The sequence below is a fragment of the Anser cygnoides genome, chromosome 3, assembly GCF_040182565.1.
Source record: "Anser cygnoides isolate HZ-2024a breed goose chromosome 3, Taihu_goose_T2T_genome, whole genome shotgun sequence".
Taxonomy (NCBI): Eukaryota; Metazoa; Chordata; class Aves; order Anseriformes; family Anatidae; genus Anser; species Anser cygnoides.
In genome coordinates, this window is record NC_089875.1 from 78,912,730 (window position 1) to 78,984,818 (window position 72,089).

Sequence of the window (72,089 nt, forward strand, 5' to 3'; positions counted from 1 at the left end):
TTTACATTATTCCCTGATAATGACTCTCGTTCATGTTACAAGAAAAGATTTCATCCTTTCCCTTTTTCTTTTAGAACAGAACAGTAGTCTTTATTTAAAATTATCTTGTCCCTTATGAAACGTGCTTTTTCAGGGTGAGTGAGCCTTGAGCGGCTTGATAAAAACCACAGTCCTTCCAAGTTGGACTGCATCTCATCAAAGTGTTTTTCCCCTTAGGATTTTATGGAATGTTACCTCACTTTATGACAGTTCACATCACAGCATAAATGCTGAACATTTCTGTAAGTGAGGCAATGCACTGTGAAATGTCAGGCAAACGATAAAATCAATAATCTGCAAGTTACCAAAGAGAAATGAAACTCATGGATGTCAGTAGTTTTTGGGTCAAAGGCAGATGCTCCAGGATTATGATGGCCAAACACTGCTGGATTGTTTTAATTTAAGTATCATACCCAGACAGCACTGAAAAATGGCCCTTCTCATAACAACCGTGAGCACCATTACACATGCTTTTCCACTTCTTATTCTTTTAGCTGAGATGTCGAGATTGGAAAACTGCTTGTTTTCTTTTGTATCGTCTTTCTGTGCCTTGGATGTATGTTCTGTAAGAAAGTTAAGTTGTATTCCTAACAAGTGCAGAGAGAAACCTTTGAACAATACCTACCTGAGATCAAATGGTGTATTTCTTTGGCACTCAGATCTACTATTGCCTTACAAATTATAATGAGGTTTGGGACTCTGCTTGGAAAAAAAAAAAAAAAAGATTTTAGCTAGAAAGAAAAACAGAAAAACATTCATAGGCACGTTCTCTATCAGTCTAAAAATGGAAAATGTTGTAGTAAGCATCTTTTACGTATTTTTGTTGCAGAAATTAAATATTTGAAACCAAGTTTCATTTCTAAGGTATCAGAACAGAAAGATTTTTTCCATTTTTTTCAGTTCTGACTTTCAGTTTTTAATTGAAAAAACATAACTTGTTTTATGAGAACCTCTTCTCCCTTCTTCCCCCCCAGTTTCCCCTGAACATCTTAATTCTATTAGTTCCTCTATTTAATTCCTCAGATGACCATTTCCAGGAAAAAAAAATGCTATTGGAGCCTTCCACATTCACTTTAAAATGTAAAATACATGAGGGGGAATATACTTAGTACTGGGATTAAAACGGTCACAGAACAAGTGAAATGAAGTTCATGGTTAGCATTCGTCCTGGGCTATTTATATACGGGCTCGTGAAAAATACTGTCGGAGAACTTGTAGGTTGTGCGGAGCAGTTCTCCAAATGTTTCTGGACGCACCGACAAAGCAAACAAATGCACCACTGGAAACAAAGTGCTTCAGCTGCAAAGGAGGCTTGCAGAGGGTTTCATAAACTCACAACAAAAAAATTTCCCTGGCAAAGACAGGCAAATGAAAACCTCCCAGCGCAGTGATGTACGGCTTGGGCTAAAAGGTCAATGACTGCGGCTAAAAGTTATCAAGATAATTATTGCTCATGCCTTGATTGGGGAAAATAAGCACCCCCACGGCAGGTTTCCAGCTCTGTGCCTTGGAAAGAGTCCCGGGCCCAGCGCTGATTTCCTGCCGTCGAGGCTCCTTGCCTCACAGCCACCACACCTGCAGCACGGGGCCCGTGCTGGGGCCTCCCTGCTGGCTGCCAGCCGCCTCCCCAGGCGGCCCCGCTGCCCCAGCCCCTCACACGCAGCCACCTCACGTTTTTCATCCCATCCTGTCCCACCGCCACCACGCCGCCTTCCCCTGTCCATCCAAGCCACCTGCTTGCGGGGAAGGGGCAGCAGGGGAGGCGAGGGACCTCGCCAGCCCGCCGCCACCGGGCCGTCCCCGCACGCTCCTCGCCCTGTGGGTTTTTATTTCCGATCAAATGCAGTCGGTGGGTTTCTGGCGGCGGCCTCCCCCTTCCTCCCGCAGTGGTACAACCTCCTTGTCTCCGACAGAAGTCTTTCTAAAGATCTGCTCAAGCCTCACTAAGCAGCTGTGAGTTAGGTCATTTTCCCAGGAGTTTTACATGTGGAAAACCGGGCATTAGGAAGGCCTCAGAAAGGACACCATCTGGCCCCGGTGAAAAAAAGGATCATGACACTTTCTGTGGTACCCACAGGCCCTGATGAACCATAAAGGAATTCAGGCCCAGGCGGTGATCCGATGGCGGCTGGCCCCACAATCACCTCCGTGACAGCCCGCTCCATTCATCTCCCCGGTTATCTCATAGCACAATGGACTTTTGTGCCGCGCTGTTTGCTGACGGCGTCGTCAAACCCGGGTTGATTTTTGTGCCGGGTTTCAGCGCCTGTACTCCTCGCTGGAACATGTAGCACGCATCGGGAGAGATAACAACACAAAGAAGGCGGCCTTTTCTTTTTCTTTTTTTTTTTTTTTCTTTTTTTCTTTTTTTTTTTTTTATTCTCAGTGTTCAATCCCCTCGAATTTCTTTCACTGTACAGGGGAATAAAGAGCAAGGCTCTGCAGCAGATGCAAGGAAGATCTTTGCTGAGAATCAAGAAATTCCTTCCCCTCCCTGTTAAGTCAGATGTTGTGGATTAAGGGGAATTTGCACTACTGTTTCCTAAAAGTGAAATTTAATTAACGTGGATCAGAACTTACAGCTCATGTGCACTTTTTGTGAGGAAAAAATAGATATATGTATATATATTTTTAAGCCAACACATCGCTATTTTCTCATTTTGGAATATGGTGGGTCTGTCTAGGTGAAAAATATACTCGCAATATAAGATTTATCCCACTTTTTATTTTGTGGCCTGATTTCAATTAATCAGTGGTTCTCATTTAATACAGGAAGTGCCTTGAATAGTTCGTACACTGGGGTGCAGGTTGTGCACGGCCCCCTGGAGGATGCTACCTTCTCCCTGCCATTCTCACCCCCTGGCTCCAATCCCACTGCAGGAAAGAGCCTGGGAAAATAAACAGATCTTATAGCCTACCCTCAAGGCCAGTGTGCTGACCTTGGAAGGGTAGGGGGTACCCAAATCTTGAGTCATGGAGCCTGTAGGGAAAGTGACTTGCTGCCTGCCCCCCATCTCCCCATCTAACCCCGGGGCTTGGTGGTGCTTCCATGCACCAAGCTCCTGCGGCACCACCAGGGAGAGGACATCTCAGCCACTGGGACCCCAAACCAGATGTAGCTTCTGAGGTCAAACCCCGTGATTTGCCCGATTTCTGACATCATCAGAAAACTATCTGGAGGCCAACGCAGCTCAGGCAGCATGGACATAAAGACAAATTTAGGACGCAACTCTCTCTTAACTGCAAAAATGGGCTAGATTTGATGCGAGATTTGTCCAGGGGCTCCCAGCAGGTTGTTAGCAGAGACAGACAACAAACCACATCTTCTGAAGTATCAGTCCAATGCTTTAAAGTATTTATGCAAGTTTCTGGCAAAATACATTTCCACAGTCTTACTATCTCAACTACCTAATTGAGCTTTGTACACCCAAACAAAGGTGTTGTGGGTTGGGGAAACGTTTCATTGTAAAGTCTCCTACATTGCCTTAATTGGTGACCCCAGACATTAAATATTGGGTAGCTTATTACTTGTGGTTTCCTTACACTCAGCTTATTACGCAGACCTTCCCTGCACAAAAGACAGATTCTTTAAAAGCCCTTGTATTGTCCAACGCATACCCAGTAGCACATCTGCTGGCAATCAACAGTTTTTAACGAGATCACTCATTCTCTTGTTTTTAACATTCTTTTACTAGCCCAGGAAATGTTTTGCTTTCCATTTCAAGAAGAAAAAATGGAAAGAAGAAAAACCGCAGAGAAACTGCATCCAAGGAAAACATCGTAAAATTTCCACACTGGGAGGACCTTAGTTATCTGTGAACCAGAATGTGGCTTAACAAGGTGACATGCTAAACACTACATACCGAAGCGATTTTAAGTAAGCCACTGAAGTTATTCTTAGATAAGCTGTTTTATTTCAGCATTTGCTATAACAGGTTTGAGACACTGATCCCATTTTTTTATGGGTTATAATCGGTGTATACAGGTGCTGATGGCTCCCAGTAACCAGGGATGCACAGTTTATGCATACAAGCTCGTGTGTGTATTATTGCTGTGTGTACAATTGAGGAATGTCATATAGGAAGAGCCTGACTGGGAAAGAAGGAACTATGCGTGTGTGTTTTGAAAGGTCTAAAGATGAGGTCTGTAGCAGCCAGTATCCACTTACTGAAGTGTTTCCACAATTACACGTGCAGTTATTTATCCTATTATGAGCTACAGCCTTTCAGAGGTTGCCTCTAACTGCTTAAATTAGAAATGCCAATGACACTCTGAGCCAAGAAGAAGCGGGAACAGCCACTGACATCAGTGTGCAGCAACCATCAGCAGAGATGAGCACAGAGCGGATCCCTCAGCCCAGCCCTGTGCTTGCAAAGGGCACCGAGTACCCCTGCGTGGGAAAGGGCTGCAAAGCCTACAGGGAGCCCTCGCTAAACCACTGAGGAGCGGGAGGAGGAGACCTGGACACCTTGGTTTGCGCTCCACACTGTCACCACAAAAGATATTTATCTGGTCTATTGGCAGCTGTTTCAAATGGGAGAAAAAACAGGACAAGGACTTTATCATGCAAATAGTTAAATTTTCTATAATCTGGGATACACGCTCACTTTTTATTCAGAAAGCCCTGCTCGCTGTAATGAAAAATGTCAGGCTCTTTTAATAAAAGAACAATTTGAAAACTTGATATATCACAAAACCATTAATTTTAGCTATTATCTGTTTGACACTTTTCATAGCAACGATTTCACTCTGTAACATGCTTCCCGAGGATTAAAATGATTTTAAAGGATTAAAATGTTAATTAAAAATATAATAGAAATATCAATCGCTGAGAAGACCAACATAAGTATTTGTCTCTTTAACTGTATAATCACACTGCCGCTGTTTCCTCCTGGCTCTTTACAGTTTGGAGCTCCAGTGCACGAGGAGGTAAATGACAGATCCAGGAGCAATTCTGCTCTTTAACTATTTGACAATGCATCTGTTTACACTTCACAAAGGCAGCGTTATGTCCTTGAAATTTCTAAAGGTCATTGTTAATGGGATCAATTTTTTTTTTTTTTTTTTTTTTTTTTGTGCCAACTGTGTCTTTCTTAGCTTGTAAGAGCACTATTCCCCGCGAGGGGCTGGAGGGGGTGGGAGCAGGCAGGTCCAGCGAATTCTATGTGACCAGTTCAGCTGCAATAATCTCTTTTCTCCTTCTGGTCCAAGCTACACATGAGAGCACTCTAGTGTCTTTCATCATTATTTGTCACCCTTTTGTGTTGAGCAACTTATATCCACAGCCATTCCAGCAATTAAAATAAAAAAGGACCAAACATTATTCACAGTGAATAGCTCTGAGACCAGTGACATCAAGTACCAACCAACCCATTGAGGACTGGGTACCTGATATCCCTGGAGTATTTTATGGAGGGAAAAGAAAATGCAAACCAAAATAAAATCCAGCAAACACACGGTTATATGGAGAGTTCAGAGCCTGATTTAAAGATAGGCTCTCTCCAACGATCTCTTACAACATGTTCTTAGCAAGGAGAGGAGAGAGGAGCAGGGGAGAGGGGCAAGAAGGATAAGCTCTCAGTTACTACACGGCTAACTTTAAAAGACTGACAGCTTCAAAGTTTATTTTTATGTTCAGGCACCTGAATGGATCAAAGGGCTGCATCAGGAACCATTCCCTGTATCAGCCAAATGTTGTAATTTAGGAAACCAACATCCTCAGTACTCTGGCAAAGTTAAGCTTCTCTGAGGCACTTGTCAAATGACTTCAGCATGCATAAGCTACACAGAGACACCCTCATTTTTTTTCCTCTCTGTGCAATTGCCTTCCCTGCGCAACTACTGTGAGTGGGGAGATCTGTATGCTTAGGGAGATACAGCTCTTTCCCCACCTGACCAGGTAAATAACTATTCATCTTCTAGAATTTGATTATTCTCTATCCAGTATATTCATTTTTCCTTTCAGAAAGACACAAGCCCCATGAACAAATCCTTGGCTTCAATTTCTCCTAAAATATCAAAAAGGCATATTCTCATATTTTCAAAGGGTCTTCAGAGTGCAATGACATTGAAACAATAATAAAAAAATAATAATCAACAAAACCATCAGCAATGCATTTATATTGCATTTGTTAATGCCCAGATTAATAGACAAAGGTATGCACAGTGGCACAAAGAGAAATGACTCTTTTGGCAACAAGAGGAGGCAAGAGATTCATGTGTTTATGGAAGTGGTCTGATTGTCTAACCTCATAGTTGCATGGGGCTATCTGGAGATATTCATTAGTAATTTCTGCAATGAACAGATAAATACTGCACGGCGTTCAGCAGTTTACCACATCCTTTTATAGTTGTTCAATTAGTTAATTAGTGGCACTATTATAGAAATGTCCTTTTTTTTTTTTTCTTTTTTTTTTCTAACCAGCGTTTGTGAAGATTAAGTTTTCAGGTTCTGATTGTTATGCTTCTGCTGCACTAGAAAACCATCTGCTACCAGCAAAGTTTTCTTCTTTTCAATAGGTAGAGCTTTGTAAGGCATCATAAGAAGAAAGAAAGTTGTGGACCTGTTAGACTGTTTCCAAAGTAGGGCCATGAAAATGATCAAAGGGCTGGAGCACCTCACCTGTGAAGAAAGGCTGAGAGAGCTGGCGATGTTCAGCCTGGAGAAGAGAAGGATCTGGGGAGACCTCATTGTGGCCTTTCAATAATTAAAGAGGGGTTATAAGAAAAATGGAGATAGACTTTTTATCAAGGCCCGTAGTGACAGGACTAGGGGTAACAGTTTTAAACTGAAAGATGGTAGATTTAGATTGGGTACAAGGAAGAATTTTTTTACAGTAAGGATGGTGAGGAACTGGCACAGGTTGCCCAGAGAAGCCGTGGATGCCCCATCCCTGGAGGTGTTCAAGGCCAGGCTGGATGGGGCTTTGAGCAACCTGGTCTGGTGGGAGGTGTCCCTGCCCATGGCTGGGGATTTGGAACTGGATGGTCTCTAAAGGTCCCTTCCAACTGAAACTTTTCTACTATTCTAAAAATTTGCCCTCACCCTTCTTTGAAGAAACTGAACACATTCAGTTATCTTATTTCTTACTACTGAGTAGGATATTCTGTAATCCTGGATGAATCATAAGTTTCTGAATCATTTTCACATTTTTCCCTACATCTTTCTTGAAATGGCTGAAAGAATGGGGACAATATTCCAGTAATGTTCTCGGCGGTGTTGTTTTGATGCAGTTCACTTCCCTGTTTCATATTGTGTTAGACACTGTAAGGGTGGATCCAAGAGAGGGCCACAAAGATGATCAGAGGGCTGGAGCATCTCTCCTATAAAGGAGAACTGGCAATAGCTTAGCCTGGAGAAAATAAGGCTTTGGGGAGACCTCATTGTGGTCTTTCAGTACTTATAGGAGGCTTATAAAAAAGATGGAGAGTAACTTTTTACATGAGCAGATAGTGAAAGGACAAGGACAAATGGTTTTAAGCTAAAAGAGGGAAGATTTAGATTAGATATAAGGAAGAAATTCTTTTCTAGGAGGGTGGTGAGACCCTGGCACAGGTTGCCCAGAGAAGCTGTGGATGCTCCATCTCTGGAGGTGTTCAAGGCCAGGCCGGATGGGGCTTTGGGCAACCTGGTCTGGTGGGAGGTGTCCCTGCCCATGGCAGGGACTACGTGGTCTCTAAAGTCCCTTCCAACCCAAGCTGTTGATTCTATGGTTCTATGATATTCCTCACCTTTTAAATTTGCTACTCTTCTCAGCCAAAACACTGGACTGGGAGATTTGCAATGGTATATAATAGGAACATGGTTTAGTGGGTGATATTAGTGGTAGGGAGATGGTTGGACCAGGTGATCTTGGAGGTCTTTTCCAACCTTTATGATTCTATGATTCCATGATAGTATGGGTATTAAGTAGGATTTTCGGGTCAACACAGTCTAAGCCAAGAGATTTGCATTTAGTGAGTCTTTTTTTTTTTTTTCTTAAATGTTCTGATATGCATTACATCATTTTTTGAAATATCAGTAACATCTGATGTTCAAATGAGACTAGTTTATCAAACAACCTAGTTTACTCTATTCACCTGACCTACCTCTATCATTAATTTAGGACTTCAACAAGTCTGAATCACTAGAAAACTTTACTGCAAATGATTTATATTTTCTTCCTAAACACTGCTAAATGTATTGAATGACAATGAACAGAAAATGGATCCTGGCAACAGTGTGCTAGAAACTTCCTCACTGAGGCTGCCCCATCTATTAGGTTGTATTGTGCATTACGAAGTTCCTCTCTGGAGACATGGCACTGTTCTCTGGAAAGCGGAAAGCAGTCAGATAGATGGTGACTCTGCTCAGAGTGTACACCTGGCATCTGGCTACTTTCGTGACCCTTCTAGCATGTACTGCATGGATTTGGCCCTGTGCTGCTTTGTAGACCTCTGGTGGGAGATTTGTCTGTCCCATGTCACCTGTTGAGGAGGGAGAGGAACATGCTAACTTGAGAAAGTTCTCAGCTGTTCTTTCACTGAACAGGCTCTGTGCCTCAGGAACGAGAGGATGCAGAATATATCCCCTGGGGTTCAGTCTGTACATCCTGTCCCTTCTGAGGTTTGGGTGTGAAAACTGTGTGCCTCACATTGCCCCAGAGAGTCTCTGCCCTTCAGTTTGAGCTCACAGTTGCAGAGGCAAGCTTAATTTATAAGCACTTTTCAAAGGGCAAAAGAGGAGAAAAAAATACTGACATTGCCAAGGATATTTTTCTGTTTACAAATCACATGAATAAAATAGTGATATATTAAATGCACTGCTCTGTTTGGACCAGATGCTTTCGATTTGTGAAAAATGACCATGCTTCTCTCCCTAGGAAAACCAATCTTTTGCTTTAATGCGATTTATGAAAGAAACCACCATTTGTACATTACTTTAAAACTTGAGGCATTGAAGAGCGATTCTGTTAGAAGTTTCCTCAACTTTGGCGAATGCTGAGCTGTTTGTAGAGATGTCAGCCACAAGATTGGTGGCTGGACCTAGCAGGTTGCATTCAGAATGGCTCTGTGTCTGTTTTCAATTTGAAAGGAACTGGCTAAAGTGTTGCAAACACTTGAAGCTATGCATTCTGCATTACAATGAAAGTGGTGTCATTATACATATTACACTCAACAACAGCTTCCTTTTTAATACAAGGAGGACATCGTAGTCAAAATCTGTTAATAAAGCACAGGAAGAGAAAAAAACAAAGAACCCTGGATGTTCCAAACCTTGGAGCCAGTGATACGGACATGGCTTTTTCTCAGTGGTATGCCCATAACAAAAATATTATACATAACAAAAATATTTGTATTTAAATTGATGCATTAGTGATACCTGTTGACAAGAACATACAGGAAAGGTCATAGTGTAAAGGTCATAGTGTAAATCTGTTTATCTTCTGATTTCTTTTCTTCTCTTTGCTTTATTTTTTTTCTATAAAACAATATACTGAACATATATAATGGCATATATAATGGTGTGACGCGTACAACCATGACACCACTGTACAATGCAAATCAGACGTTATCTTGAGGCAACTCCATCTGTATCACCATAAGAGCTAATGTGCAGAACAAGAGTACAAAGTTGCTTTGACACAGAAGGGTATGGACCCTTCTTGTTAATTCCCTAGAAGATGAAAAGTCCAGGGCTGGAAGTAGCATTGGGCTCACAGTCTGCCTAGGTCTTCATGACAAGTGATCTGATTTTGTTCTTTGTGTTTGAGAATTCTTCTTCTTTCAAAATCCCTTGTCTCCCACAACATCTATTCTCTTGATGAGATATTTAATCAGAAGTACCTATTGTAGTTCTTTCTCCTCTGTAGACAGATGCCTAAATGAGCAGAGTTCGTTATTCCTGGATTTACTTGGGCTTTGATCCCATTTTTATTATTTTTAAGAGGAATAAGAAGGGAAAAAGAAAAAGGTATCCTTGAATGGCAGAGTAGCACTAACTGCATTGGCACAAGATAAAGCACCTGAGACCTCTTTTGCTCAGTGTCAGACTCCCAGGGCATCAACTGCCATGTCTCCTGGCCATCCTTGACAGAGCAATGTCTGAACCAAGACTGTAACCAAGACTCTTGTCTCTGGACAAGGTGAACAATAAATGTTTTCCCAGCTGAGTTTTAATCAACCCTTTACTGAAGTGTCATCAGATGATTTTCCATATAACAAACAGAACCTTAACCCCAGAAGCCCTCAGGGGTGCTCAGAATAAAATTCTTGTTTTCACTCTGCAGAAATGCCAGCATCAGGTGGGACAAAGGGCACACTGGCCAAACATCTTTATTTTGTTTAGTTCTTGGAAATAATTTGCTTTTTCTTACAAAGAGATCTGCCTTGGCTTTGCCTTGTGGAACACTAATATTTAAAAGCATTTCCCTATGAACATCATAATTGAATTACAGAAGGGAAAAGAAAATACTGTGGAGCAAATAAGCCTTATCCACGTTTGTTTCATGCTTGTAAAGGCCAACTTTCTCTTAGGTTTCCACCATGAAATATCATGGGAGCAGAGCAGAGGAGAGATTGTTTACCTGATAACGCTACAGCTTTTCTTAAATGCTAGATTTTGCCACTGGCTATTACGGTGTATTGGGTGTGCAATGAACATACAGTAAAATTTGCAGACTTCAACCACACAACAAAGAGGTCAACACTGAAAACCTCTAGAAATTCTGCATTACATTCATAAAATATTCTGGAACACCTGCAAAAACTTAGATATATGTTGCTTGATGGAATACTAATATGTGATTTCTTAAAATGAAATACATGGACTGTATTCTGAAAAGACAGAATACCACATAGTTGTAACACTTAATATGTTTTAGAGAACAAGGTTCAAAAGAAATTGAAGTCATTAACTGAAATCATGCCTGGTCATTCTGGATCTGAATGTGATGGCACATGTATTTATAATATGTTGCTTAAATACCCTCAGTCAAACTCTAAAGTATTCATATTGTTGATTCATTCAATGTTTGATTACATTTTCTTTTTGTGAACCTGCCTTTGAACTCTCGTTTTAACATATTTCTATATCTGATACATAGAAAAAACCAACAAAACAAACTTTGAAAATACTGGGGATTACACAGAAGACTAATTAGAAAGCAAATAACTCCAAAATGAGGGGGAAACAAAAGTAACTTGCACTATTTTAATATGTATTCAAATGGTCCTTTTTCACACTGTACTTAATATATGCTGGTTATTTTCCTAAAATATGGATAAAAAACATTTCTTTCACTTGTGAAAAACTTTAATGAGAAGATAAACTTCCTTAATAATGTGGTTAATTCTTTGTCTGAATGCTGTTGTCAGGTACCATGTTTCCTTGTGGTTCTTCAGGTCCAGGAGCTGGCATAGAAAGTGTGTTGTTGCATCAAAATGAGGGAAAGCGGCAGGCAGGGAGGAAGACAGGTACCAATGGGGAAACTCCAACAGGTTTAACTAAGCTCCATGATCAAGAAAAACAGTCCATATAAACATATCATTCACTGTCTTCAACTTACTGGAACCAGTACCACTGTCTCAGGGCAGGTTTAGTTCTGCCTGGTTGGGATTGCAGTTAATAGATTTGGCAAATAACAGACAAAAGGGAAACAGCAGTAGATCTCAGCTGCTTGCATGTATCTGGCTTTCATCCCAGCAAAGGGACATGGTAGTATTTGGAAAACACACGGATTGGGATTTGAAGGGATGCAAAGGAATGGTGCTGTGCTCTTAAATCCCTGTGACTCCATCCGCCTGTGGGAACCGAGTGCTCTTTGGTGCCAGCTGTTTGGGAGGGAGGAGTGGAATATGAGGCACGAGGGACATATCACTGAATTGCAATGGGAAGCAAGGGATCCTGTGGTGTTTGAATGACTGTGACACGGTACTTGGGGATTTCCTGCCATCAAGAAGACTTAACATTGACAACTGACTAAATGATTTTGCCTTTATTTATTGTAAGATGTAGGTCAACTGGCAGTGCTCACATTCATGGGCAGTCCTTTGTGCAAAGGGAGCCATGACAGCAAGGTAGAGAACATTTGAGGTGCAGATCTTCAGCTAATGTGTCTCAGGGTTTATCTACTTCCTTGTGATGTGGCTAAGATCCTGATCCCCAGAGAGTGTCTAGGGAAGTGGCTTTGAGGTGTTTTACTTGGTCCTTCTCCCATGACCAGGAAAGTACCTGTGAAGTTAAGAAGAGCACAGAGATTTTCAGACAGAGAAACCCACCTGTCGTTCACTTGACCTTCTTGACTGTTCAGTACAGATTTCCAGAATACATTTTCTGTTCCTTTAATGTAGCAGGCACACTGCACTAGCAATAGGACTTCCCTGCTCCCTTAGGTGGATGGAGAAGACTTCCACTGACTCTATATCAAGACACTACTGAGGCCAAGAACTTGGAAGGATCCAAAGAAAGGATTTATCATTCATGTAAACACCTTGATGTTAGTCCACATAAATTAGTTGCACTAATAGAAACTTTTTTGTGATGGGCCAGGAACAAGTCACTCATTTTTTAGGTTTTGGAAGACACGTTGCATCTAAGAAGGATATTTAGTAAGGATAAGAAAACTGATCTTTCAGTTTTGTCCTGAAATCCATCCTGCTGGTTTTTTCTGCAGAAATTGAAACTGGGCTAGATGAACCATTGGCCTAATTAAAATTCACAGTTGTCATGCTTGTGACAGGTCTTGAGTAAGGCCTCACAGTGGTACTTGAAGAGGTCTGCCTCTTGAATGTAGCCCAACAATAAATTCCCACGTGTTCTGATTGCTATTGCCCTTGTGCAGCTAATAATCAGAAATGGCAGTGATGAGATGGACAAGTCTTCTAGTACAGCTGATAAAAAGGGGAGAAATTTGGGCCATTGCAATACTTTCATGAATGCTAAGCACTGGAGGGATGCAGACTGCAAATCTTCCCAGCAGTGAATCAATGTGGCCCCAAACTCTACCACAGAGTGTTGTGTAGATTACACAACCTAGTCACATGCACACAAATCCACTGTGCCTGCAATGTGTTATTTGATGTTTCATGGAAGAGCTGATCCCTCCTCTTGGGGATCAGGGATAATACCAAAGGGGTACAGTGCTTTTTCTTTTGGCCTGGTGGGTAACCGGAGCTTGTATACTAAATAAGTCATCTGCTAGGAAATGTAGGTGTGCTGCTCCTTCGGAGTGTCTGTGGGATGTTAATTCAGAAGTGGTGGGAGCTGATGGCTAGCGGCACTGCACAGGGCTTCTGGGGACAGGCAGAATCCTTTGCAGTGTACTTCAAAGGGGGTTCTCAGTTAAGGGGAAAAAAAAAAGGATAGATTTTGAAGTTTCTTTCTGCCAGAAGGCTTTACCGCAAGCCCCTGAAGTTCTTCTTTTATAATCAGGGAGAAGATAGGTACTTTTTATTTCTTTTCTGCTTAATTTGGGCCAATGTATTTTGAACCCTGTGTAAATTCTTGTGTGAGGAGAAGACTGAATGTGCTGTTTATTTCTTTGTTTTCTGTGTTGATCTGTTTCTTTCTTACATATTTATTTTTAATAAGGACTGAGCCTCAAAGAATATTTATAAGGAGACCTCAACAACTGGTTTGGCATTCATTCAGTATTCATTCCCGAAACCAGTGAAATTCATTGGCATAAAACATTGTATGAACATAACACTTTGCTGTATCAGACTGAATTAGTCACTGCCTTCTAGGGCTGAGCCCCAGCCTTTTGACTCTTTCACCTTCGCTCTTCTCGAACACGCATCAGTATAAGAGCTGATCTGGGAATGAACTCGTACCAACTTTAGCTCTCTTTCTCCGACATCTTGGATGAAAAACAATTCTACCAAGAGAGAGACCTTCGTTTATTTATCTTTTTTAATTATTATTATTTTTATTTTTTTTATTTTTTTAATTTTATTTAAACGGTGTTTGTACAGAATCAGTACCAGAACCAAATACTTCTCTTACACCTGCATCCAGTAAGACAGTACTCTCACAGGGCACAATTAAAGTGCCTGTTGCACACACAGCTGAAGTGGGAATATCCTCCGAGACAACAGGGGTTGAACAGGACATGTGCAGTGACACAGATTCCTTAGTTCTGTGACCTTATCAAGAACCTGTGAGAAGGTGATTAATTTTCCTGCTAACCACCTTGAATTGAGTAGTTTGTTAATGACATGTGAAAGGGCAGTGGGATGTCTTTTGATGCCTCCTCACAACATCTTTGGAATGCCATCGTGCTGTGTGCCACAGCTGTCTTGTGCTCACACCTGGCGAAGCTCGTGACAAGGAAGTCTGAAAATTTTCTTCCAGTTCTAGTCCAGAGCAAGAAACAATGGGCCTGGGATTAGACAACCCAATGCAAACCACAGGTAGAATTTTTTTTTTTTTTTTTTTAATCATTTTCTCAAGCCACATCTTTTTGAGGTGGGAATATCCCAGTACCTTGTGCTCACAAAGCTCAGACTAAATATTGCTTTCTCAAAAAGTCTAACAATCCTTTTTCACACTGGCATACTAATTTGTTAACCATTTATACAAATCATGGTGAGGTCTGCAGTTTCATGCAATGAATTACAGCTTGATATAGCGGGAAAAGGTTTTCTCTGGATGTACGCAGGGAGCTTTCATGACCTAGCAATGCACCCTGGACAACATTCAGCCCTAGATTTTCATGGTTGGAATAGTTTTTGTATGAAAAATAACTGACTGTAAATGGTGATACTAGATAGTGCTTTAAATGGCATCTTATCCATTTGCAGTCTGTGATTCTATTTTGGATGTATCATAAAAACTGAAGACTTTGAACCTTGCTGTATTCAGGGATAGGACAAAACATTTTCTCGCAGTGTAGGTAAAGAGTGAAGTAAGTGGCATGTTTGCTGACTGTAATTTTGCAGTCCATAGCAGTAAAATATAATCAGATTCTTAGAGGAGCGACGGTTCCACGTGAATTACTGATGGTGCAGTTTGTGTTACTCTATGATTTTATGTAGCTACAGTAACTACTATCTGATCCATTTTTAATTCTTAATTTATTTCACAGTCAACAAGCTTTAATCTTGCAAGAAGATTAAAAAAAAAAAAAAACACAACATTTTTTTTAAGGCTACCAAAGGACCAACAGCCTTCCATTTAATCTGCCCATGAGCTGAATGCCTTGAAAAGACGTGTGACTTGTTTGGCGCTGACCCTAGCAGAGTATGATATTAATAGGTTATTGACTTGGTAGGTCTTAAACAGCCAGAGGGAACATCACTTGCAGTAGCTGCAATGCACTGGAGGTTTGTTTCATTGATTGGGCTGTTTAACCCATCATCTCCAGGCATTTAAACAATGATATACGCTTGACAAACCTAATATTTCATTCTCTATCTGGGGACCATGAAACAGAAATTAAAGGAAAGAAAAAGACAACTGGACAGATACATAGCAGAAAATGATGATAAATGAGAGGGAAAAATCCAGACAGATAATGGCCCAAATTTTGGACTGTGCCATAACTAGGAAATACATAAAAATAATATAATTTTCTATGAAAAGAGAGAGGAAATGAAAGAAAATACATCCAAGTCCTGAAAGACTCAGAGTTAACATGAATTCTGAAATATCTGTAAGTTAGGAGTTCTTTTGTTATGTGCTGTAAGTGAATTTGGTAGGTAAAAAAAAATGTGTTGGAAGACAGAGCATTCCATTACAAAAAGTTCAGATCCACAATGTGCTGAGCACATACAGCACAGTCTGAAGAAAAAGAATTCAGTTTTCAGGACTGACTCTTAACTTAGAAATAAAGATAAATACGTAACAACGATAACAGTAATAATGGTGAGCATGATTAGATACAGTATTACACTTAAGGTGTCTTTGAGATATCTTTTTAATATATGGGTTCTATCATAGGCTGTTGCATATGTCTGCAGCTGAAGAAGAGGAAAAAAAAGTGGAAAATCAATTTTATTTTGCCATCTTTGTATCATAGCTCCATTAGAAGAATACAACTGCAGCATAGGATGTCTTTTATATTTTTGACAAAAACTGTAGGCAATGTACTTAGAGGAAAAGAACAGGGTGGATGCTGTTTTAATAAAACAAAAAACAACCCTCTTTGACTCAGGGCTTCTACCATGTGCTAATAAAAATATCAAATAAGTAAGGTCCACTAGACCCACTAAGTAGGTCTCAACAATAAAGCTGGCATTCATTAGTGATTTCCACATTAGTTATTCAGTGTATATTAAGGGTGGGATTTATTTCACTTCTCTCTAAACCCTGGAAAGCCAGGATTAGCTGGGCACTGGGGTGAGAGGTCTGGGAGGTGCCTCATTTGCTATAGGCCTTTAAAGTTTTAGCATTCAGTTTGAGATAGACATCAACAGCAAGTATCATCAGTTAAAACAAGGGAAGGGCCCCATGGTCTTCAGTGATAAAAGTTACTGCAATGGAAAATGAAACAGCAGGATAAGACTTACACAGCTGCTTGCACACTGAGGAAAGCTAAAATAAAGCTGTTGAAGATCATAGAATCATAGAAAAGCCCAGGATGAAGGGACCTCAGAGGTCATCTGGTCCAACCTTGTTTGTCTGTTTGAATAATCCAGAGCAACCTGTGGAAACAAATAAGACCAGAGAGGTGTCTGTTGAAAAATTATGAAAGAATTTTTACAACTGTTATTATGTTTAATTAGCCATTTCCAAGAAATCTGAACAATAGAAGTCATTTTGAACAAAATACGGATTGCCTACACTTAACCATCAGAGGTTTGGTGCCTGCTGTAGCTTAGTTAACTGCGCTCTCTTTGTAATCAGTGAAGATGGAAAGACACTTTGAGAAGGCAGCTCCTCTCACTGATACTAGACACCCATATTAGATTGGGGTGTATCATTCCCTGAAGAGACCTGGCTTTGCTTTTTGACTATAGGAAACTAACTGCCCTGGAGTCGAAGACTAACTTTTGGATATTTAAAATTGGGCTAGAGAAAATCCATGCTTTGTGAACATTTTTTTTGCATGATTTCATCTGTTTTTAGCTTTTAATTAATTTAGAAAAAAAAGTGGAAAAAGAATTTAATTCAACAAATAAGGAGTGCTCTAGTTTTGATATAGATGATTTTGGGTAGTGAGAGAGCTGAATGGGTTGATATGGGTTTCTTTTACACCTTTAATATCAATGTTTCTATACGTAGTCACAGCTGTGAGGGATAGCTCATCTCCAATACATATTTTATTAATATTTATTAGCCTATTTGTCATATTCTATATCACCAAAAATATTATATAGCTTTTCATTTTTTTCATAGGATAGAAAAAATGAAAACTATAGATTTTACCAGCTAAAGTAATTTAACTTAAAATTTCTTATCTTGGTTTTAGAATATACAAGCACAAGAAAAAGAGGACTATGGTTAACACGGAGCAAAACTGTGTACAGATATGTGGTTTTCACTAGAAATACCACAGGCATTAGTGTTCTGTTTGGAAGCTAATGTGTCTGAAACACCAAGTCACACCAATGGAGTGTGGTACTACAGTACTTAGCAGAGAACAGTTATTTCCCACACATGAAATCCTGACTGTGAATTTTACTTATTTCAATAAACATTTTCCATTGTTTTCAGCTGGGTCAAGATTCTACCTCTAAAAGATCCAGAAGCATACACAGTACTTCTGCTTTATTAAGAACACAATGAGAATTACATACACCTATGTGAATTTGTAAGGAAGAATTTTCTATATTCATTCTTCATAGTTTCTTGCATGTGAGGCTTATTTCCTCTTCTATCCTCCTCCAGTGTGGTAGGCGCCACTGTGAATGCAGCCATGCTGACTGTGGATGACGGGCAACTCAGACACAGGTGTCCAGCTCCTGGAACACTACTGCTTGACAGAACAGTGATTAACAATCTCTGCACAAGAAGATATCCTGCTTAAGTTGCAGGTACATAGTCCTGATCTATTCCACTGCTGTACAGCAGATCAGGACTGAGTTGTTACTGGAGAGGTAATATAGATATACAGTATTTATTAAAATGCTGAAAGCAGAAGTTGAGAATAGATTGAAACTGTGAAAATGAATGAATTATTTGAGTAATATAACATAAGAAGGGCCAAAAGGGAAGGAAGGTCCTCTTTTAAAAATATTTGCTAATGGAGTCCCAAGTAGATGCTGTGAAAGCAGCAAAAATGCTTCTGAGCATTTAGTATGATGATCACACTTTAATATTATTAATTAAGGCTTCTTTGCTAGCACCAGCTGATATTTTTGCATATACTTCTCTCCTCAGTAACTGAATATCTGTTTAAGAAATATTGTTCAGATCTCTTGCTGTTCTGAGTGACTGCGCGAGCTTTCCTTTTGCTCAGTAGAGCAAAGGCACAATCGCAAAAATATTGCAACAATCAGCTACTGTACAATCTTTACCAACTGCATGCAGATGTGTAAGATCTGAGAACCTACACAGAGATTAATCATTTAAAAACCCCTCATGTCATAGCAGAAAAGAAGATGATCTGAATCACTAGCAAAACTGCAGTAAGGAAGGAAATGGATAGACCAACAAACTTTGAGATACAATATAACTCACGACTCTTTTTATTATGGATTATGCAGATTGTCTCTTACATGTGCCTGTTTCCACAGAGAAGGAGCCCTTGACAAGGTGGCATACCATTCTGGCACATGGCACAGTCTGCCTATTTTTCTCTACCTCCCCTTATTGCTTGAGCACCAACTTCATCAGGATGCTGATGCATAAATCTGTTATGTGACGTACACCATACCACCTTGGCAAGTGACCGTGGTAACTTGTGTTCTGCATACAGCTATTGGAAACTGTTTTCTGTTATGCTAAACCTAACATGGGACTAGAAGGCAGAAATTTAGGTGACTTTGGATGACATATTCTCTACAAAGCATTCTCACTGAAATCAGCTGGAGCTAGGTATAGCCATATGTGTAACTGAACAAATTTATGTATGAGCAATCCAATATGACATGCTGTGGAATAAATCCTTTATTTTACTCAGGAAATACTTCAGGAAAGATGTGCAGGAGATGTAGTGTATCTCTAAGGCTGCAAGGAAATATATCCTATATGGCATCCATTTAAAATACGGAAACATTTTAAAATGTTTTGCAAGATGAAGCTCCCACAGTTATTTATCTATATGTAGCTCCATGCATATATAGTCTTAGTTGTGCATACTCTTGAACTATTTTGCTTTCTACAGCTGGAGAAACACCTACCTTTTTTTATTCACATTCCTGGTTTATGTGATTTTACCTTCCATTATCAATGTAAATGTTAAAGGTCTAGGTAACCAAACACCTAGGCTTTGTTAGGTTTGCCTGAGACAAACGGACCTTTCCAGAGATAGGAGAGCAGAGGGAGAGAAACTGGAGCCTCTCCTGTCTCATCTGCCTAGGGTGATTGAGAAGACCTGGACTGTAATGTCTGCTGGCAGGAGAGATCTTTTCCTCACGGCCTCTGTGGTGGGGAGGGGTGGAAGGGTGAAACCATTTTGCTGTTTTGCTCAGGCCTTAAACTGCCTCCTAATTTCCCTTTGGCTTTCTTTATCAATGAAAATGTGCAGTATCAGTGAAAGGAAGAAAATATAGAGCATCAGTCTGGCAGCTCCAGAGTCTGAAGAGAGAAGCAGATATGTAAATGCAAAATGTGTCTTGAGCCACCCAAATCCTTTAACCTTGATGGGTGTAAAGGGAGCAGTTCACCTGAGAGGATGGAAAGCTCTCTCCTTCCCCAGCCCTTGGCTCCTTCACTGAGTCTCTGGTGTAATGAGCATCTCCCAGGTGGAGGGAATCCACTTCAGCAAAGAACAGACCTATGCTAATCACTGTCAAGTGGCTGTTTAGAGGAAGTATTATTTTGGTTGAAATCTGATCTGAATTAGACTGGTATGGAGAAGGTGAACTGCTTTTTAGCTATTCTTTTAATTGTTTCTCAAGGTATATAAAGAATGTGGGACTTACAGTCATCTTCAAGAGTCACTTTGGCTTGGTGTCCCTGCTAGAGGTCACTAAAGTTAAAACAGAAACTTTCCAACTGAATCATTTAATGACTGGAAATTGGAGGTAATAGACTTGAAAACGTATTCTCATTTCCGCAATTCAAAACCCTTTATCTGTGCCATGTAGTCCTGCTAGAAGGAGCAAAATGGCCTTTAACAAAGTCTATTTGCAGAATAGTAAGAAGTGTTAAGATGCCAGATGCATCTCATTATGAATTTTAATGAGTAGATTCACACCTTGTCTTCCATTTAATAAATTACATGGTCTTTCCCAAACTCTTATCTGGCAAATTTGAAACTTGTTTCTAAAAAGTAGACTCTGTGAAAATTTAGGACTGTAGGACTGTTCCTCCAGGGCCCAGGCCCTGTGGTCTGTAGTCTCCTAAAGAGAGGAAAATGAGTGCATAATCACTGTATAATCTGTACTGTATAATCATTCCTGTGGCCACATCCCACAGCTCCACTCTCCCACCAGCACAGAAAGCACTGCCTGGAACATGACTAAAAGTGAGAGTCAGAAATCAAGATACTCTGTACTGCAATTAAAAAAGAAATCAATCATGTAATTTTCTTTTTATCTCAGGAAGTAAAGAGCTAAATTCATCTTCATCATGCATAAACCTCCAGAAAAAGAAAAATATTTCAGCAGATAGTGAAGCATACTCTGGAACCATTATCACAGCAAATACAATCTTTCAAAACCAGACCCTTTTGGATAATGGTCGGAGATATTTTTTTTTCTAGCAGGCAAGTATCTGACTGTCTGAGCCTGAACTCTCCTGTGCCACTTCACCTCTGAACAGATTTGAAGCTCACAGGCTCCTTGAAGTTATAAGAAGGCATTGATTTCAGTGAGGGATGTTTGCAACACTGTACTCTGCAGGAGCAAAACTGAGGGGAGGAAAGAAGCTTCTCTTTCTTCGCATCCTGAAAGGAAGGATGTTGAATGGACTTGTTCAAACTACTAGTAATTGCAGAGATGAGTTTTAAAGTCAAAAATATAAGGCATTAAGCTGCTTTGAATCAATGTAGTTTCAGTGAAATCAGTGACTACACAATGCTTCAGAGGAGCAGAGGTCTTGGTCCTTCTCTGTTGTATGATCATGGATCAGGTTTTTTTCTATTTATGTATAGTTAAGAATCTATTTCTGTGCAAGTATCAGACAACCTCCCAGAAATGAGTTCTTAACATCTATGGTCAAAATAGCTCTTAAGAATGAGAAATCCTGTAAAATTAACGGGATGCATCATTTTACTCTAGCCCTTCCCTGCTACAGAGATGAGTAGTTCTACAGTTCTAAATGCAACGATTTCAAATTGTGAATTTTTGCTAAATATTATTGTTAGCAACTTATAGCATACTTCCAGGCAGAAAACACAAGCACATCCTTTTCATCCTGGAAGAACCTGAATCCAGTCTTTTGCCTAACTTTAGTTATTTCAGTGTACTCACCTTCTGCATTTTGCACGTTGCAGATATTTATATAATTTTAATCTTCCAAATGCAGCGATGGTATTTAATTAAAGCAACAGCTACACACTTGCATATACAGAAGAGCGTTCTATTAAACAGTACATGCAGTGTCAGTAGACTAATGAATGATGCTGAGGGAAAGTCATGTCTCTGGTAGGAAATACTGGTTTTAAGTGAACGGGAAGAATGCATGTATCACATCAAGGTCTATATGTCTTTTGTCTGTAAGTTCAAAGTGTGTGTACATATAAAGCACACTAACAAATAACTAGGGCTGGTTTTAATTACGAATGACCAGCTTTTGTCTACAAATTATACATTTCACGTTCTGTGTATTTTTCTAAAACATCTGCCAAAGTCTAGTACCTACCTTCTAGTTCAAAGGACAGAGCAGAAAATGTTGGGTTTGCTTGTTTATTTCAAAGAGGAACTATTAGAAATCAATTACTACATTTTTCTGGGTCAAGCAAATACAGGTGAATTAGATGAACGGGAAACCAAGTGCAAGCACCAACTATCACTAAAGCACCACTAGTTAAGATACAGCAGATTTATGAGCTTCATTTTCTACCTTAGGCCTGTCATATTTTTTCACCTTTATGTTAGTTAATTGCAGAGTAACATAAATTAACTTTGGAACACAGCAAAAATGGGAACTTTATTTATGAATTTCTTGGATTTCTTTACCCCAAGCCAAACAACTAAATTGCTACTTAGCATAAATTATTTATTGGCCCTGGCTCAATACCATCCAACACCAGCCCCTGGAGGTCTGGGAGATATAAAAGATTTAAAGCATCTGTGCGACAGCATTGGTGCAGCCACAAAGCTATGTTTCTTTCCAGAAGGGTCCACTTTATTTTGTTGTAAATAAATAGAGCCTAAATTTCAGGGGAGGGCTGCGTAGCTTCCAGCAGGACTGTAGTATTTTGCATATGTTAATTACCCCCAGTTTCATGACAGAGAGACATACATTGTTTGCACAACTATGTTGGGGAGACCTGTTGACAAAAATATGCATTTTGATTTACACAGAACACATTAAGGCTATAATTTTCTAACCCTTTTTTCACAGTTATGTATGTATAAATGCATTACAAAGTGACCGTATATATATATTTGTAGTCACTTCATTTTATGTATCATCTATAATCTAAAATTACCAATATCCATATATCTACATCTCTGTCTATATATATATGTAAGAAAATGACAAATATAGCTGGTGTTCACAGGAAAACTGAAAAGTGGGTGCTCTACCTATGCATAATCTCCATGGGTCTGTTGTCCTGGCTCTTCCCCCCATAGGCTCATTCTCTCCAAGGACAGAGTCCCTAAATGTTAGACCTGCTAATGAATATGTAAGTCATATTTCAAGCTCTGAGGAGCCCATATACTGAAGAACTAAAATTGGCTTCTAGAGTATGTAAGTGTACAATTTACTCTGTCTCATTATTTTTGCAAAAAAAAGTCTAATTTCTGTCAGAATGTCAAAATGAGATAAAGTAAATTATTATTTAGTTTCAGAAGGACTTGAAAAGACTTGAAGATTTATAAAAAGCCTTTTCACTTCTATAGAAATGTCCTTTTGTTGTTGTTGTCATTTTTGTGGTTACTATGTCTTAGGTAGTTGGTTCTAGCAATGGGAAATCCTACTTCCTAACAAGAAAAAGCATCTGCAGCAACACCAGTACAACAGTTTGTAATGATAGGCCTCATCTCATACACTTACACATATGCTTAACTCTACTTTCCTTTGCCTGTTGAGTAAGAGATTCCTGTTTTCAGGACTGGAGCATGGGTAGCTCATTCACAGTAGAGTCTTTCGAGTCGCTGGGCATGAATTGATAAGGCTATTTAAAAGTTTAAGAACAACAAAGGGAAAGTTTAAATCACCTTCTTAATTCTTATTTTCAGTTTCACTAACACTTAGAGAACCTGTAAAAGGTAAGTGCTCAGAGCAGCCTATATGCAAGAAACAGTTACTTCTCTGGACATGTACAAAACCTTTGAAGAATGGAGGAAAGATGGGGACAGGACTGTGAAGTGATTCACAATTTGTTGTAGAGCAGAGCAGAAAAGCTGGGAAGAGCAGCTAGTTACCTGTCTGCCAGTCCTTTGCTCTACCCAGCAGAACAAGTATGCCATCAAGAAGATAAAAGAAGATAGATAAAATCCTGAAAGATTGTAATAATTGTTATATATAAACCCACTGCTTTTTTTTTTTTTTTTTTTTTGTCTTTTCTTTTCCCCTGGACCTGTTCCAGGAACTAGAAAGGATCACAAGCAATTATTATTCAGAGGGTTATTTCCAAATAGTTATAAATACGAAGGGTGAGAGTTTCCAGTGATTTGAAAGCATGGACTTATTGACCTTGAAAATTCAGGCCCATGGAAACATGGTTCTGAAGCCCTGATTCTGTGGCTGTCTTCATGGAGGCCAAGGGAACTGTCATAATATTTAATGCACAGTCATGATCCAGCCACACATGTAATACTTGGGAAGGCTGATCCCCAAGTACCATTAACAGAGGCAGGCACCACTTAAACATATATATCCTCTTCTGAGGACTTGTCATTTGTGATGTAAGTAATGGGAACAAAGCAGAACTCCAAAAAACTAGAGTTTAAATGCAAATTGAAATATCAGATGATTTTTGCTTTATTTCCAATACTTTTTTTTTTATTGATGTGACTATTGAACTTTTCAATAAATAGCTACAGAAGCTATAGAGATAATCAAATTATAAAAATGGCTGGGAGAAAATAGCAATTATGCAGGGGTGAAAATGCTGTTTTTGAGGCATATCCAGAAAATCCATAATCATCAATAAGGTTCGGCCGATGTGCATTCAATAACCCTTTGTATGAACTCACAATGATTTCATGCAAATAACGATTAGTTACATACAGTTTTGTCTTCTTCATCTTTCTCCTCTTGCCTTGACAGTATGTTTTTTAACCACATCCACTTCAGTGAGTTTAATTAATCAACCTGTGTCTCTGAAGAGTTGGTTTTATAAAAGCTCTGCAGTGCTGTAGAGGCACTGCTTATTTTCTCTCAGTGCTCATTCGGAAAGGAAGACCTCTAAATCCTAGCTGGGGCTATTCACACTTACCAATTCCCCATTGGTAATTCAGCTCAGAGTTTGGCATCACTGCTCACGAGGTCTGCCAAGGAACCACATCTTCTGCTTCTGTGTTCAACACAATTTGCTCCTTGCTGGGTGTTCAGGATCTGAAAGTCCTGCTCTCTGTATGCCAAGTGTTTTGTTGCTAGTCATGTTCAACGCAATTCTTTATGACAGCAAAGTCAAGGAAAATCTTCCCTCTGTTTTAAGTACACTCTTTAAACAACCTCAAAGGTTTCCCTGTATATCCTTAAAGACCTTGCTTTTGATCCACATCAAAACTAATCTGACTGGGCTCCACTTCCGTGTTTATGAAGAAGGAATATAGAAGGCCATTCATGATCTAACATCATTCAGTACTGAACCATTAAAAAAAATTGGGCTCAGATGAAACCATTCTAGCGGTGACCTAAATAAAGGAAGCTAGCTATGAATCAGGAAACTTCTTCCCTTGCTGACTGCTCTTACTATGTACTTGTTTAGATGCATTAAATTCATCTTTTTGCTTACATTTTTAACAACAACCTTTGCTCACATATAATTAAAATTATGATTTGCAAGTGAAAAATCAAAATAGCATCAAGCCTGAAATAAACTAAGATATATAAAACCATCTCTGAGCTCTGTTTTGTGTTCCTGTTGACAGTGTTTCTCTCTCTCTACCGACATGAAAAATACCCCGATACTTCAATGCAAGCTGTCACGCAGAATCCTCAGCTGCCAGCATCCAGCATATTTGAAGAGTATGAGAAAAAATTGTCAGTGCCAACAGATCCACTAATAAAAATAATAATGAAGTCTTGAGAACTGTCAGTCCTTCAGTTACACAACTATGACAGTGGCTGCACAGTTGCAAGAATCCAACCTTGCTTCTGGAGGGCGTGAAGAGGCCAATCAAGCTTAGTCATAGTCACACACAGTCAGGCACAGTAGTTTTATTCTTCCCTGTATGAGCCAGCCATGTCTTCAGAAAGTATAGCTTTAACTCCAGAATCAGCTTTGCTGACACGAAAGACTGAATAAGTTAAACATAAATGAATCCTAATCCTGACAAAGAAAGCATGGTAAAATGTTCAGTGTTAGTGTCTTGCAGTGCTCTTTGGATGAAGGCTCTGTTATATTAAATTAAGCAGCTAGCTAGGAAACCAGGTAGAGCCTGCAGAAAAATATGATCTATTCTTCTATACGGGCTTTGAAAACTGTAGGTCAGGTACCACTTTTGCTAGGAAAATAATGTTAGGAGGACATTTGTATAGAGCCTATCATTGCCTCAATAAGACTGACACAGAAACTAGTAATCAGTGAAATTGGAGGCATCATATTTCTCGTCTGAAAGACAGCAAGGTATTGACACACAAAGGAGGAATTTGTTCTGGTATTCCTGACTGAGATCTATCAAAATGGTATCTCATAGTCATAACTTAGGTGTAGCTTTCAGAGTCATAGAGATAGGGAAGGCAGAATTATCCATGACTGGCATAGCCAAATCTTTATGCTTAACAAACAAAAATAGATTCACTTTTTCATTGCTTCAACAAATGGCAACTATTAAAGCGTGAAACCTGAAATACTCTCTTGTGATGTTAGTGTTTCCACCTGCACACTATCCCAGCATGTCTCTCAGCAATTGGACCAGTCCAGTATCAGAGAGGGATCAAGTACAGTCTCATTTTGCCCATTCACAGAAGACCAAGGGGTGACAATATACCTGCAAAGATTTTTCCCCACTTTCCCCCTAGATAAGTTGTTGGTGAATTTTCCAAAGCAGTCATCCTGAAGGGTAGAACTGAATGGCAGAGTGAGGCAAGAACAAAGTGTTTTGTCCTGAACATGCATGTAGCTACCACATCCACATGGGTCCGTCTATATGGCCCGATGTGTAATGCATGCCTCTACCAAGAGAATTAAATGCTGGGGACTTCTTTGGACGAGCTACAGTCAAAGAAAGGCCACAGTGTGTTTTGCTTGTTTGCGTCATGGTTTGCAGGAAGGCAGCTTGTCTCTTTTTCTTGTAGCATGCTGAACCACACATAAGGTACTAAAAGGGAGTGAGAAATTGCCTCAGCCAGTCATGCCTTCCTTTAAAAAAAAAACAGCCACTTTTCACGGTGATACAATGTGACAGAGTTTCTGATTGTTCCTTCTCCCTCTCCTCAATAAAATACACACTAGCAGTACTTGGTACACAATAAGGATTTCTCTGGAGGGAAAATGTAGCACTGATAGGAGTGCTTCAGTTTAATCCTTCTCTCTTTCTTCACCTCCCCCCTTCCCAGCCCCCTCCTGCCTCTTCACCCACCCTCCAAGGCTTACTGGAGCTCCCAGGTAACTAAAGGCTTGCAGAGCCGGTGCATCAGAGCGATGGACCAGACAACCGCAACATTTGGGAATAAGTGACATATCATTTCTCTAACTCTCTCTCCCCCTGAGTCGCTTACAATAAGGCTTATATGTAATGTAATTCCTTACATTATATATAGTTGTATTACTTTTTTTTTTTTTCATTAGGAATTGGTGATATGTTGTAGCATGCACGTGTCAACGAATCACCGTGCATCAGTAGACGGCTGTAGAATTATGACCTACTCAGAAGCATTGAACGGAGGAGCAGTAATCACAGGTTTATTTTATTGATTTGGAATAAGAAGAGTAGGCATGCCATCCTTACGTACAGAAGAAATTTCATTTCACCAGATGTTTCAATTTTGAAAGTGTATACTCAACAAGACATGACTTTTTTATAGTAAAAATGTGCGTTTTTTTTTTTTTCCTTAGTTGTAAAAGCTGTGGGCAACGCAGTAGTGGCAGCGCACGGCAGAGATGGCCACAACGGCTGATAAGATCTCAGACAAGCCCACCGTACCTAAGACTAAGGGCACTCTGGCACAAACTAAGGGCAGGATGCTGGAACCCTGTCTTGTCAGGCATTGCTGGATGCTTCTCATGTCAAGGAAATACATGGGGGTATTTCAGCCTCGGTGTCAGAGCACACAGGTGATAGCTCAGAGGGGCAGGGGCTGTGTTGGGACACCATCACAGAACTTGGGTGTTGAGGTGGAAAATCAGGCTCATTCACCAACCTGCAACTGATTTGGGGAACTCTGAATAATCTAATGGAAGTTCCAAACCTGAGGAGTTTTACCAAGCCCAGACAACTGTGCTGTGGTAGGGACAAGTGAAGCGTGCTAGGCAGGCTGGTGAGGAGCTCTGCATGGATGGGCTAGCTTACCGTCCTGGCCTGGAGCTCCTCCCTGGCTAATTCTGACCGCTCAGCAGCCTTGCACAGTGCTCGAGGAGGCCTCAGGGAGCACTCTCCCCTCACTCCCTGGTTTGCATTAACCCGAGAAGTTTGGTTTTCTCACTGCCCCCTGTGTGCAGAGCTGCCCTGTGGCCATGAGCACACCTCTGTTATGGCATCGATGCTCCCCTCCTCCTGCTGTCAGTTCTGAGAAATGTTTCGGCGTCAATTATAGAACAGTTTTATGTGGAAAAAAGTCTGTATCTCAGTAATGCAGAGGGATATGAAAGTGCCTGTTATCACTCAAGGGAGTACCAGGGACAGGTTTGGTAAGGGGACCATTTATTTAGCAGATGCCCTGGCACAGCACCTCTCCTGGAAAGATGCTCTCTTACCCGACAGATCTCTCCACCCTCGGGGGAGCAGAGGAGGACTCAAGCACCTGCTCTCTATGTTTTCTCTACTATCGCAAAGATCAAGAAGGAAATCATTAGACAGACCAGACTTCCAGCTCCCATTATTTTTAACAGGCGTTGCACATCTAATTTGAAATGCACAATGCAAATATTTACCTTCAAGTGTCAAAGGAGACTATAAAGATCTTTATGGATCTTCACACGTCAAGGACTTAATTCATTAAAAATAATTATACATATGTGGGGATTACTTCCACAGTGGAGCTGAGATATGCAATCAGTTGCCAAGTATGAAAGTGCAACGTGCAAGCTATATGTCTGTGTGTCAGCTTTTATGTGAGAGAGGAGGGCTCCCTTATATTGGAACATATGTGTGTAAACAGGGCTGAGACGAGATCTCGATGGAATTCACCACTGAATAAATTAGACAAAGTCGCTGCATGGCACTGGAGACTCCTAATGCTACAGACAAGCTCTTTTGTGCTTGCCCATCTTCCTCACCTCTGCCTGCATACTCCACGTGCCTCTTCATTTTAGAATGAGAGCAGTTTTAGGAAGGAAAATATTAGAAATTGGCTTTGATTTTTCTTTGCTTCTCAGAGATTTCAAGGTGTCCAGCAATTTGTTTCCAACAGTGCCAGTTTTATAAGATTGGGGCTTTTAGCCTCAAATTTTGATTTATTCTGCGATAACAGACACACAGAACCTTCCCATCCTTGATCTGTGCTGGTTATTTAAGGGGCAGATGCTGCTGTTTTGAGCAGGTAACTCGAAAAAAATTTACTGCTGCAGTCAATGGCCAAGAGGAGGCTGTCAATTAAGTTTTCAGACACTAATAATCTCTTCTTACTTGTAAATCATGGGGACTCTGTTTTAAGTGCCTGGAAAACTTCAAGTATGAATCATGTAATAACAAGCACCTTCTTTTTCAGAAAATAATGTTAATAATTTAGTTGTCTGGTTTCTGCAAGGAGCATCTATTGATTTGACCTACTTGCACGTCACCCGCAGCCCCAAACTGTGAGAGTATCTCAGTGCTCATCACGCACACAAAAAAGTAGCGTTGAGAGAGCTGCTTTCCTTTCTCTTTGCTTGTGCTTGAGGTGTGCTGTCTTTGAAGAATAGCTGTCATAAAGAGGCATTTATTTCTCCTTGGGAAGAATCCCACTGCCATTTGCCTTGTCTCACCTACGAGGCAGCTTATGCCTAGGAGAAGTCCCCATGAACATCCTGCTGCCTTCACAGCATTGTTATGGTCCATCATGCCGGAGGGTCTCACGTGCCTGTGTGGCTGTGTTCAGGCAGGGACAGAAGGATCTTGGGTGATCAGGCCAGAGACGTCTTTTAGTATTACACCACAAATTCTCAATGTTACGTGATAATATTAATCTGCACTCAGTGGGGAGACAACTCTGAGAGCAGAGTTTGAGGATGAAGCGGTCACAGCAACATGTGCTATTTAACAGATTTTCAGCACAATGTGCACCAGTTGGTGAAGCCCTGGGACTAAGGCTATTTAGTCCACATTTTTTTTTTTTTTGGATAATAGATCTTATCTGTCTTTGTAGAACAAGTTTGCACTTCATAAAATCTTATAGAATTCCACTGGCTATAGTGACACAACCCAGCTGCTGTTGCTGGTAATGAAAGTTTTATGGCATATAGAGCACATTAGGACATTATTGTGAATCTGTTACAACATCAGACATTTGCCTTTGACACGAGAAGGGTGGCAAACTAATGATGAAATGCGCTCTGAGGGTACATCTGGTTTAATAGTGCCGATTACATTTGACACAGACAGGCATGAACCGTGTTATCTTCCATTTTTGCAAATAATATTTATTCCACAAAGAAGTTCACGCATGCAGAATAAATAGCACCTTCCTGGTGAAAGCATATAATTAGCTGAAATTCAAGAAGTGACAAATATTTGGTTTGCCTGAAAGTTACTGCATGAGATTCTCAAGTTTGAAGTATTTTGGAGACAGAAATGACAGCCTTCACAGCTTCATAAGTACCGAGTGCTGTGAAGTACAAGGTGACACAGGTTGCAGGTAACAGATTTGCATTTCTAGCTAATGTGCAAATTATCCACCTGGTTTCACCCTTCCCCTCTGTTCTTCAACCCCTTTTGTCCTCTTGGAGCTCTGCACTCCTCCATACTTAGAGGTGAGAAGAAGCTGGACCACTTTCTCAGTATCTAGGATTAAAACCTATCAGCTGTCAATGAAGCTGCTGAAAACATTTTTTTTCTGAAAAAAAACCCCACCCTTTTCCAATCAGAAAATGCTGTTGTGACTGAACTAACTTGTATTCTGTTAAGTTCTCTCTGTATTGTTGTTTTAGTTTATCCAGGGAAAAAATGAGAGCTCCTCATTTCAACAATAGTCGAATGGTTTGCTTTTCATTTTGAAATAACATTGGTTAAAAAAAAAATAAATTAAATCTATCAAAGTAAAATGCATCAAGTGACCCCAAATATTTATGAAAAATCCATCTCCTACTGATTTGATCTGATAAACCACAGGAGATTAATTAGTCCTGGTCATGTGACTTATCAAGCAGTAAATATGGCTGAAGGGATTTTGCTTTTTCCAGTGTAAGCCTGTATTTTCAAGTATTTATATAAAATATATAAAATATAGGGGAATTTGTTACACGGTAGCATTTACCACTGGCGTGATTATTTTATCCAAAATATGAAAATCTCCCCTTCACTGTGAGCCATACGGCTATTTTCATAATGAGAATAATTCAATGTAATTTTTCATCCATTAATTCAAAACTGCTCCTTTTCAATTGCTTTAAAGTAATTTGTACAGTAATTCAAAAAATAGTATGAAAATAACCTTTATTTCTCTTTAAGTCAAAGGGTACCACATAAACACTGAGTAATCTAGACCAAAATTGTCTCTCAGTTATGGACTGCAATGTCTTAAAATAGACCATATGCTTTCTCCTCTCCTGTAAAAAAAAAGAAATAAAAAAGAAAGAGGACTTTCCCCAAAGATATACATTGGCTGAGCTGCTCTTGTGCTCTGCTGCATCTTGAGGAGATCTGACATATGTCCGCAGGGTTTCTAGTTCCAGACAAGTGTCCATACAACAGAATCATTTAATTCGACTGTTAAGATGAGAAGAAATTAAACTTCCATAAAATCTGCTAACCATATCACACTCAAATATCTTTCCTCACCCTGCTCCATTTATGCAAATACATTTATAATGTTTCACAAACCAGCAGCATAGCAGCTTAAATGTGTAAAAATAAAACTTCTGTGGAGACATTAGCTTTAATGCATTTCAAAGCACCATTTTATTTTCCTATGGATTTTGCGAATTAAGGCTATATTGTGTTGGGTTTGGAATTTTTCTTTAGCTGTGGATTCCTGTCCTCACGTGCCTTGCAGACAACCCTTTCACAGCACGGTCCTGTTGCAGGTGAGGAGCACCCTCACCTTTGCCAGGCAGGAGTGTGTGTTTGATAAGGACGTCTGCTGGTCTGACGCTGTCACCATTCATCTTAAAAAGCTATTTCTGACTAACCGTCACAATAGAAACGCACTGTAATATGGCTACCAGGTTCTCTATTGATTTCCCATCAGATGTAATATCATGATTGTATATTACTTGTTTTTGCACTTTATTATTCCCTAGGATGTTAACTTTGAAATTTTAAAAGCACTTAGTTCTACAGCTGCAGCCCTAATACCCCTGCAAATTTCTCTTCTGTGTGCCACCCTGCCACTTTTCCCTCCCCTGTGGGCCCAGCTGGCCCCACGAAGGCGAAGAGCCTTTCCTGTGCATTTCTTCATGGCTCACAATGTATGAGGTGTGCAGTGGGTTCACGTGGCAAGGTTTTGGTAGCAGGGGGCCATAGGGGTGGCTTCTGTGAGAAGGATCTAGAAGCTGCCCTGTGTTTGGTAAGGGCCCCACTGCTGACCAGAGCTGAGCCAATAAGTGATGTTGTTTTGCACCTCTGTGAGAGCATATTTAATACAGGGAAAAAAAAAAAAAAAACACGTTGCGCCACGCAGCAGCTGGGAGAGTGAGAGGAGTGAGGAACAGCCTTGCAGGTGCATCGAGGTCAGTGAAGGAGGAGGGGGAGAGGTGCTCGAGGCACCAGAGCAGAAGTCCCCTGTGGCCTGTGGTGAGGACCATGGTGAAGCAGGCAGTCCCCCTGCAGCCCATGGAATACTATTGACCAACCATGGAACCATTCCAACCAAACCATTCCAACCATGGAACCAGGGTTCCATGCTGCAGCCTGTGGAGGAGACCATGGTGGAGCAAGTGGACCTGCACTGACAGAGGCTGCGGCCTGTGGAGGACCCCCCGCCGGAGCAGATTCCGGGCCAGACCTGTAGCCTGTGGAGAGGAGCCCACACAGGAGCAGGTGACCGGGCAGGAGCTGCTGCCTGTGGGGGACCTGTGCTGGAACAGTTTGCTCCTGGGGGATGGACCCCATGGTACAGAGCCACGTTGGAGCAGTTCTTGAAGAGCTGCTGCCTGTGGGAAGCCCACGTCGGATCAGTTCAGCAAGGACTGCGTCCCGTGGGAGGGACCCCATGACACAGGTGACAAGAGTGACCAAGAAGGAGCAGCAGAGACGAAGTGCTACAGACTGACCACAGCTCCCAGTCCCCCGTTCCCCTGCGCCACTCGGGGGGAGGTGGAAGAGGGCAGATGGGGGGAAGGTGTTTTTGGTTTCTTTCCTCTGTTTCTCATTTCTCCAGCTTGTTAGTAATAGGCAATAAATCTTACTGTCTCCCTATGCTGAGTCTGTTTTGCCCATCTAAGTAATTACTGTGCAATCTCCCTGTCCTTATCTCAACCCTTGAGCCCTTTTCATCGTATTTTCTCCCTGTTCCTCTTTGAGGAGGGGGAGTGAGAGGACGGTTGTGGTGGAGCTCGGCCGCCCACCCAAGTAAAATCACCACAAGGTGCCAGCTCCTGAAACACCTGAACATGGTTATAAAGGATGTGTCACTATTAGAAAAGGGCTTCTTAAACAGTACAGTAGAATAAATAGCTGTTCTCCCCCTTCCAGAACGTCTTCATGGAGGAAGAAACAGGTTCACTGGAGAGCCCTGCGCTGACAGTGACTTCAGGGGACTTGGCTTGGGTGTTGAGTCTCAGAGTCTCCCTTTCTGTTTCCTTGTGTCCATCTTGCCCCTCTGGACTTTCAGATCTTTGGGACATTCTTCTGCTGAATGCTTGTATTCTCCCTTCAGATGGGGCAACCTACATACTGCTGTAGATATCTGTAACAATACAAATCATCTGGACTTCCTTATAAAAATGTTTGACTGAATTCTCTGTTGTTCCCTGATGATATTCAGGAGGGCAACACATGGTACCTGCAGATGGATGGCAGCTAAACAGTCATTTAGAGTTGCAAGCAGAAGTGGAAGTTTGTTTTCATTCATTTTCTACTTCTCATTCAGATACAGCAAAACATTTATTAATCCTCCTCCAAACCATATGCCATATGTCTAATGAGTGGTAGGTTAAGTTAATCATATAAAACCAACCAAGTATAGCAAAAAAAAATCATTGCGGAGTAGGTGAAAAAGCTAATAATGTAGATCTGAGTTACTTAAATAAATGAAAGAAATGACGAATATGCAGGGTCAGGCCCTCCAAGAAGTTTACGTAAATATTGAGTCAGCTAAATTTTTTTTGGATGCTTGAGGTGGTCTCTTGACAACTTCTGAACTGCTGGCTGGGGCAGCTTCACAGCTTTTGTGAAGGCTCAAGCTGCAAATATTTCTGACCCTGGTTTGTAAGGTTTAGAAATTATCTTCAAGGCTTAGCATGCAAAGATATTTATATGCGACTTTATCACAGAGTTGCTTGAGGCTATAAAGAACCTGTATGAAATTGAACCCGGTGGTTTTCCAGGCTTGTCCATTCTGTAAACTTGAAGGAAAATTCAACATAACTTTTTTTTTTTTTTTGGTCTTTTGTCTAGCACAAGGAACAGGAATAGTCTTCCCCATTCTCTAGAATTACTTTTAATTCCTATGAGGTTAATTGCTCCATTTCTTTCTTTCTTTAATTTAATTTATATGATGTCTATCCATCATTTTCTCCACCATCTAGGTGGGGCATTGCTTATTTTATCATACCTGATTTGGTGAACCATTCTGAGGTTAAGCATGGCATCTACAGATCAAGAGCGCTCATGTCTCTGGTGTTCTGAATCACCCAACAGGTCCCTTCTTCACTGAAATGAGTCTCGGAAACCAGAGGCAGTCCAGGCAAGATACATGCAGGGCCTGGGAGATATTTCTGAAGATGTTTTTCAGAGTCCACAGTGACCAGCGGTTGTTCTGGTCACTCTTACAAGCCTGCTATAGTGAGTTTATCTCAACTAACCCCCACGTGAGTTTTCTAGACATGTTTTAGTGAGAAGTGACATGACTGTTTCTCTTCAACTATAATGACACAGCACATCTGCAAACAGCATGGGAACACTGGAAGCATTTATTTATTTATTTATTTATTTATTCATCACCATTTTACTAGTTTTACCAGGCTGTGGTATCCATTCTTGCTGGGACAGAAAATATAGTCTGTGAAAAATGAGTGTTGACAAATTCTGTGCAAATTTCCGTGTCATTCAGTGCCAAGTCATAACTTGCAACAGCTCTTTTATTCTCTAGAAATTAGCCTGCACTGCTTGCCAAGATGCAGTAGTTCTGTGGCTTGTGCAAAGAGCAGTAGCATGAGACCATCATATTCCTTTCACTTGAGCCCTTATTTGACCCAAAGATTAGATTTCGTTTCCGTAAATTCAATATACTACTAACCTACTACTCCAGCTAGGCCTTCAAGTCCTTCACTCTCTAGAAATTATGCTCCCATTTAATTATAAATATTTATAAAACCCCTGTGATCTTTAAAAATGTGAGAACTATCTTGGTGTTTATAATTGCTATAAAAAATACCCCAACCCCACTAATTGAATGAATCTTTCAAATGTGAGTAATTTTTTATTTGAATTCTACATCCTTATGTATTATGTAACAATTAGTAATGATGTGATGGATAATTTTTTTGGAACAGTTCCTGATTCCATTACTCAACTACTCGATCGACCAGTAATTATGAATCATATCTTTAATTAGCTGCCGCTCTTCAGCAACATATGAAAGCCAAGGGCATAAAGTAATTGGCATAAAAGTTTTCCTAATTAATTTATCTGTCCATGTGAGTAACCGGGACTGGAGTCAGGGGAACATTTATAACTCCAGGAAGGCCAGCCCTAAAACCCAATGTCAAATGAGATTTATATTTCTGAATTACAAAAAGAACAACAACAAGCCACAAAATTACATTATCCCCAACTCCAACAATACAGCACATAATGCGTTGTTCAGAGATGAGCAAAAACTTCTTATTGATCCAATTCATTTTCATCGTATTCTCCAGTGGGTCTTTGAAATCTCTCTGGCTATTTCCCTCATTCCACATAGTAACAGTAATCAAGCACATTAAGCAATTCATTAAACAACAGCCCCACTGACCACAGGGAGTATTACAGCTAACATTCATTAGGCAGCTAGCAACTTTATTTAAGCAGAACAGAGCTCTGGAGTGCAAGACAAAACTCTTTGTCTTTCAGGACGAGTCTATGGCCCACCTAGGCAGTACTGTATGTGCTTTTCAAAAACTATAAAACCTTAAAGCTCACTTGCACAGACAGTGCCTTTTTCAAGGAGCCGCCTGGGAGAGAAGACAAAATGGACTGTGTGCTGTTTTCATTCTCAGCCTGCCAAAGATTAAGTTAAAATCTGAGCTCATTGTTAAGTACGGGTTGTTAAGATTTATGTCTGATATAAAACTAAAACCTTACAGTATTGATATTTAGGTCCTATATTTTTCAGATCTGATTTCAAGAGGGCAGAAGTTGTAAAGCATCCAGGTTTGTTCATTTGAATATCCTGTCTTGCCTGGCGCTTTGCAGTAAAAATGATATATATTGTCCTTCATAATAACAGAGGAAAGGCTAAAACAACAACGAGAAAAAGCTTTCCTACAAACAACGATTACAAAAGTCTTAGAAAAGTTTCACTAATATTTGGCCAATATGCCTACGTGGTGTTTCTGTCCTAATTAACAAAGGATCTCTACATTTGTTGCTCGGTTATTTATTTATTTATTCTATTAAGTCAGACCGTATTACAAACATGAGGAGACAAAATTAGAAAATATTACACAGCATTACTATTTGTATAAGGATTCTTACAAAAATCCAAGCTATTTTCTTAAAAAGTTGATGCTCATAAAGCATTAAGCCAATGTTTAAGTAGCTATTTCCATGGTCTATTCAGTGAATCCATGGAATGAATATATATGCACAAAGGTAAAAACAAACACTTTCCCCTTCTGTACTGTATTATTTTCTATTACCCCTATGAAAGCATAACCAGGTTTGGCACAGTTACTATTAAATCATAACAACGCTTAAAATGACTTGGCTTCTCGGATGGTGTAACTTAGCATGACTCCCTTGATTTCAGAGGAACTAGATAAACCGAGAAGCTGATTCATTTTGTCACAGCCCTATTCTGGCTTTAACAGCCTCTACTACAGCATTCATGTTATTCTATATTGCTGGCGTAGAAATTATTAAAAGAGTATTAAAAAAGAATTAATGGCACTACTGATTACTGATACCTATGACTGGAGGGTCCAGTCAACCCTGCTTTAATTTGAAAAGGCATTTCGGGGGGTGGGGTTGGGGGTGATTAATTATTTGAAATCTGGTGATTAAACCTGCAAACCAACTTCTTCTAAGTAACTTTTTCTGCCAGGACACCAGTTTTCTTTCTAAACCTTGTATCTCACTGGCAAAATACCAGAGTTATTTCTTCCAGCTCATATATATTGATTAAGTATTTGAGATGGTGCCTTCCATAAATAATAAAATAAAATAAAATATGACATTTTATACTGTATCCTGTAGCAGAAAATACAAAAATAAAACATGCCAAATCTGATAGACTGGTGCAATGAGAGGCCTTTTGGATATGGGCTCAAGGCTGGCTGCAGTCTTGCTCTCTGGGCTCTGGTGTTCAGGCCAGTGAGAAGCAGAAGGAACCTTGCCAGAACTGTGTTTGTCCCCTGTGGCTGGACACAGGCCTGAGGAACAGGAATTTCCCGCTGAGGAGAAACTGTGGGGCAAACCTATTGTTCTACATTAAGGAACATGAAGCTTGTCAAGCAATAGGGCTTCATCCCAGAAGATGGCTGTGGAGGGTTGCCTGACTTTCCTTTAACTGCTTGTAGGAAAGGGTGTCCAGAGGCAGATAGCTGGTGGGCCAAAATGCTGGTGTGACAATGAGCACCAGCAAGTGGTGTGGCCTGATGGGAGAGCGCCGAAATCTAATACAGCCCATCAGGCCCTGCTGCCTCCCGTGCCCTGCTGCTCACAAGCGCTATCACTCATAAGAAACCATCAGAAAATAAGACATTTATCTCACTCAGACATCTTGACAGTCTTGTGAGCAGAACGCTTTCGGTTGTATGACTAAATATTTTGGGATAACATGAACCCTGGGTCCACGATTCTAGCTAGGCAATTCAACGCCCATACAATAGCAGCAGCTCTAACATTGTTATGAGATTTAAAGGGCAGAGAGTGTTTTGTGCTCTTTCAAGACACAGAGTCTGCGATTGCAGCTCTGTCAAGCTATCCATGGAAAACAGAGCTGGTGACTTATTTTATTAGCAACAGAAAGTATTACAAAAAGTGTATCTAACACATACAGTTGACTGCCTGTATTTTCTAAAGTAGTCGGATGTGATACTGGCACAAAAATGCATTTGTACTAAGGCAGAGAGTTTATTATATATGATGAATGGCACTGAAATATCAGTTTTATTCTTCTTGTAAAAAGAGGGGCCATAACTCATGACAGGTGCAGTCTCCAGATGCCAATAGTGCTATTGGTTTCAGGGCCAGTGTCAAGAAGACAGGAAATTTTGCTAATTCCCTCGATTATATTATTATATTCTTAGCTGTATTGAGACAGGTTATCATAGAAACATAGAATCATAAAGGTTGGAAAAGATCTCCAAGACCATCTGGTCCAATCATCCCCATACCACCAATGTCACCCACTAAGCCACGTCCCTAAGCACCACGTCCAGCCTTTCTTTTAACACCCCCAGGGATGATAATGCCACCACCTCCCTGGGCAACCCGTTCCAGTGCCTGACTGCTCTTTCTGAGAAGAAATGTCTCCTAATTTCCAACCTGAACCTCCCCTGGTGCAACTTGAGGCCATTCCCTCTAGTCCTATCACTGGTTATCTGTGAGAAGAGGCCGACCCCCAGCTCCCCACACCTTCCTTTCAGGTAGCTGCAGAGAGCAATAAGGTCTCCCCTGAGCCTCCTCTTCTCCAGACCAAACACCCCCAGTTCCCTAAGCCACTCCTCACAGGACTTGTGCTCCAGGCCCTTCACCAGCTTCGTAGCCCTGCTCTGGACATGCTCCAGGGCCTCGATGTCCTTCTTGTAGTGAGGGGCCCAAAGCTGAACACAGCACTCGAGGTGCAGCCTCATCAGGGGAGAGTACAGGGAGACAATCACCTCCCTGCTCCTGCTGGCTGCACTATTCCTGATACAAGCCAGGATGCTGTTGGCCTTCTTGGCCACCTGGGCACACTGCTGGCTCATGTCCATGGAATCATTGCAGTGAAAATGTATGTTTAATATTATAATACCAAAAATGAAATGCATGATGCACTTCTGGCACCTTTCAAGCATTCATTATACAGTGAACCCTTGGGAGAACACAAAGGGTTTATTTTATTTTTATATTCTTTTTGGTATTTGGAATGTTTGAAGACTGCTTTTGTTGCTGTTATTGTTGTTGTTGTTGTTGTTATTATTATTATTATTATGTTGGGAACTTTTAAAGATCTCTGCTGTAATGATATCTGTGCATCTGGAGGTCCTCTTTTATATATATATTTTCATGGCACAGAATCATTGAACACTGCCGTGGGCCCTGGCACAAAATTTCCTGCTTCTTTCTTTCCTTCCTAGTTCCTGATAATGTTATCCCCAGGTTACTTGCTCTGCATTCCTTTACAACCTTGAATACTCCTCCCAGACTTAGGATAATAATACTCTTTAATTTTAGCTTTAAAGGTGAAATGAGGCAAAGAATTTACTTGTCCAAAATTCCCAAAGGGAAACTATCGGAGTGCAAGGACGAAAAGCTGGCTCACCCACGTTCCAGGAAAATGCTGTAATCACTGGACTAGTGATCGTTTAATAGCTTTCAAATACTTTTTTTACTTTTTTTACTTTTTCTTCTTACTCTGCACTTTTAATTATCTCATTGATTTTAAAGAACTCCCGTTGCCTTTTGGAAAACCTTGAAAAGCATTCATTTTTAGAAACAATTCTGCTGATATGTAGTTTACCTCATATAGCTTTCTTCCTTTATTATTATGCAAATGCTTTTGGAAGAGAATCAGTGCACTTCTGAAGAATTGCCCTGCTAAGACTGCTTATTTGTGTCTGAAGCCGTTCTCATCTTGTTCTTGTAAATGCAGGAGCAAGAGTAGAACATGCAGACTACGGATCAATTTCATATTTTCCTTACGTATTTTGTGAAAGTGTCTTGAGAGACTGAGAATTTGCAGCTCTATCTTATCTGAGGTTCAGATTTTACTTTCGCTGAGTTTTTACAAAAATGGCCTGTATACGAAAAGGTTTGGCTGCATTTGAATCACACTCTCCTGCTGATCTCTACTGTGACAGAAGGGATCAGCTGAGCTGCTTTAAATGACAGTCACCACAGGAGGATAGGAAGGGAAGGGGACTTGCCATTACTTACAGCCCATCAAAACACAAGTCTGACTTTATTAATATCTTCAGTGTCCAACACAACATGCACACAACCTACCCAGCAAAACACAGTCTAAATTTCTACGCAGTGAGTACAAACTGGTTGAAGACTTCTGTTCAGAGAATGGTCACCAGCACCTCTCTGCCAGGAGAAGCTGCAGGTGGGCCTTGCAGCACGTGGTGCTGAGTCCACTCAAGGCTTGAGTGGAGGCCGGTCTCATTGTAATTCCCATGATGGAGGAGAAAGTAAGTTAGGAGGGGTTTGAGCTTGGGATGGGAAGCAAACATCAGGGAGGTCAGGGTTCAGGAAGATACTAGAAATTGCTTGCTTGCTGCTACACCCCTCTCTCTGCCGTAGAGCTTCTTGACATTAGTTGCTTTTGAATTGCTTCCCTTTCCGCCCTGCTCCCCCAGAACATAGCAGGTTAACAAAAATTAGCTGTATACCTACCATGGGTAAATGAGGTTGCCCTAGTTGCATCACTGTGCAAGTGTTGAGGTACGAAATCTCTAAAACATTTTAATGTTTTGATGGTGCTGTCAAGCCATCATTACATTCCCTCTAATTACATCATCCCTTCCTGTTCCTGTCTCCTTACTCAATCTTGCACATAGCGATTAAACTCTTGAGCCAGAAACTGCCTGTCAGTGTGTGTGCAGAGGGCCTGGTACAATGGTGTGTGTGCTTGGCTCATGTCCAGGTGCAAGTGTAATATATCTAACAAATAATAACACAGAGCTCAGCTACTTTTGATATGCACATATGCAGTATAATCTGCTTTTTTCTTAGCACTTAAAAATGCTTAAAATGATACCATCAGTTTCTTTGGTAGGCTTCATGGCACTATGTCTCCTCCACAAACTCTTAGAGCTTCAGAGGCATTTAGGTGCCCGATTCCTGTTTCGTTTCACCAAATACCTCTGAGGAAATGGGGTTACACTTCTAGGATCTACAGTATCTATCCAAGATCTAACATCTACATAGCACCTAGATTGCAGCTGAGCGCTGCCCACAAACATGCCTAATTTTGTCCTTGCATCAGACTTCCAGCTTTATGTTTTCAATTGGGCCATAAAAGTGAACACAAATGAATCCTATAGGACTGAAACCACATTATATATATATATATTTAAATGAATTCTGATTTCATGGATGGGACTTCAGGCTGTTCTGCCAGAGACGTGGACTCTTGCCAGTCTTGAATCACGTCTAAATCATTAGTTGCTCAATTTCTGAATCAATGTATTACAATATTGCTTCTTTCTAGCAGCATTTAGAGCTTTGCTGTTGAATATCGTTGTGAGGCACTCTCAGTGAAGATGCTAAGTTAGAACTTGTGCACAGAAATCTGCCACAAAGATCATCATGAAAACCCCATTCTGATGCATTAAACTCCATTGCAGACAGTGACTCCATGGCTTAGAGAGGATCTGTTAAATTTCAGGTGCCCACCTTCTTTCAGTAAAACGTGAGAGATAAGCAGCTAGAAATGAAACATTTTACAGCTTTATTTTTAAACCTACCACAGCAACTTTCTTTTTATCTACTAAGATACTGCATTCACACTGTGCCTATTGGAAAAGAAGATCCAAATTGATGGAAATGACAGGAAGTGAATGACTTCGTTAAGTCATAATAATTTATTGGTGTTATTTAGTCCTCTGCAACACTTTATTAGTAATAAGTACATGTAGTAATTGTGTAGTTCTACCTTCTCCAGTAGTTAGGAACATGCAAACAAATTTTAAATACGTCATCCTATATCTTCTTTTTCTAAAAAGACTTCATGAGTGTCAATGTGGTTTTGCCATTTTTTTTTCATACCTTTCTTTAAATTTACTGAAGTGTATTTTATCGGTACTTTTCACCATCTGTTTGAACAACACTGGAGCAAGTGAAACTATTTACTAAAGCACTGTCTTACTGTATTGTCACCCAATATTAACATAAATTTTCTGCACTTTTCCTTATGTTGGACTGACAAACACTCAAACAAATCATCTGAGACATTTCTATATAAATATCCAGATATAAAACTCTTCTTAATTAGAAAGCCATTCACTGCTTTTGTAAGGATATGTAGAGTTTTCTTGTTGCATGAAACTTGGAAAGTTGTTTTTTTTTTTTTTTTTTCCCAAAGCTTTACCAGTTGGATCTTGGAATAATATGTTGTCAGCCAACTCCTGACAGCAGCACGAAGTGACTAGATGCATAAAACCCTTCTTATCCAGGGCTGTCCTGGACTCTTATCCTGGAGCGTGGTACATTGGCAGCTTTATGTCACATTGAAGGATCCTGCTCCAGCCCAGCACAAAACCAGTGGGCATGGGGTAACAATGCCGGAGCAGAGACTGGTGTTCCCAAATCCCTGTCTCTCTCCTGGGAGACCCAGACCAGGGCAGAGGTGCTCTTGGCCAAGCCATTTGAACCAAACCCCAGCACTGTGTTTCAATGTTAAACATGTATATGGAAAAAAGACAATAATCCACGTTGAGACATATGCCCAGTGCTGCGATTCAATAAAGACTTCCTCTCTGAAAGCTTTACTTTCATTTGCAGCCACTCCACACATCGTTATTTGGCACATGCTTTAGATCTTTAAAGTGTGTAAGTGTCGGTTTTGTTCCTTTCAGCCAGTCCTTATTCTTCCCCTGCCCTTAACACCCCCTGGCTGCTCCGCTCCCCTCCCACCCACAGCCTCCAGCTCCTCCCCCCCACCTCTGGCATTGCAGAGCCACTGCCTCAAACTATATAAAACCCTTGGCCTCAAACCAGAGAAGACCTAAATGCAGGAAAGTAAGGATAAATTAAAGTGACAGGGTCTCAGCAGTGGAAATTAGTGCAACTCTTCTAATTGCATGTCTAGCCTGAATGATGGGATACTTAATTCTTACACATCCCAGACAATTGCTTTATACTAACATGAGCTCTGGGAAAAAGGCAGATTCCAGAGACATATGGAGCAGTAGATGGAGTGGAAAAATAAATCAGTTGTCCCAGCCACAGTGGAAAAAATGCTTTATCTGCACTGTTAATATAAGGTGTTGCCACCATTAAACAAAACTGATAGTGTCTCCTCCATCCATTCTTACTATAAAAATAGAACATTAAATAATTAAGTGGCCAAGTGGGCTTTAGGCTCTATTTGTTGTTACTTTAACAAGAAATGAGCTTTGGGTGAGGAGGTTACATTCCTCTAGTTAGTGGACACAGCCCTAAATACAGGATCCCGAGAGACATAGTCGGGGGAACAGAATGCTCTACTCCACTTCTATAAGGACTGCTAATAAAAGGCTTCAAAACTAGCATGGGTTCTTATATCTATTTAACCTTTTGCCCCAAGAAGCAAAGAGCATCTGGTTAAGTGGAGAGTAAAAGCACAGCTACTTTTCATTATCAAGGCTTAGAGCCAGACTATGTGGAAGCCTGAGCTGCCAAGCCTGGGTTAAATGCTTGTTGCCTTCACTGCCTGAGGCCATCTAGCGTGTTTAGAAATGATTAAGTACTGCAGCCTAGAAAGGACCTGTCCTGAGCGTTCATCTCTGACTTCCAGCAGAAAAGAGAGCCTGGCAATGACAGAGGCAGATGGATGAGTCTCATTAGTATGGTGAAGCAGCGAACCAGACTGCCTTCACAGAGCTGTCCAAAAAAAAGAGAGCAAATTAAAATAGGAGCTGAGAAAACCAATGAGCAAGTGTTTTAACTCTCTGATACCTGGATTCATCTCCAGCAGGTTAGGCAGCTGGCTGTCCTTCCCAAGAACCTCTGATCCATAAACAGGTGATGAACACTTGGCAGGCACAGAAATTTCCACCTGTCCTTATTTTCACTTCTGTTGTTTTTTTTTTTTTTTTTGGCCGGCTTTGGAAAAATGTAGGGTGCTTATTCATACTATACCTCACACACATCTACTTTGAATATTCTATAGTATGGCAAGTGCGAAGTAAAACATCCTGCACTTGTAATATTTCTATCCATGCTTAAATCATTATCAAAACCTACAAAGTATGATAATCAAATCATCGCAGAGAATTAGGGCATACAACAGCATGGAGATGTCACCTCTTTTTGGTAAACGTTAGACCCACATGAATGATGGCAGCATGCAGCAAGAGGATTGCAGAAAAAAGAATATCTTGCTGAATGGGACATTATCTGAAACATACTTGCCCCAAAAGCAGCAGTTCTAGCAGTGAAATGCCAGAAGCCCTGGTACAAGAGGTTGGGAATTCAGTGACATCAGATTCACCACCCTGCAAGTCTTCAGTGCGATGGACTGGCAAACCTGCAGCTATTTTCAATGAGACTTTCTGCAAGACTGATGGAAAATTATATCAATTTATTACCTGCCTTGATTTGTTTGAGTTGATTCGGGCACCATCTAGCCATGAGAAGTGAAAGAAAAAGCATTTGAATAATTCAAAGTGCAAATTGCTGCATGCAAGGCAGCCATTTTGCTTTGTCTTTTCATGCAAGATGAATAGTGTAGCACAGTAGAAACGTAGCTAATGCCCTTCATTTTTCTTTTGATGAGGTAAGTAGGTTCACAACCCACAATTTAAAAGAAGAAATTTGAAAGCAGAAATCTAGGACCTTCTCACTGTAAACGAGGTAGCAGAGCTGCCCCCAACTAAAATAACACTGCAACAGACCTTTCAAAAATCAAGATTTTGTTATAAATGAAAATATATGTTACAGTGTTGGCGTCTGAATACTCAGGATTATATTGGAGGAGGTGTGGAAGAAAAAAAATCATTCTCCACCACAGGTCTTGTTGTCAGTAAAGGAATGGATGGAGTCACCTATGAAAAAGACCTCAGGGAAGTTTTGCTTTTCATAAAGCCATAGAAAAAGCCTTCCAAAATTGTTGCATAACGTAAGATTCTTGGGCACTTCTTAACATCTGTGAAGTCTACAAGGACATGATTTTCCAGCGTGCTAACATCTCTGTGCAGTCCCACTTCTTGTTTCCTACTCAGCTCTTCTGTCTTGCAACACTTCCGTGTTTGTTCAGAGACTTCATTTTACCATTGTCATTGTGCCCAGGAGGGCTGGGAAATAGAAATGTTATTATTATTTTCTTTTAATGTGACTTTTTCTACTCAAAATGAATCAGAGATCAATGCTCAAGTGGCACTAGGAGCCTAAATGTTTCTGAGGAGGAGGAACAAAATTACTTCTCTCTTCCAGTGAAAACGAGCCACTGCAATGAGGACTGGGAAACTGTGGGAGTTTCCACCTCCTCCCCAGCTCTTAGGTTATTTAGCATTCAAAGTAGGAAAGATGACCTAACAGAGTATCTTTGACATCCCCTTATTTTCACCTACCACCTTCTCCCGCATGGCCCCCTCCACCACCCTGTGCTAGACCACTGACCTCCATCAGCTGCTCATTCCCTTGTTCTGGGCCAGAATGAGGCTGTCAAAAACCCTCAGTCACACAGGAGGAGAGTATTCTTTTTGAATCATCTCACAGAGATCATTATGGGACCTAAAAATCTATGGAAATACTTGTTGTTCACTTCTTGTTTAGCTAATAGAGAGCAACGCCTTTTTTTTCTTTCTTTTTATTTTTTTTATTTTTTTCTTAACTGCTTCAATTTAAGGTTATGTAAGTTAGTGATTAACTTTCAGGTTTCAGGGGAGGCCACTGTGGGCAACTAATCTGAGCTGTGATAGAGCAATAGCACAGACAATACCGATTTCTTATTCTTAATGCTTGTTTGAACTAGAGCATTTCCTTTTCTGAAAATCTAATCTTAAATCAAAAGCTGCTTCAGATAGTGAATTAAAAGTAGTTCTTAATAAGTTCCTCCAGTGGTCAGATGCTTTTGAGATTAGATAATTATAATTTCTCACTAATCTGAATGTATCGAGTTTTAACATCCAGCCATTCATCTGAACACCTCAGACATTTTGATGGAATGCCGGCTGTAGCAAGAGTTTTAAGGCTTCAAACCGCGATTTTTCAGATGGGTGCCTGGAAGAGTTAGGGCTTGCTAATAAAAGAAATACTTTTAAATAAATTGGTTTAAAATCCAACTGCTAGCCCCCAAAATGGACTTAGGTGTTTAAAGTCTCTGAAAATATCAGTTGAGATACCACCTAACAGTGGCAGTGCTAGAACCCGCAGCCCCTGCTGTTTTTTTTTTTTTTTTTTTTCCCTGAAAAGCCTGAGGCAGAAGAGGTCAAGCACTCTCCCCAGGGATGTAGAAGCTCCGGTGCAGGAGGGGCCCAAGGAGGACAGCATTGCATGGAAAGCTCCCGTTGCACTCCCATGGCAGAGCATGGAGAAGACCATAGTGCACCCCTGTCCAGGCATCACCAGCTGGGAGCCTGGTTTGAAGGCAAGAGGAGAAAACCATGTTATTGCCTTTCCTCAGGGGTTTCAGGAACATGGCAGCCCTTCACTTCTCTTATTGAGAGGCATATTTAGTGGAAAGGAGAAGGGGAGAGGAGAAGGACACAGCTGGGAGATGGGAGGGGGGCTGGTGGAGTTGGAGCCTGCAGGCAGCTCTCTCACCTTGGCCTGAAGGTTTCTACCCAAGTGTCACCCTGAGGAGACAGTGCTGGTAGTGACACCTGCAACCACTCCCACGTACGCCTGACTGCAAGCTGTGGGAGCACAGACAGCATGTCACGAAGCTGGGCAGATCTACCTGGAAAATACCATTTAGCCCTCCACGTTCAGGCAGGCTTATGACCTGAGAAAGGTTGAGTGATGAAAGTCCAGCAGAGCCAGCGCTGAGGTCGCAGGTGGGTGGCTGTGATGGGAAGCGGCCTGAGCTCCTGCCATGGCTTACATTTAGGGATGAGGATCTGTGTGCCTCTCTGGCAGCGCGAACTGGCGCAATCAGGCGCTTCCCTGATTTGCCAGATCTCACGCAGAAGCAAGCTGCTGACTGAAGGCTACAGAAAAGGGAGATCTCCTCCAAAAAATATTTGGTGCCAGTTGTAAGAAAATGTTCACCGGCAGGGGTCAGGAATTATACTGCCATGATGACCTCTGAAGAAGAGAGAAATAGTGGTAGATTTACAATCAGATTTAATTACATATACCTAATTGACCATGAAATTTTATCATTAGGTAACTAACCTCTTTTAAGTAGGAAAGGTGAATGATGGAGTGACACTGCCTCATTGACTATTATTGCTTCACCTGGATTCCTGTGTCTCCCTAATGCATCTACTAATCCTTTAGTTTAACTTAATATCAGGAAGAAGTCAGCTTTGTTCAATCCATTTGCAAAATGAGAAGATGACAATTTTTCCCTTATACACTGGTATTTATTTTAACTAATAACATGAAAAAGAGCACTAGACTTAATCACTTTCAATCAATGTCAGCTACATTATTAGTTAATGGGAATTTATACTGCATAATATTATTTGTTTGTGAGCCATTTTCTGATGTGTTACATCTAGTTAAATGTCTTATCCTTGTAGTATGTTTTAAATAGAGAAAAAATGAAGGCTAGAATCAGTGAATTTGTAAACATTGACATACAGAATTAATTTTATTTAATGAGGGAATAAGTCAGCAACGTAGGAGCATGACTTACTTCTGCAAACCACATGTAGTAAACTCTATTTAGAATCATATTTTGCTTTTTAAGTCTTTTGCCAGATGATCCTGAGCAGATGATGATTTCTACAATAGTCTTTAAAATTAGTATTTATATATAACATATTATTTATATATAAATCTAACAATTTCTAGATGTTTTGTGGCTGTGCAAACTTCTTAAGTGACACAAATATATCCCATACTCCAGCCTCTCTTGTGCACACCTGTTTATTGCATCTTCTTGATGTAATCTCATTTCTGTCATTTGACAATCTGGGTGAACATTAAAACCTGCAGTCTTGCCTTGAATCAAGTGAAGTCAAATCAGAAAAAAAATGCATTGTAACAAACCTGTCTACAGCAGAATTGCCCTGGATTTTTGCATTTACCAATATTTTCCACACTTACTTTGACCTAATATTCCCTCTCTGCTCCTATACATCTCATTCTCCCTTGCATCATCCTAATCATTAACTAAATGGCTATGAGTAACAGTGGAGTAACAAGTAGATGGAGCCTGAATGGGAAAGGAATGAACTATGTGACATAACTCTTTTTCTTAAAAAGACTTCCTCTTCCATTATTACTTTACAATATAATAAAAGGCTGGCCTGAAAGTTAATAAAGAGAGCATGTTTACTAATTAGGCTTTATTCTCATTGGTCCTTGTTAATTGCAAAATATCAATCTATCTTACTTATGAATATGCAAATGTATGTCAGAGTGGCACAAGTTTCCAGTACACAGTACTCTGCTAGCTTTAATTAGATCAAAAGTGGGTCCAGCTCAATTCAGCAAGATGGGCCCTACTCTTTAATCACGAAAATAAGTTTGTCTCCTAACAGTATCTTCTTTTGACAGTCAGCAAACACTAATTAACAGACATAGCTATATTAATTGCATTACTCCACTGTATTCTTATCAGCTAGCTGATGTTGCCTGTTTGCTAATGCAAATAGTTGCTGCTTTGGTAAAGTCAACTTGCAAAAGTCTTTCTAATGCTAACTAGCAATCAATGCATATAAGATTTCTAAGATTTCTGTAGGGAATTCTGCATAATAGATGTATTCTGTCTTTTGAGGTATCCACGGCCATTTAGTATAATTATTCCTTAGAGCTGCACCTATCATATTATCAGCTTTTTCAGAGGATAAAGAACACAACTTATTTGTTTAAGAACAAAGGACTATAATCATTTCCTTTAGGAATCACTAAATCACTAAGTTAAATGAAGATGTATGACCCAATGGAAAACTTGCATTTATAGTAATTATGTTTTTTTTTTTTTTTCTTAAGAATCCTTTAACATCTCTTAAAAGGCAACCTACTGGTTTTACAAAGTAGTGACTTGACAGCCTTGGAGACTGTAATCCCATGGAATGGGTTTTACATGAACTGTGCTAGGCAAAGCCTCCCAGTCTGCCCTGTCCATGGGTTTTGCCTTCAGTCCTATTCTTTGGGGCCACTGGGAAGGCCAAGAGGGTAATCCAGTCTCTGTGTTCATTCAGCTCCTAAACTCCCTGAGATTGCCAACACGGATGTTGATTTATGCCACTTGCAAGGGAGTTTTCGTTGTCTAGACAATAGGCTGCCATGAACAAGACTGAGACCACCCACTCCTTTCACATAGACTGCCGAACAGCCCTCCCCAAACTGTTAAAATTTTGTCCTTACTGGTTAGCACTGGTATCCTAAAAGGGAGCAGTGCAATAGTCCATCGGGTGACATCTCTCTCCGCAGCCAGCCTGACCTGTTTCTCCTTTGCTCATGTGCAAAGTGGTCCATGATGAATGCATTGAGATAAACTTATATTGTGCACATATAAACGCCCATATGCTGCTAAAGCAGGGTAAAGCTAGGCGTGCAGATTTTAGGCAACACCATAGCTAGGCTGGCCTCCACAAATTTATAACTGTACTTTCTTAATAACAGTGTCTTCTTGCACTTGGCTGTGGGAGGATTTGAAGTGAGAGATTATCCAGTGCTAAATGCACTCCATCAGCTGGAGACCACTGTTAGAAGTTGAGCTAGTGTTATTTTAAGACCACATCTTTTAACCTTGCAATGTGGAAGGCAACACAATCAAAAGGGCTCACACACCTCAGTGTGTTAGCTGGGTGTGTTAAGATGGCAGGCGGGTTGGAATTAGATGATCTGTAAGGTCCTTTCTAACCCAAACCATTCTATGCATCTATACTGAGGGAAAATCCATGTGCCCTCTTTGTATTGCAGCACCAACACTACTACCATTGGAGCCACACCGGAACAGAATAATGCTTATCATTTTTCCTGGTATAAGCAAGACTAACATGGTTTGGGGCTAGTATTCCCAAGTGGAATCAACAAATGAAATTATTATGTATTATTTATATATTTACGGGTATACCTTCACACAGCTGACATTTTAATGAATGCCTACAGGGAGGGAGTGGAAGTGATAATGAAACCTCCACGTCAAAGCCTCTTCAGCTTTCTCGTGTAGCTGGGAAACCCCTTTATTCTCCCCCCACAATATGTTTGTCTTTCCTTTTTTTTTTTTTTTTTTTTTTCCTGGATGGGAAAAGGAAGTAGCAAAAGGATGCTAAAATACTAAAGGTTAGTTAAAGTGTACAGTTATGTACAACAATGATGTATTTTTCAGATTCTATCCATTTTTTAAATAACATTTTAATCTTGGTGCATGGTTATAAGGGAAAATCTCAGTACTACTTCTGATTATCTTTTTGTCCTTTTTCCCTTCTAATATGATATTTGGAGTAGGGAACCTGGTCATGCAGAGTCCATAATTTCTACAGTCAGTATGAAACCTGAAGACTGTCTCATGGCAGGATGAATTTTGTATAGGAATGCCAAATGAGCCTCAACTTTTGCAAAGGACATTTTAAGATTCAAATGAGTTTTTGTTTTACCAATAGTCTTTTATGCACATAAAGCTGACTGTTCTGTGTATTATAACTCAGTATTATGCTAGTAGATTCATCCAAGCAACTTTGCTAAACATTACTTGGATAGAACTTTCCACGCCAGAGAGACAGTGTATTTTTTCCAGGTTTCAGTTAAAACTGACAGATCATTTCTGAGGAGTAGGCTAGTGAAAAATATGTTTTCAGATGTCAAATAATACATTTTCAGGCATGTACTTGATAATTGTCAGAGACTTCTTTTTTATTTTTTTGGTAGAAATGTACCTATTGCTGTCCCTGTGAAAATTTTGCTTCAGAACACGTACTTGCGGGTTGCATGTATTCTCTAGACATTTCTTGGAGGAGTCTTCTCAGCTGAACATATTGTACTTTATATGAACTACTCTTTACTTTTATCTGCACTACTCGTTAAGCCATAGCACAAAAGCGATCAAAAACTTGTAGCTCCACGGCTGGCTCAGCCATCAGGCTAAGAGACAAGGAAGAATTATGCTGTGGGACCCAGTGCTAAAAATGGAACAACTTGATCAGTTAGACACTTATTGGGATCCTACTTCAAAGCCCTAACAGGCAAAGGAGGGAAGTGAATCTACGTGCTTCCCCACTCTAACAACAGGTATGATCTGAACTAGGCTTCCCTGACAGTGCTGCCCACCTTCTGCATTCAGTACTGAAACAGATATGGATACTGATTACGCTTCTCTGGTCTGGTGATAGGAATCACCACCCAAGAAACAGTTTTTACCTCAGTCATTGTCACCTCAGTTGGTTTGGGGCGAAAGCACCCACCTGACAGACTGGGGGAATACCTGCCTAAAATAACTGATGCTCTCTGGAGAGGCTGAGGCTGAGTTCATGGTACAGAGGAAAGTATTGCATCTCCTACCTACCGGCAGGTTAATCTAGTGACTGCACCCTTGGGTAAAAGGGCACAGATGCCATCCTCTACTGCTGATTTGGAGTTTCGACCCTTGCCACAGGGCTTTTGTTTGTGCCACAGAACAGTAAAGCAAAAGATTGTATTAGGCTTGAATAGAACAATTTAAGTGAAATATTTCGGGCTGATTCCTAAGGAAATGAAGCTTCTGTGCTTTCGACTCTCCACTTGTCTGCCAGACAGTCTTAATAATTTTTTTTTTAGCCAGTTGAGCAGTTTAACCCAAATCTGAAAGAAGAGTAGAAGCCTTAAGAATAATTAACTGCATTTTTGAAGTCTGCAGCTGGGAAGTGGAGAGAGACCCAGCATGAAAACCCCATTGAAAAGAAGGCAGGAAGAACTCAGATGTGATATGTTATGTAGCTTGGTAGTAGCCAGCTGCCCCATCTGCATATGCATGGCTCCAGATTAGCCAGGGTACGTGTTATTTCTTGCTTGACAGATGTCAGAGGGTTTACAGAGGGAGACAGAGCTATTGTGGTGGGAGTGAGTGAAGGAAACAGGATACAAATCTGTAGGAAAACAGGCTCCGCTACCTGTGATGTTCACAGGACAACTTGTTTTCTTTTTCATTTCTGGTAAGAAAAAATGAGAAGCATTAAAGGGTTGTAACCAAATGATTTACTTTTGCTTTATTTTCCTTGTAATCTAATTAAAAACAAAAACAACAACAACAACAGCAAAAACAACAACAAAAAAACACCACAGCTCTGTTATGTAGTCTGACCCTTAAAAAAAACAAAAACAATTTGTGGACATACGCATATTAAAAAAGGCATAAGTAGTGATTTCCAATGTCCACAAAACTAGCAAGCACCATCCGTGCCACCAAAAGACAGAGAAAGGGCAGGGTGAGGTAAAAAGGAAACGTTGGGTATCTGGTTCCCTTTTCAGGGAACGGTGGCAGTGGTGGCAGGGACACAGAGACCCCTGGATTAAGAGCACTTGACAGCAGGGGCAATGGGAAGGCTGGAAGATGGCAGCATGCTGTGGTGAGGTCGCAACACACAGAAATGCACTTCCAACAAATGACAGTGGTCACTGTCTCAGATTTTCTTTTTCTTTTAATGGTTATTAATCCAAGCTTTCTACACCTGGGCTGTTACACTACCCATATCAGACACCAGGGTTTGTTTGATACATGATTTGGAGAAAAAAATAAATTCTTCCTACTAGTCCTAACCTCCTAACACAAAAGCTACTAACAGGATCAATAGGAAATCCACCATGCACGCCTGGCAGAGCCTGAACAGGCTTCGCTAAAATATTTCCCAGGTTAAGCACAATTCTGTCCCAGCTCGTGGTCACTCCTGCCAACCAACCTTTTCCACTGCTTCCTCGAGCGCTCACTCACGGCAGCTTTCACCACACAATAAATACCAGCGCCTTGTGACCCTGCTGTCAGAATGAGCTCTGCTCCTCCAGGCTTGGGCAGCATTGCAGTCACACAGCCTGTGACAGAGCAGACTCTGCTAACTGTAATTCACTGTTTGTCCCAGCCTTTACGTGTGTGATTTTTCTTTTGCCTGCCTTAACCTGGCACAATGCAGAGCTCTTACAGGTTCTTTGCTGAGCTTGTTCTCCTCTGGATTTAAATCAGGACTTTACCAGAGCCTAGAAAAGGGTAATTATCATACAGAACGGTGCTTAGAACATGACTGACCATCCCAGCAGGTATCAGGTTATTGTTTAACTCTACTCCCTGTCTTTGTATGTCTAGTATTAGCTCCTATTTCATGCTTGGCATATGGTTACACTTAACACTTTCTCCAGTAAAAGAGAAAGCTTGCACTCTAGCTCCATGGAAAATCATATTGGCACGAATATGTAGTATCTGGAGCTAGCACCTCAGCAGAAGAGAACATAGCGAGTAACTTATTCCTCAGATTCTTAAGATCTTTGGGGCAGGAACATCTTTGGGATTAATTTTTTGACCTCCCCAAACGAATATTTTTAGTTCGCTTGACGGGCTTCTATGCTACAATCCATCTGGAAAATGCAACCAAATCAGTGGCATTCGGTGAGGATAAAAACCTCTGTCTTGTGGGACACTCAGGCTTGTTTTTCTCTCTGAGAAACCTGATGTTAGGGGCAGCTCATGTAGATTTGGGGTCAGGTGAAGACACCTACTTGCCTGCTTGAAAACGCTCTGTGACCCAGTCATGCCCCTCAGCGAGCAGCAACCCTCTGTGTAACAGGGACCTTGACATTCTGGATGTCATGTGTGTCCCTGAAATTTCAGGGAGTGCTGCATTGCACTCATTGAGGTTTCACCGGTGTTGCAAAGACTGGAGGCTGAGCAACAAAGTGCATCCTGAAGAAAAGCACTTACTCATGATGCTGCTGATTTTCAAAGACACGCTGTTGTGCCTGCGCAGCATGTCAGAAAGCCAATTCTGGTTCCATGCAAATGACAAACATCTTAAACCCTGCTGCGTACTTTGTGAGCGAAGCTGAACATGGAACATTTGTGCTGTGGCTTGGTGACTTGACAAGCGCAAACAGCAATGGTTGTGATGAGCAGTGTTGGCTTCTCTGTGCGCAAAAAAAAAAAAAAAAAGCCTTAATTTACAGTACAAATATTTGAAGGCAATTTTCAAGAATCTCCTCAGCACAAGAAAAATTGTTACCTCTAGCCATCCTCATTGCCAAAACTTTAATCCTTATCAAATGGAAATCACCATCTGTCCATTAGATCAATGACTGGCACTTGGGTCTCATTGATTTAGCTATTATGGAAAAGATATCATATGAGATACAAGATAAATTAGACTCTGTCATGGATATTTGGTCAGATTTTGCTCAATCTTTCCAAATGAGATAATTAGTTATAGCTTTCTAATTTTAAACTAGTGTAAGTGTTACAGATTAAGTGACTGCAATCTTTCTTTCTTATCCACTTTCCTATTCACATACATACATAATAAGGCTTTTGTCTATAATTTTGGTGTCACACTAAAAACATTAAAAAATTTAAGGAGGAGCTTTTTCCCCCCAAGTTTTAGATTTAAAATGAAAATTTCTTTATCAACCACAATCAAAAGTTATAGATCAGTTCAAAATTATTCTGTGTATTATAAGTAAATAAGAAAATGCCCCAAATAAGCTTCAGTCATTTGATCAAAAATTACACAATATTTTTACATCTCAAACACCTTTTCTTGAAATGATCTCAATGCCACCCCAGACGTCTATCATAACTGTCATAATTTTAAAATGTATGTGCATTTCTTTTAAATTTCTGTCATACCAGAAAGACAAAGTAATAACTGCAGAAACATGGCAACTGCCTATGTTCAAACATGTAATCTTTTTTTTTCTTTTTTTTTTTTCAAGCTGGCATTTTTAAAGGTCTCGCAGGCACACACTTGAAAGCAGCTGCCATTGTCACCAGCTCTTTGAAAGTCAGTCCTCCCTGTGGCAATTGCAGAACCTGGCTTTGTTACAGCGGATACACGTGGAAAGGCAGTGCTTATTATTATGGGCTACATGGATACATACATTTAATCCATATGGTTGCCTATTATCTTTCTTCCACCCACGTCTGGTTCAGCAGCCTCCGAAGGCTTGGACTCATTGGTGCTTGGAAGCTTTGGGGACAATGTTGGTGGCTACAGCTCACCCTTGCCAGCTCAACCCTCTGCACCTCGCTTTGCACCCCTGTGTCACGCTTCAGAGGCTTTTAGGGGCGTTTAACTATTCTCATCATGCAGGCAGGTGGAAAAACACCATCTTTGCTGCCAAAAGAAGCGATCTATCTCTTTTATTCCCCTGTTCTTCATCCTCCCCAGCTCCTCTGGGAAAGCCTCACAGGCAGCTGAGGCAGCTGCTGGAAGAGGCCGTCTTGATGTCTAGCACACAGACAAACCAGCAGTCAATCCTACCTGGTTAGCTCAGGAGCTACATCTTCCCCTTCTCCCCCCTTCCTCCTTTCCTGCCCCACAGGCTTCTACTAACTGTTTTTAAGCACTTTTCTCTGTGAGCAATTACCATGTCCTACTTGTTTAGATTAAGTTGCTGTCAGTTCATTTTCATCCAGATTCCTACTTCAGTCAGACATTGAGGAACAGCTAATGAGACCATATAATCTGAGCTCAAAGAAAATACTGGAACAGAAGACAATTTTCCTGGTTAAACCATTCCCAAAACTACAATATCCACTGGGCTACATGGACCTGTAAAGTGGTGGACAATCAATTTGACACAGGATCCAGGGTAGTCTGTAAAATTATGACCCTGTAAAATTTTCATGGAAGTACTCAAAATATTTTTTGTCCTGATGGGATTCTTAAACCTTACAAAATAATTTAAACTAAGGCAGATTTGTCTTCTTGGCCCTGCAAATAGCATGAACCAACAGTTCTCAGGGAGGTGAGGACCATCCCACTCACTTCCAGATGTTACTCCTGATGGCCAGCAATGATAATGCACATTTCAACACTTAATTATTTCAGCTGTTAATCCTTCTAATAAAACTACAGCTTTATGGCTATTTGCATGGTTATTCTGCACTACACAGCTCCTGCTCACTGTCAGGAAACCCTTATATGCCATTTCTCCTCAAATCCTACATTGCAGTTACAAATAGGTAGCATATTATTGTTGAAAATCAACACTAGAATAAAACTAGTGAATAACAAAACCACAGCTGGCCTTTCGAATGACTAGTATGTTTAAGTTAATTAGAAACTTTTGTTTGTTTGTTTGTTTTTGTTTGTTATCTGAATCTGCCTCGGAATTTCCAAGGAACTGTTACAGACTACCACAGAAATGAATATAACTGGCCAGGGTGGCCAGATGTATGTAATGTTGCCACAGAATACTCCAGCCCTAGGTTTCATAAGGATAGGAAAAGAGGCACATCTGGGGGTTTAATGACGCACAGGACTAGGCAGCTAGAAATATAGACACACACTCCTTGCACTAGCACTTTCTTACTATAAAAATGGAGCTCTGAGCCTCTAAATAGAGGCAAAATCTGCCTGTCTTTTGCCTGATGCTACTCCAGTGAAGCCAATGGCATTCTCTGACATTTCAGAGGATATATGCTAGTGCAGGATTTGCTGCTATTGTTTCCTCACAAGCTCACATTTCCCTAAAGTTGGCTGTACTAAAACTTTTAAAGCCAGGCAAACTGAATCTGTATTAGCTTCCCATTATTTTTTCATGATACCTCCTAGCCACTGTAACTTCCTCTGTGCTGTAGGATTTACAGTTTACGTCCTGAAAAAGAGTACTTGTATGACCCTGAGGACAGGTATCATATATTTCCAGTTTTGCTGTGTGTGACTAAAAACAAAAACAACAAAAAACAAACCAATGACTCCCCACCCCCACCCCAACTCCAATATGAGCCAAACCCAGAAAAAGCTGTTAAATGAGGGTACCTAATAATGAGGCATGACCCTGGTAATTCACAAGATGCTGGCTCACAGCAATCTAAATAGCATACCAGCATTACTGCACAAGACAAAATGATGCGAAATGAATTAGCACTCGTAGAGCTTGTGCTATTGCTGAAACTCGCTGCTGTCAAGCTCTAAGTGAGCACTAATTGCTCATATGATTCACTTTTAGGTTCTCTCCTACCTTCCCATGTAACTTCCCCTGTATTTGCAGAACTATTTTCAATAAATCTAATTTATTGCACAGTTACTGTTTCCTAATGTGTCTTTGTTTGAATAAGGCAAGAGTCAGCATAGTAATCTTTTGTTATTCAGCAGAACTCTTGTTTCAGTGAAGTCACACTTTCCTTCATCCTTTTGTTTTGTTTTTTAATAAATGTCATGCATATTGTCACTATTTTTTTTTTAAAGCTCACATAAAGTGTGCAGATTCACATCAGAAAATGGACAAAATTGGAATCTACTTCTACGTGCACATACAAGGCACATTCAGGTAGAGTCCTCTTTGTTTTGATACTTTGCATCAAAGATATTTTCTGGAGTCTTATGAAAAATAAACTTGTAAAATCATGTTAAAAAACAAAACGAAAGCACATCTTACAGTGCAACAATGACACCATTAAAAATAAAAATTAAAACCCAACCCAAAATAAAACAGAGTAAAACCCCCTACCATATAGTTTAGGCCAAGCTGCCAAATCCTATTACAAATTCAATCCTATTAAAACGTTCCCAGGTTTAAGCCTGCTTTGGAGTTTTTCATAAGAGTGCGTGACCCCTACCAAAACCCCTACATGTGTGGTCAAGGGACCTGCGGATAATTGTAAACTTCATGGGCTCCCATTAATCTCGGCACAGTCAGATATTAGTGCTTGTAAATCAGCACCTAAACAAGGACAATAGTTAAAGCCATCAATAGTCTTTTAATGAGGCAGATCAAAAACAAATGAAAGCAGCAGGACACTGGGATCTGCCAAGGAGGGGCAGGGAAGGCAGGAGGCTTTGTCTTCGCCTCTCGCACACGAGTAGATGGAAGCCGTCCAGGCCCTTCCCTCCGCCCGCCGGGCCCGCTGGCAGGCCGCACGCCCCGCGGGCGGGCACGGGCAGCTCGCGGGGCCGCCGGGCTCCGTGTGCGGCGGGACGAAGCCCACCGACCGCCCGCCTCCACCCGCGGCGCCGGGCGGCGGGCGGGCCGCGGGGCGCCTCCTCCACAGCGCGCAAGCGCGGCCCGGCTGCCCCCCCCCCCCCCCCCCCCCCCCCCCCCCCCCCCCCCCCAGTTGCCGGGCAACCCGCCGCCCCTGCCGGCCGCCCGCGCCTCGGCCGCCGGGGTCCGGGCCACCAACGGGTCCCCCTCAGCCTCCGCCCGCTCCCCGCCTGGAAAGGCTCCCCCCCCCCAGCCTTCATCGTGCCCCCCAGTGTCCAACAGCCCCCCCTCAGCCTTCAGCAGCTTCCCCCCAGTGTCCAACAGCTCCCCCCCAGCTTCCAGCAGCTCCCCTCAGCCTCCAGCGCCACCTTCCTCAGCCCCCAGCGGCTCCCCTTCAGGGCTCCCTCAGGGAGGAGCTAGCCTTACACCGGTTTTGGGGCTTTCCTTGAGAAAACAGCTGGTATATATGGAGGGGCGCTGCCATTTGGTACCCTTCCGTTAAGGAGCCGAGGCTGGGGTGACTAAGCAGAGAGGGGATGGAGTTTGGTGAAAAGTTGGAAGTGAAATCCCAGTCAGTATGGAAACGGGAGGGGATGCTAGGAAATGATCTCCTACTGTATGATCTATGAAAGGTCCCACAAATCGTAACTCTCTGTGTGCAAGGTTTGCATGCCGAGAATATGTTGTGGTAGTACCTCAAAATGGCACTTAGCTACCAAGGGACAGTGCAACACTGCTGCATAGGCCAGGGTGGCAGGATAGACACCAGTGTCGTGCTGTCAAGCACACGATTAAAAAAACAACAACAACAAAAAAACACTATATAAGAACTGCAGAGGTTGCATGTGAATAAGAGTTTGTCATTAAACCACCGGGAAATAATTTTGTAGCTAATAATATTTTCTTTCTAATGAGATCACCTCACACTCACTGGCACTGGTACAAACATTCACGGTTAAGTGCTCGAAAGAGGTTGAAGTACAAACTGTATATAATTCACCGCTTGAGAAAACACTGTTTCAGCACAACACAATGCGAGATACTCTCAAGTATTCCTCAGGCAGGAAGAGTGTACCACAGTCAGGCTGAAGTGACTGTTTACATCAACCTGATTGCACTTGTTCTTTAGTAAAGCTAACAGCTGTCTGTATTAGCCCATCTTCTCGGATTTGAGGGCATCACGGATGAGGGACAAAACCTAAATTACACGATGCCAACATGCCTTGTGCTCGCGTGTGCAGTATTACAGATCAGCAATCCAAAGCACTTTCAGTCTTGGGTTGGTATGAAAGGGGACTTTTGCCACATGCTTGGTGTGCTTTATCACGAAGCCTCACAGAAGCTCCTCGTCACACTTTTGACATGGTCCATAGCCAAAAGGTGGCAGTGTTCCATCCATCATCTACTTGTGCTGCTTTTCATGGCAAAAAAAGTCATCGTTCCGTGCACTCAAAAAAATAAATGAATTAAACAGCTAACAGAGAACCTGAAGAATAGAAAACCAGATTATGGGTTTTCACAGACACCACCTCCTCCCTGCTTTGCTGAGGTTTACCAAAACAAACTGTTCAATCCACAGTTTGGTTTTTGTGGTCTCGTGCCAAAATAAAACCATGGAATTTAGTGAAATTTGTGGCTTGATGACTAAACTTACAGGTTCAAGAGTAAAGAGTGAAGCTTATATGAAGAAAAGCGTAATGCAGAAGTAATGACTATCCAAGGCATGTTGTCGTATGTATATATGGAATAGTAATAACACATATATATAGAAATATATACATATATAGAAAAGATCTTTTTAGTTACATATGTTAAATTTGAATTTTTATACAAAACTATCATTTTGGTGAAAAAAAGTTTTTTTTTTTTCAAAATAGCTCAGTTTCTCCAATAATTTCTTACATAACAAATAAGCTCTTGAGAAAATAATAATAATAAAAAAACAACAACGAAAAAACCCCTGCAAGGTCATTGAATTTCCTGTGAAAATCCATGGGGGGGGGAAAAAAAGAATAAATTTGATCCCAAACAAGTCCTTCCTCATGTATTTAACGGGAGAAGTCTAGTCTTAATAGCTTAGTCTCTAAACAGGAATCATTAACCTTTTTATGGATATAGGATACTATAGAATAGAGGAGCACTCATATTCACATACTGAGTCAAGGGCACAATAATGAGCAGAGCATAGTCTGTTCTCTGTCTGCTGTCCAATACGCTGTAATACTCTGCTGTGTAATTTAATCTAGTACAGTTTCCAGCATTAAATAACAGCAGGGACACAAAATATTGTTGGTGTATCAGCCTTAGAAACTATTATGCCTTTCTTAAAATGTTGCCTCTTTGTCCAGTTGTTCTGTTTATCCTCTCCAACTGAGCAAAACAGGGAGAAATAAATTTGCTATCTTTCCAATCCCAAGGTGAGAACGCTCCTGTTTCTCCAATACATGTGTAGTTCAATTGAAAGAAATACCACAGAAAAGCAAATCGAGCATCACAAGGATAAAATTAAGGATTAAAACCATGATTAAATACTCTCTGAGTATTATTTTAAATTATGCTGTGATTAAATACATTTACTCTGGGTGCAATACTGTGGTACGGAATGTGTCCTGTTGGCTTGGCCATAGGTGTTCTCATGTCTAGGAGAGAGGGAAGGGATTTTAGGGGTAGTCACTCAGAAGACTCGCAGGCTCTACTTACTCTGACATCAGCCTTTGCCATTAGGGGCCTTGAGGCATTTGGAGCTGTGTGCAGGGTCAGTTAACTCACACCTACTTCCTTCCTCCGAGAGATGTCAGAAGGTAATTCTAGACACCTGCTTATCCTCACCGGGAGTGCCACATGCCACCTCCCTGCTCCATGTGTATGTAATTGCAAAGCCAGCAGGGGATATTGGATGATATTAGGAGCTATGGCACCATTAGTATGCGCTGCAGCTTCTTGTCATTAAATACGGAGTACACATTTTCTCTATTGTCATCAGGCCTGACCAAGGCAAGAACCTGCATGAGAAGAAACTGATTTTCCAGGCAGGAAAAACAGGAACTAGCTGAAGCAGTTAGAGAAAGACTTTGAAGTACTTTGCCCATCCATTACTAAACAGGTTATTTTCCTGGCCGTCCCGTCACACTGCTGGGCGTGTGTGGTTTCTCAAGGATCAGCTGTGGATTCTAGCTTTGTTACCTGCAGCTGGCATGCTCTCTTGACATGCAACTGGCTGCAGTCAGCCACGATGTAGTTACTGCAAGTGCCTCTCTTCAAACAAGCCCCCAGAACTGCACATGAGTTTCTGTCAGCATCGCTGCTACCTCACACAACCATTAGAGGTTTAGGCATTTCTGTAGACAAATCCTTTACATCCGGCTTCCTGCCAATGGACTGGGTTCCTACCAATTTTGCAAGACAGTTTAAGGAGTGGAGGGGGCATTAATGTCACTAGCCGTTCAGAAGTTGGATGTCCACTCTAAACTAGATGTCTTCATACCATAGGCAGTCACTGGTGAGGGATTGGCACCTTGAGAACGTAATTCATCTTCTCTTGTTTTGAAACTGTTTTAAAGTGAGAGGAATCACCTACTCAAAAGCAGATTTTCTCTATTTAATCTACAGGGAGTATACGTTAGCTTAAACCATACTCCTAACTTTTCAGCCATCAGCTTTGTGCCAGATCAGTCTCAGCTTGGCAATTATTACACTGACCCAAGTACTATATTTCCTTTGTCCTTCCTTGCCTGCTACATTTGGTGAATAGTCAGTTCCTACCTTTATCTTAAATAAATCTCAGAGCATATGACATTGTAAACTAAGCTATTAAAATATCATACTCATTATCACCAACATCGTGTTTTATAGTAGTTTCCTATTAATCATGACAGCTCTATTTGTGAGGGAGGTTGGTTAACCAGAAAAAGAGACTGAACAATGTATGATTCTCGGTATCTTTCCGAAGGCCAAACCCCCAAATATGTTGTGAGTTACACAAACATGTACGATGTTGTATGGCATAGAAAATTAGAATAAAAGCTTCAGGAGAATAAAAACTCTATCAGATTTCAAATGACTCTAATGCTGTAAGTACAGGGAAAGACACCATTGAAATACTGTAAATAAGCCTATTATCTCAAAATGGAGTGGTATTATATAACCCAAACTCTCATCTTCTGTTGAGTTTAGGGTAGAGAAGAGATTCAAGTGTAAGCATGTGCCATGCGCATCTCTGGGAGACAGTTTGTTGGAGGCAGGACTTTGTAAGTGCCTTAGCGTGAAAAGCTTACTAGGATGTTCTGAAAATTTTCATGATAAACATCTGTAAAGTCACAGGGTGTAGTCCTAGTCCTATTTAAATCAGTAAGGTTACTGATTTGGTAGACTTTTCATTTGACTTTAGTGCTGCCGCTCTTGTTCTTATTAAGTCTGTTTTGCGGCCAAAATATTGACATTCTTAAGGAGCATTAATTGTTCCAGGAGATAATAAGAAGGCAAATTTTATATTTTATTTCAAACATGCTTTTTCAACAGGCTAATCGGGAGAGGAAGAAACAAAATAAAGGCTACAGTGGATTTTTTTGGGGGGGGGGGGGTGAGGTGGGAGGAGTGGGGAGCTTATTTGTTATATCTCCAATGGTTTGGTTAAACTCTGTTGCTTGAACTGTAAAATATTAAAGATCCAAGATAAAAAAGTGCTCCCATGCTTCAAATCTGACCAATTCTATTACGTGCACTATTGAAGGATGAAACTTTTCTCCTGGATCAAAATGCTGGCAGGGAATATTTATATTTTATATAAAACTATCTTCAAGGAAACAAGTAGACAGAGTGAAGCAAGCAGCCAATGACACTTTTTTTTTTTTTTTAAATTTTAAAGTAGGTCAACACTGGGTATATTATTCTTATTGCAGCATTACTGCAGCAGCCCTATTAAGCTTTTTGATTAGAAAAGGACGTTTCTGAAGTTCTTCCATTTGTTATTGATACCCATATAATTTTTACGGTGTTGAATATCTGTATCTTATGCAACTGAACTAAGGAAGTGTTTCTTTACTGACTCCATCTGTTTTTGAAGGGAATGGCTTTGGTCATCTCAGTGCCATCCACTTTACCATCAAATGACTTTACGTTAAAGGGAGCTTCATGCATTTTTAATGTCTGTTACAATGCAGCCAGACTCTAAACTCCTCAGTAGACAATAGTGTGCTGCAAAAAGTTCTAAACTCTGGTCAGTTTGTTTCCAAGATCTTAAGACATCATACTAAACCTGGATTTCTGAGAAATTATCCCAAGTGCTAATACGCTTTTGAAGCGTATATTTTGAAACTATATTCCACCCTCTCAAGATAATAAATTTATTGCTTCAACTTCCCAAGATACATACTTATGCTTATGACTTCACTGTGACATTAGGGAACCTTTTTTACTGGAAAAAAAAAAAAAGGAATTAGGCAAGGCAGAAACACCAGTTCACCACAAGTGCTAATTATCCAAAGAAAATTTCTCTTAAGGAGCTTACTCTTCTACAGAAAGCTGAGAAACCACAGACAGCCTCCTCGGTCAAATTCCATTACAGCTGGCAACCAAAGAATGGGCAGAGTATGGGAGACTTGTGCTTCACAGAGAGGCTATTTCTTAAAAAAGGAATAATAATTTCCCTTTATTTTTGTCAGATTGACAGAAGTTTTTCAGTTTTCTAGGCACCTGTGTCCTATGGGAAGTCCCTCTACTCTCTATTTTCGGCAGGTCATTATATGGATGAGCTACTGAGATTATTTGCTCAAATTTGCTATGCTGAGAGTTCCAGAAATGGGGGTAATTTCAATACTGATGACCACAGTCTGTCTCCTACCCGGTTGCGCATGTGCCCAGTGCCTAACAGGAACAAGATCTATTCATCCCCAAATAGTTTAAGAACACAAAGTGTAGGTGACAGTGAGGGTTGTGATCCAATCAGAGTTAGAAATAGAAGGGTTTGTGCAACTGAAATTGAGTTCATCACAAGACAGGGATATATTCTTTTTCCCCAACATATCACAGTACATAATTTTCTTGAGTATTTTTAGACTGTGCTACAAAAGAATAACTCTACAGAAAATCTTAATATTTGGTCAGAGTAATTCTATTTTATCATGCTTCAAAAAAAGTAACAAAATTACAGTCATGGATCTGCTTTTTCTGTGGTTCTTGGACATGCTTGCATGTAAAATTAAAAAAAAAAAAAAGGAAGACAAATACTAAGAACTGACATGATCCTCATACACACTGCAAGACAGACTGCATGGATGGACTAGACTGTTTACACTGTGGCTGTGTGATGCTGAGGTGATCTATTAGAAACAAGTAATCCTACCTATGTTTTTGTATTTATAGATTCTTTCTGTATGAAAGAATATGTACAATATATATACAATGGTATGCCAGCAAAAGGAGATATTCAGAGGTGTCTTATTACTTCCTATTATTTCAACCCCATTTAACAAGCAAAAGATTGCTCCAAGGGCTTGTTGTCCCTATTGCCGGACAAGATTTTTTAATCCAGTATACTTTTTTTCCATTGTCTACACACACACACATACACACACCCCAGAAAAAAAAAAAAAAACACAACAAACAAACAAACAAAAACAAAAACAAACAAAAAAAAACTTTTTTTTTTTCAAACATTCCAACTGGTCATGATCACCATGGACACTGAACAAAATTGAGAAAACCCAATAAAACCCAGTCTTCTGCCCTTCCCTAGTCTCCTGCCAATGTATGGAACACAGAGATGATGAGTTTTTCCATCCTTGATGTTACCCATCACTCCAGAGTGAATGCCACAATATTTGTTGTAAGTGATCTTACCTCCTTTCCTCTTCTTCTCTCATGGGTTAATGTGACCTATTGTTGTCTACTCTTCCTGTGGGCTCTTCCTTGAGACGTGTCAGAATAGTGTTTGGCCTGTCCTGGCGCCGTCCTGGTGACAGCAGTCTTTCCCCCAGTCCCACATGCATAGACTGTAGGCCCTTCCATTTTAGGGTTCTTTTCTCTGTTTCTCACTTTTTGGCTGGACGCAGTGGCTGCCACTAACCAGGCTGTGAAGGTAGACTTGTGCTCTCTTTGGCTTTGGTTGGCATGGCCTAACCCAGACTGCTTTTTTTTTGCCATACCTTCAAGCTTTCCTTACCAACACAGAGCAGCGGACTGCACCAGCGTGCCAGGCGGCGTGTTGTTAACAGACCAGCAGAATAACTGGAATCTGCTGGAGGTGCAATTAAGCTTTTCTTCCAGTTTCCTTTCATGTGTGCCAGATTGGCCTAGCCTGCCATTTTATTGAGCCTGACAGCAGCTTTCATCCAAGCGACATTGATGAGAGTGCGTAGTTGCTCACACCATCAGCCTGCCAGCTCCAATGGACAATCTGAATAGCTGTGATCCTACATTAAAATGTCAGCATTAAGGGAGGAGAGTGCACCATTTTGTTGCACAGCTGTAAAACCACTTCAGCGAGGCTTTCAAGCTCATTATTGCACAAGCAAGGGGTTTCAAGCATGAGTGCTCATGCCCTGTTCTCCACTCCCCCCCTCTTGTCAGCCTTGCTTCTATAAATATGCTTTTTTTTTTTTTTTTTTTTGTGTAAATGGTATTCCCTGCCTCATCAAGGAGCAGCTCTCAGTCTGGGGCAGCAGCAAGGCTGCAGACATAGCAACACAAACTTTGCAACTGTGGAGCAGGACAGCGTAAGCGAACTGAGGGGCTGTCTTTCATAGACGGCTAGATCCCATTTTCGGTAAAATACATCCAGGCTGTCTGGCCAGTACAGGAACAGCACAGTACCAAGCCCTTTTTGGTAAGAGGCCGAGGGTAATTCATTATTCAAACAAATAAACTAAAAAACCTGGTGTAACATCAAATTGAAATGTTTGCTCTCCCTCTGTTAGGAGGACGTATCTGCTCACAAATTCTTCATGAGAAGAAGGTCCCTTAATTCTTTCTTGATTGATTGCACTTTGCAATATCTTTATTCAGAAGAGTACTCTGGAAGTGTAAGACAAAATAATAAATGTACAAGAATGTAATGATGAAATTAAAACAAATTTTCTAAAAAATAAATATGAGTGGGAATATATATTTACCACTTCTCTCACTGAGCCACAGCTTGACTTTCCAAATATACTGGAAATTCTTGTCAGGTGCTAAAAACAGAGCCTTCCAACAGACCCTGCAGCCTCTCCTGTCCTGTCCTGTCCTGTCCTGTCCTGTCCTGTCCTGTCCTGTCCTCTCCCCTCCCCTCCCCTCCCCTCCCCTCCCCTCCCCTCCCCTCCCCTCCCCTCCCCTCCCCTCCCCTCCCCTCCTCTCCTCTCCTCTCCTCTCCTCTCCTCTCCTCTCCTCTCCTCTCCTCTCCTCTCCTCTCCTCTCCTCTCCTCTCCTCTCCTCTCCTCTCCTCTCCTCTCCTCTCCTCTCCTCTCCTCTCCTCTCCTCTCCTCTCCTCTCCTCTCCTCTCCTCTCCTCAGTAAATTCATCTGCACACACACCATTTCTTCAGTCTTCTCAGTGCGAAAAAGAAGTTTTCTCTTGTTGCGGCTGCACTTGGGCACTCGGCAGTGCAGAGGTCTTTTACCTAAATGGACACTTCATCTCAAAACTGGAGCATCATACAATGAAAGAGCTAAGTGCCAATTTGCCTACTTTGCTAGAAGTGCCTTGGGCACTTTGTGATGCTGCAGGTCAATTTCTAGTTTTTGACCAAAGCTCTTTTAGCTTCACACCAATGCCCAGCAGACAGCAAGATCACTTGATGGCTTAGCGGAGAGGTGATCTCTGTACGTGCTGACCAGACTTTTCAGCTGCTAGTATTCTGCAATATGCTAGTTATTTTTAGAGTCCAAGTACCTGACCACTCTGCCAAGTGCTGCGACCATTTTAAGTCCCAAAGAGGCATTTTACAACCTGTGTTTTTGTTTGTTTATTGCTCTCCTTGGGAATTCCTTGAGCATTTGGCCTTACTTATATCTAGTAAACAGATGTTGAGATGGTGAAAGCACACCTCCATGCTTTGGCCAACATGACCACTTAAAGAATTGCCAGAGGAATTTAAATAAAAAAAAAATTCCAGCCATTAAAGGCAACATTATAAACAATATAAAATGCTAACAATGTATTCACCTTTCAAGCACTGAAGAAGGTAGCATTTTCTACTCTGTTATTTAACCTCTGCCTCTGGTTGCCATTGGCAAGACAAGCTGGAAGTAAAAGATTCCATTGAAAATCTGGTGTGAAGAAAGTGAAAACTACTTTTGGAAAGGTGATTTTTAGTAAATACTGAGTGCAGATTTCTTTCTCAACTGTAGGGTAGCTTCTACTCTTATGAGCTTAAAAGATAAGCTTAATGAATACAATTACCTTCATTTGAGTAGCAGCACAAGTTGTCCATTAACATTGGAACTCATATTGCTAAACTACTCATCTGGAGCCTAGAATCTAGTGCAAATTACTGTCTAAGATCACCACGCAGCCAATGAAAATGGTTAAACACCCCTCGATAATTAACCCAATGCTAGAGGAAGCATTAAGAGGTGGATTGACTTGTGCTCTGGAGTCTCCTGTCTCACCCCATGGACTATAGCGTCAGCTCTGAGAACAATATAACTTGTAGGTGCCTGTTAGCAGGTGAGGGGAATTCCACAGAATTACCAACTGAGCAAGTGATTGAAGTAACTACTAATCTTTCAGGTGATGTTTTATATCCACTCAAAATAATTAACATCCTGCATCACTGGACATGTTTATTTCTGGATTTTCTCTTAACTTTTTGTCATCTTAACTCTCTTCTGAAGCAGGAATATGCAGAACAGGCAAGGAACGTCACACATCAGGAAGTGATGCATGTGTTTCGTGGTGTTTCAAAAAGGTTTTGTGTATGATTCAACATTTAGTAGTTTTTTTTTTTCCTAATTTATTTAACTGTGCATTTACTTTGTTCATCTGATTTTCTCCTAAGTGTATCTTGAATCTATAATCTAATTTCAGTAAAATTTGTTAAAGCTGTTAAAAAATAAAGTCTGTTTAAGAAGAAGAGACAGGAATAATCAAATTCTCACAAGTTCTACAGAAAGTGGCAGCTGGATGAGAGACCGAAATTACAGTCTTTCCGAAGGAAAGGCAGGCTGTATGTATTAGGACAAATGCTGTCAAGTCCAGACTGGTCCCAGTAATATCTCTTCCTTGCCCTATGGTGTTGTCAGAGTGGATGTGTGCAGAAACAGGACTTGTTGCAGTGGAAGATATTAGGGGGATAGTGACAGAGAAAAACACTGCATCGGAAAACAGGCTGCTTTAGGCTGCATGGAATGATTTCTTTGTTGATAAAACTTTCTATCATTCAGATACCTTATATTTATTACAACAAATTATTACTTTACTTACTGCACTTTAGGAGCCTCCCAAAGCAGTGTGCATCTGTATTGGCTTTTACCATGGCAAGAGTTTGGTAGCAGGCGGGCTGCAGGGGTGGCTTCTGTGAGCAGAGCCCAGCAGCTGCCCCAGGTCAGAGCAGAGCCAGCTCCAGCTGGCCCCAAAGGGACCCACTGATGGCCAGAGCTGAGCCAGGGAGCCATGCTGGGTGGGCCTCTGGGAGAACAGATTGAAGAAGGGGAAAAAAACTGCTGCACAACAGCAGCTGGGAGAGAGGAGAGAGAACCAGCCCTGCAGCCCCCCAGGTCAGTGCAGCAGGAGGGCAGGAGGTGCTCCAGGCACGCAGCAGCAGTTCCCCTGCGGCCTGTGGAGAGGCCCCTGGTGGAGCAGGCTGTCCCCCTGCAGCCCATGGGTCCCACACGGAGCAGATCTCCACGCTGCAGCCCCCCGTGGAGGAGAGGAGCCCACGCAGGAGCAGCCCACGGGAGCCTGGGGGGAGCTGCTGCCCGTGGGGGGGAGAACATAGAATAAGGTGGATGGAGGGGAAGGTGGGTTTAGTTTGCTTTTAGTTTCTCATTGTTCTTGACTGCTAGCGATAAGCAATAAATTATGAATCCGAATCTGTTTTGCCCATGATGATAATTGTTGAGTGATCTCCCTGTCACTATCTCAGCCCTTGAGCCCTTTCCATCCTATTTTCTCCCCTTTTACCTTTGAGAAGGGGGAGTGTGAGAGCGGTTGTGGTGGAGTTCAGCTGCCCAGCAGGGTAAAACCACCACAGCATCTTATCTGTCTGATTCTTAGTTTGTATTAGCATGCTTAAGTTGTCATCTGAACCAAACACTTTCCTTTCCTGTGCCCTAAGTCTTTCCAGAAGATCAGTCATTTACACACACTAGCACCTGTGATGCAGTTGGGACTTACAAATTCTGTTTATGGAAATATTGATCACTGAAAAAGTAATCATTAATCATACAGTCAGAGAATTATGTGGGCAACTTTAAGAAAGGGTGGTAAAGAGCCACATCTGCTATTTCCTTAAGTATAAATTCAGAAGTTAGCTAGTCTATCCAATTGTTTATTTAAGATCAGCATCCTTCTGGACAGATGCCAAGGAAAAGGCTACACCAGGTCAGTGCTTCACTTCTTGTGTGCATACCTATTCTTTTATGTTTTCCCATATGCATTGTTAAAACCAACCATGACCTGTAGGCACAAAATTCTGCTGTATTTAGAGGACTTGCTTATCTTTCAAAAAAGCTTTCTTCCTGTGCTGTGGGAAGTCTGAAAAGAAAAAGAAACCAACCCACAATAAAACATACAGCCATTGTCAAATAAGAGTTTTCTTTCCTCTGGGTTCAATTTTCCTGATAACTTAAATGTCTCTTATGGTTGTGGAGATTTGTTTTACTGTTTGATATGTGCCAACCATGATACATCACTGAGCACCAGACACCCACAAGGGAGCAAGCTAAAATGTATTTACCTGCTTGGAATTTTCCTTTTTATTAAGTAGCTGTGGAGAAACCCCACCCAGAACTCTTTCTCATCTGTATCATGTCTTTAATAGTCCCTTTGTCCCTCAGAAAGCACTCCTGCTGAGAGCTAAGGGAGAAATCTTGCCATCCTTTCAGATTGGTATCTTGCTTTGCCATCTTCATTTCCTCTTTTTTTTTTTTTTTTTTGTTTTTGATAAATTAAATAGATAAAGGCTAACATTGCCTGCTAGGAGATGGCTAATCTTGCAGAATGTTTATTCATCAGGATTTGTAGTTTGTCTTCCTATTTTGGGCGGTTCCTGCTAGTTTGAGTAGCTAGCAAAAAAAAAAAAAAATCAGCTTCTGTTTTGAGCAGAAGAATAATCCAACTCTAATGGGTCACAGAGGACCCAGTATCCACTTCAGAGAAAGAAAATTATGAGTAGGTAAGTACATTTTACATCTCTTTTTAGTTTGTGGGAAGTGCTCTGTTTCTAAATGATCCTTATTTCCCATCAGGGCTTGCTGAGGCCCTGCTAAGGCCAAAGATATGGCTGCATTATGAACTAGAGTTAACAGCTTTCACTGCTCTCCTGGTTCTCATCGTGAGACTAGCAGAAAGTACAAGGGGTAACATGCTCATGTCACTAAGTGGAACCGGGTGCCCTGGAAAGCCTAATTAGTCTTGCACTCTGACACTAGCACTATAAAATAAGCATCTTTACCAAACACAGGCTGCTTTCCAAACTTCTCTCCATGGTGAGTTCTTTCCTTGCTCTGTAGGAGTTACTTTGCCCCTTCAAAGGGGACAGCTGTAGTCCAGGACAGCACTCCTCAGAAACTGTGATGTGTTGGAGAAGACATTTGCAGAATCATTAGCTTTACCCTAATACTCACTACTGGAATTCTCAAATTCATTGTCTCTCTTGCTCTGAGAAACATACAGTGTTTTAAATCCATGCCTCTAAAGAAAAATAGCTCATAAACTCAAGACCTTCACAGAACATAATGAATACTAAATGTTTTTAAAACAGCATGATGCACTATTTCTTAGTCATGGCTTTCTCAGAATAAGAGACTCAAACATATTTAAAAAGAAAGTTAATTATAATGCTCAATTCTAGGCTCATTTAAAGTGGCAGCTACCTTCTTTAAAAAGTGCTGTATATCCCCACCTTTAATGTAATAGATGCAGCAGGAATATAGTTTGGGCAAGCCATGGTTTTATTAAGTAACATGTCTGGGAACTATCCTTCAAAAGCACATCCAGGACTGGCCTTCTTTTGTCTGCCATCTGTTCTACTTGAGAGAGAGCCAGGGGTTAGTCCTCTTTCTCCCTGATATGTTTTGAGAAGTTTCACCATTAGCAGTCGTCCCATCATGCTGGCCTTTGCTGCTGGGCCCCTGATGCCTTTCCCTCATAAAGGGAGAAAGGTAACAGTCTTTTTATCAGCAGCATCTGGAAAAACAGTTACAGACCACATCTTCTTTAGGAGATAGCTTTCTTTCAATCCACTTTTAATCCTAGGTCTCACAGTATGCCTCAATATGCCATATAGCATTTTATTATCCAATACAAAATCAGCAAGAATTCAGACTCCTTTTTGAACAGGTACTTTATCTGAACAATTGAACATATGACAAATTATGGAAAGAGTATCTTTATTACCAAAGTTATTGAAAACCACCACTTTCCCTCAGCTACTGCAAGAAGAAATAGGAGGGAAAACCCATCAAATACTTAATACACTGATAGCCCATGGTTGGAAATTCCTGAGGAGTGGCCGGCTTTATGTTGGTAGCAACACCTACCTGATCTAGCCCTGCTGGGTCTTCAGAGAGAGATTGTGTATGTGATGATGAATGAAACCTTTTCCATTAGTAGAATAAAACAGTAGATTTTATTAAGAGAATAGTTACCGATCTGTCATTTTCAATGAGAACGCTGTGATGCAATGCTGTGATTCAAAAGTAACACTATGATTTTCCATTTGTGCTGTGATAAATTTTAACTGAGAAAATATCAGATAC